A 56,569-nucleotide genomic window follows, 5' to 3' on the forward strand; every position below is an offset into this window, starting at 1 on the left:
TTTTATTTATCAAGTTGCTGCTATCATTAGAAACACATTTGCATCTGTAATTATTACTGTTATTGTTTTCATTATAATAACTATTCTGACAGAGTTGAAAAATAATGGCTACACAACTGTTCCTTGCCACCCTTTCCCCTTTCCCCTCCCCCCTCTTATCTTCTCTCTCCATCCACAAATGCCAGTTAAAACTTTACTGTGTCAAAAGAAAGCCTTATGTTTACCTATCCAGAAGCGCTGTTGACTTCTCTGGACTCAAAGGCATCTGGGATAGACCATAAAACAGTGGAAACATGTACTGTGGTCAGACAAGTCAGTATATCAGGTCTTTTTGGAAAGAAATGGACGCTGTGTACTCCAGACCAAAGATAGAAAGACTGTTACCACCTTCTGAACTTTTTCTGATTTGGGGTTGGAGATAATGATGGAGTTTTCTCTCTCCACAGTCACTAAAGGGCTTGCTCAATGTGGTAACTGCTGTGTTTCTCTATCATTTCAAGGTCCTTTAACGACCCTCCATGTCAAATGTCTTGAGATAATGTATATTAGGATTGAACCTATACAAATACAGTGGAGTTCAATGTGGGCGGGGCGCAGCCTTCCTGACGCGGTGGGGGGCGGGACTGTGACTCCGACAGGAAACCGACAGAAAGGCGAGTATCTCTGATAAAACATTAGAATAGCTCCGAAGTGGTTCCCCAGGGGCGCTGTCTGCCTCGGAGCTCCGTGTGGAGCTGGAGCGAGCTGCTGGCTTCCAGCGACATATCGTGCTGTGACAATGTTTTGTGTTGACGCTAGGCTAACGGTCCCGATCAACTCAGCCAAGTTTGCTAGCTAACACTTCAGCGTCCTTACAGAAGCTGCTGCTAGCTACAAGTTAGCTGCTACTTCAACGCTTCACACAGGCCAAACGGTGTTTGCAGTTAAAAGATAAAGTAGATTAGGTGGTAAATTATGTTAAACAGGAAGTGGTTCACCAGAGTCTTGGTTGACATATTTGACGGGCCTTTATATGAGAGGTAAACATCAGTGAGGAAGTGAAGCTCTGATGCAACGTAAACTTGGCAAATACTCCTGAAAAACCAGCTAGCTGAGGAGCTATCAGTGACCACAGTGTGTATATACGGATGAAGCTGGATGGTTAGAGACTAAACGGGTGTATATGGTGTCATGTGAGAGAAAGCCACCCCCTAAACTTCTACATCTGGTTTGATGGGATTTTATTCAGGCACAGTTTGAAAACTCCTGTCAGAATATATTCTGAGATTACCATTTCCTGCTCGGGATGCAAATTGGCCGAATCTAATAACATCAGATTATTAAATTGGTTGATCTTATTTTAACAGCATTCAAACACCAAACCCAGAATGCAATCCAAGGTGTCAGTGTGGAATAAGATGGTTTGATATATTATTGCGTTATCGACTTTCATCAATAACACTTAACGACAGGTGTTATTGACTTTTGGCAACAACCTGCTCTAATCACAAATGGTAAATGGATTTGTATTTATATAGCGCTTTTCTAGTCTGATGAAGACCACTCAAAGCGCTTTACAGTACAGTTTCACATTCACCCATTCACACACACATTCATACAGTGCATCTACTTGCAGCACTTTGTTATTCTATGGGGGGCTATTTAGGGTTCAGCATCTTGCCCAAGGACACTTCGGCATGCAGATGGTTCAGACTGGGGATCGAACCGCCGACCTTCAGGTTGGAGGACGACCACTCTACCCCTCAGCCACAGTCCCACATGTTTGCATTCACACTTTCACAGCCACATTGTTGGTAGTGATGTGCCCAGTTTGAGTTGTTGGCTGCCACACAAGAGGCGTGACGGAGAGTATTTACACAACTCTGTTATGTTATACATGTAGTGTTTCATCTGTTTTTGGCCAGAATCTAATTTGAAAATCATAGTTTGTCAGTTAACTGCTTTGGCCCTAAGTGAAAGGGCCAAAGCAGTAAAACACTGTAAATATCTGGTGGAGTACCCTGAAATACTGTGGGCCAGTTTTTGCAACAGACAGCGACTCATATTGGCGATTGTCATTTGATACAAACCTGACGCCAGTGGCTCACACACTATGCAGATACATTAAACAGATGAAATAGTCAAAGTTCACTGTCTGGGATTTGTTGATCTGAGGTGTGAATGTGATTAAATTGCTGCTTGGCTGCACGTCTGCAGTGGATGATTGGACAGTGGAGTAATGTCAAGAACTCCCAATGACCCATTACCGGTGATGTCAGTGTGTGGGCTTACATTGAAATCAATGGATGTACACAGTAATGTGTGCCTGTGTCAGAATCTTGCTCCCCCTCTCTGTTCTCTCTTCCCCTTTCCCCCACCTCTCCTCTCAACGCAACCTGTCAAGGCAGATGCCCCCTCCACCTTATATCTTCCTGTGACTTTCTCTTTGTGGGAACTGTTGAGTTTCTCTATAATTTTGTAAGGTCTTGACCTTACTCTGTAAAGTGCCTTGACATAATGTATATTGTGAATTGGCCCTATACAAATAAAATAGAAATATAAATTTAATTGCCTCCAAACTTTAAGGTTCACTTTGAGATTGATGCTGTGTTCATATTGGCAACAGTGGTGCATGAAAAACGCAGCCTCTCTCATTCCCTCTCCAGCAAAAAGAAAAAGTTTATTTTTCTTAATTTGGCCTGCAAAGCAATTTGGTGTCATCAAGCTAAAGGTTTCCAGAGTTCAGTTAATTCTTTCCTGGATCCATACCTCACACCATCTTCAAACTCTCATCCTATCCCATTTCATCATCGTGCTTATGCACCAATCAAGCTCCTCACCTTGCAGGGTTGTTTTTGCTCTGAATGCACCGAATCACTAACGGAGTACATGTCTTTCTTTATTCTTTCAGATGGCTGCAATCAGAAAGAAACTAGTGATAGTTGGTGATGGAGCCTGCGGCAAAACCTGTCTCCTCATAGTGTTCAGCAAAGATCAGTTCCCTGAGGTCTATGTGCCCACGGTGTTTGAAAACTATGTGGCAGATATTGAGGTGGATGGTAAACAGGTAAGCTGTTTATTATAATGTCACTTTTTGATGTTCCGTTCTTTTGGTCAGGAGTCAATTAACTCAACACGGGGTGTGTAGACTGAGCCCCTGACCTTGAAGGTTTGTTTCACAATATAACCTGAGCAGCACTTGGATTTAAGGGTGATAAGGTTTCCAGAGTTTTGTTAATCAGAATCTCGTGCATAAACCTTGTAACTGAGCCCTGTGGCGTTTGTGAAGTATGCAAATAGTAATGTCCTTAACCCCTGTAGGTGGAGCTGGCTCTCTGGGACACAGCAGGACAGGAGGACTACGACCGACTGAGGCCTCTCTCCTATCCAGACACAGATGTCATTCTCATGTGTTTCTCCGTCGACAGCCCTGACAGCCTCGGTAAGATTTCTTTCCTGCCATTGTTTCTGACAAATGTACCATTTGCTCTACATTCAACATGAACAGTTTGTGCCCGATGCAGAGAACATTCCAGAAAAGTGGACTCCTGAGGTCAAACACTTCTGTCCCAATGTGCCTATAATTCTGGTGGGAAACAAGAAAGACCTGCGGAATGATGAACACACACGTCGAGAGTTAGCTAAGATGAAACAGGTGAGAGGGGCCTGTACACGTTTAAACCTACGTGGTTATGTTCACACTGAATTTCATGATAATCCCAAAGGTAACTGAATTTCAAAATGCATTGAATTAATCTTGGGAAACTGTTTGTGAAACTGTAAGAGTGAAGATCCTCCCATATTCTGCACTTTTGTTCTGGCATCAAAGCTATGCAAGATAGATAGTGTAAGTGTATATTTGTCCACACAGAGAGATAATATTATGCAATGTCATAATTCCTCACTCCCTATCTCTCTACCTCTCTGTCTCTATCACACACATGAACACCTCATCAACACTCGCACACACAAACATGACATGCACGTCTAAATGTATACTCAAAACAATGTAACAACTGAAACCTAAATTTTGCTTTGAATATCTGTATGAGTTACAGCATGCTAAGCTTTCACTGCGTATGTGTAATTTCATAAATGTTGATGCTCATCAGTGTCATATGGCAGGCTCTGTCAACCCTAAAAAATGTATCTCAGTCCCTTAAAAATATTAAATCTTTCGTGTTTTTTCATATAAAACTGGTGTCCCTCAAACAAACCAGTATTTTTAAAGGGTTAAAAATAATGAAAATTAAATAATATTTGTGATCATCATGATCAGGACTGATGTTAAATATTACAGCAGATTTAGGGAGTGGCCATTGTTGTACACAAAGGTGCCAAGAGTGTTTTCTTAAAATGTGACACTACACCAATGACATGCCACGCTGTGTTAACCCTCAAAAGGAAAGTTTTACAGCATGAGACTTTTGGCCGTGAAGGTGATGAAAGAGTTTCTTTCAAGGTAGTCCTAACGGTTAACCACCTGAAGTATGCTGAAGATGTAGTTGTCTTTTCTCCTCACGGTGCTGGTTTACAGCAGCTGTACAAGTTATGATGTGCATTATGACATTCAGCTTAGGTCTGAAAAGAGTGTTGTCATAATTTTTGGGACCAGAGGCCAAGTCCTAAAGAGAAGAAAAAAGTCAAATATATAGGTCACATCATTATGAATGATTTATGTGATGACAATGTGCAGCATCAGTGCTGTATACTCTACTGCACACTTTCTGTGTGCAGATGATGTGGAAATTGCACTTTTCTAGGGCTTACTTCACTCCACTTTACACAGCACATCTGTGGTGCAGTCAAATCATTTACAACGGAAAAAGCTTTAGAATGATGCATTCTTAAATTTGATCAAGCTTCAAAATAGACACCTGCAACCATAAAGTTCTGACATGATTTATCTTGGTCTAATTTTTTTAGATCATAACAACCTATCAATTTAACAGGGATGTGTAGACTTTTTTATCCACTGTATGTATCAGCTGCTAAAAAGATACAAAGAATCAGAATCAGAATTCTTTTATTTGCCAGGTATGTTTGCACATATAGGAAATTTACTTGGTGTCATTGGTGCACTGAACATAAAACAATATAAAAAAACAACAATATATAAGAAATAGATTAAAATAAAATAAAATAGAATAAAGTATACATATATACAGTAACAGAGTAGCAGAGTTATGGGCACGTGCTGTGCGAAGGTGCAGAGATTGGTGATAGTGCCAGTAATATATAAGTTATAAATTATGTGCGGGGGGGGGGGGGGGGGGCTGGTGGGGTAGAGTCAGTGTGATGCAGAGTCAGTGGGGCTTGTTTGTGAGCCCCACTGCCACGGGGAAAAAACTGTTCAGATGGCGAGACGTTTTAGTCCTGATGGCCCGGAACCTTTTTCCGGAGGGAAGTCTCTGGAATAGGTGGTGACCGGGATGTGAAGGATCAGCAATGATCTTGCCTGCTCTCCTACTGGTCCTGAAAGTCATCCCATGTTCTTACACTTTTTAAAAGGATATCTATGAGTTTAGCTGATTTTCCTTTATTTTTTGATCGGCCACGCAGGAACCAGTGAAGTCGGATGAGGCCAGGGACATGGCTAACCGGATCAATGCTTTTGGTTACTTGGAGTGCTCGGCCAAGACGAAGGATGGTGTGAGGGAAGTGTTTGAAATGGCCACCAGGGCAGCACTGCAGGCCAAGAGACGAGGCAAGAAAAGCGGCTGCTGCCTTTTATAGAGTGTCAGGTAATGCAGGATCAGGAGGGAAATAAACATCCAAGAAAAACATCCCTGTGCCTGTTTTCTCTAAGGTGGGCATAGTTGACTGGGGAGTTGTAGGGATGAAAAAGGAAGGTCAAATGCTATGGAAAAGGCGAATACATGTATATACATTTAAGTTCAAGATTATAGCTTTTAGCTTTCAAATAATAAATATTGTAATCTCAAGTTTAGGATTCCATAAACCTGAAATTAAGAGAACATGAAGAGAAGGGAACATCTCCCCTACTCATACTCTTACTCCACTACAGTTATCAGACTTATACCTGCCTAACGAACTGTTGGAAGACATCCATGGCTTGCAGTGTGACTGTGCTTGTCTTGTTTTTCACTCTCCTTAATTTCCAAAGTTATAACTTTCTATGAACCCGCTTTTCTTTTCTATGAACCTGTAATACTTCATACTATTTCCCATTCAAATGCAGAGAGTTTGATTATTTGCTGTTAAGTATAAATACAAAATGAGACCACCTAAGTGTGTTTTATACCTGCTTTTTAATTAATACAAGTTGATTGAGTTAACTTGACCTTAAACTGTGATTGAAATAAATCAGAGTGCCCTGTCAAACATTAAATTCAGTATAATGTACATTTCTATAGCACAGTATCCTTTACTACACAGTTGTGTAGTGTAGTTTCTTCCTCAAAATAAATACTGTTTCCAGTTACTTTTTGTAAAATTACTTTACCAATATTTGACATTAGGTAATAGGATATATTGCTTGCCGCCAGTTGGCTTTTAACGTGAAACTTTGCAGTGGACTTGAGTCACTTGTGGAAGTGAGTGAAAACAGTTTTTGTGTTGAAGAAGTGACGCTCAGAGGATAGTTGATGGAATCAGTGCCATGGGACTGTCAGCTATAGTGAATGTTCATCTGCAACATACAGTAATTCCACACCTCAGTGTTTTAACCCTTCTTTTGTTCTCTGGATGTTAGACATTGACAGGGTCCCCCCCCCACACACACACACACTCTGCCAGTTCACTCATGTCTACAGCTGTTACTTTTCTGCTCTGTTGTATGTTAAGTTCACTTTGTGATATTCTACTGGTTTTTGTTGTATTATTTGCACACAGCTAAAATCACGAGGTCGGTGTGGTAAACACTTGGAAAATATATGATGTCAGATTATGAAATACAAAATGCAAGCAACTCCTTAAGGATCAGTCATTTGTAATATTCTTTTGTATACAAATGTATCCCGACATTTCTCCAGTTGTCTTTTGTAACGCATTCTAAAGGAAATAAATTGTAACCGAGAATGACTAAATTCTGCCTCTGGTTGCTTGTGCTTTCTCTCTTAACACCATTTCAGTTATGACGAATCATGTTATTGTCCATCGAGATCCCAACGTTTTCAAGGTTCCCCATGTGTCAGGCTGAGTATCACATCACACAGATTTCCAGAAGTTGGTGGAAATGGGTTAACATTCTCAGTTTTACAAGCAGCATCAAAATGTTTTTAAAATCTTATTAGATGTGTCGTCGGAATTCGGTGGGCTCAGATTCCCCTGTTCTGACTGAAAGATCCAAGATCATTCTCGTAATTAGGGACAGTTTGTGTGACAGATCCAACATTTCCACCCATTAACCTTTCCAACCAGTTTAAGTGAGATCAGTACAGCACCAATACCACACCATCTATGTCCCCTCACTTCACAAGTTACTGTCATGTGCTTGCAGTGTTCTTGTGTATGTGGATGTGAGTTGACAGAGTCTTGTCACTAATTAGAACAATGTTAATTAAATTCACATTTGAATACCCGAGAATGTTGAGATAGCATATTATTGTGAGGAACTACTTATTTATTTACACTTCTTGATATGGTTGAGACAGATAGTTGTCTGTATTTGCCTGCCTTGAATACAATTAGCAGATGACGGGGTCATCTAGTTCTAGGTCCCCAGATTCATCAGATGAACCCCACCCCTCACCTCCCTGATGAGGCTCAGTCACTTCTAGATGGATTTTGTCTCACAGCAACAGGACACAACTTGGCTTCTGGGCTGTGATGTGCTGAGATACATGTAAATACATTGCTCAAAAAAATTAAAGGAACACTTTGAAAACACATCAGATCTCATTGTGAAAAAAAATTATGTTGGATATTTATACTGATATGGACAGTTTAATGTCTTAGGAACAAAAGGATGCCACATCTTTGATGGAAATAAAAGTTTTCAGCCTACAGAGGGCTCAATTTTATAGACACCCCGAAAATCATAGTGAAAAAGTGATGTGGCAGGCGTGTCCGTTTTGCCAAAATTCAATTTCTGCAACTCAAAATGCTTCTCAATATCTTGTGTGGCCCCCACGTGCTTGTATGCATGCTTGACAACTTCGCGCCATGCTCCTAATGAGACAACGGATGGTGTCTTGTGGGATGTCTTCCCAGATCTGTCTAAGGGCATCAGTGAGCTCCTGTAAAGTCTGAGGAGCAACCTGCCAGCGTCTGATGGACCGAAACATAATGTCCCAGAGGTGTTCTATCGGGTTTACGTCAGGTGATCATGAGGGCCATTCAATTTCTTCATCCTCCAGGTACTGCCTGCATACCCTTGACACATGAGGCCGGGCATTATCGTGCATCAGGAGGAACCCAGGACCTACTGCACCAGCATAGGGTCTGACCATGGGTTCAAGGATTTCATCCCGATACCTAATGGCAGTAAGACTGCCGTTCTCTAGCCTGTAGAGGTCTGTGCGTCCCTCCATGGATATGCCTCCCCAGACCATCACTGACCCACCACCAAACCGGTCATGCTGAACGATGTTGCAGGCAGCATAGCGTTCTCCTTGGCTTCTCCAGACCCTTTCACGTCTATCACAGGTGCTCAGGGTGAACCTGCTCTCATCTGTGAAAAGCACAGGGCGCCAGTGGCAGACATGCCAATTCTGGTGTTCTATAGCAAATGCCAATTGAGCTCCACTGTGCTGGGCAGTGAGCACAGGGCACACTACTGGAGGTCACGCCCTGAGGCCACCCTCATGAAGTCTGTTTCTGACTGTTTGGTCAGAGACATTCACACCAGTGGCCTGCTGGAGGTCATTCTGTAGGGCTCGGGCAGTGCTCAACCTGTTCCTCCTTGCACAAAGCAGCAGATATCGGTCCTGCTGATGGGTTGAGGACCTTCTACGGCCCTGTCCAGCTCTCCTAGAGTAACTGCCTGTCTCCTGGAATCTCCTCCATGTTCTGGAGATTATGCTGGGAGACACATCAAATCTCCTTGCAACGGCACGCATGGATGTGCCATCCTGGAGGAGTTGGACAATCTGTGCAACTTCTGTAGGGTTAAGAAATCGCCTCATGCTCCCAGTAGAGATAATGACTCTAGCTAAAGTCAACACTAATGGAAAACCAGTCGAATTGATCAAGAGGGAGAAACTTGAAATGGCCTCCACATGCAAAACCACTCCTATTTTGGGGGTCGCCTCTAGTGCACCTGTTGTTAATTCCATCAAAACCAATGCAGCTGAAACTGATTAACAACCCCCTCTGCAATTGAATTCATGCCATACCCTGATAAAAAAGTGTTCCTTTCATTTTTTTGAGCAGTGTATAATCATTCTAACATATGCGCTCCGGAGGACGTCTGCAGTATTGGGTCAGACTTTCTGCAGAGTTTTGCCTTTTCACACGCAGCAGATTCACTCAGACGTGTTCACAACAACACAGAAATTTTAAGGAGGATTCAGGTGAGGGGTGGAGCAGCAGACAGACGCAGGATTTAAGGTTTCAATACCAGTAAAGAGATCACGTTTTGTTTACACAACCTCTCTTGACGTCTCTGTCTGTGTTTTCTTTGTGTGACAACACTTTTTCATCTGGAGATATGTTTTATTTTTATTTTTTCGCTTCTGTCCTGTGTTAGAAACATCATCAAAACCCCCACTCGCATGCGATGAATACTTCAGAGGATATTTTGCTGTGCTCTCACATCAGCTCCTCTGGACTTTCTGCAGACTTAATACTAGGGGGCCGGCCAAAGAAACTCCAGAAAAAGTCCGGAGCCTCTCACTTGGACATTTGCAATCACACATACAGCCCCTCTGGAGGATCTCCAGAGTTCAGTGCATGTCTAAAAGCATCTATATCTAACACAGTGACATCACTGGCCTCAGTCCTCAGCTTCACTCTATAGTGTCCGATGGAGCCCTGCCACAAATTCCTGATAGTATGGCTCTGAAAGGAGATGAAATACAATACAATCATCGGAAGACTTCCTGAAAAATAAAGAACAAACATCTAAAGTTGTCAACAGATTATACAATTTACTTCCACAATGAAAATTGTCTTAAGAGTCACAAACCTGTGTCAGGCTCGATAAATGAATGTCTAATGAGGAAGTCCAAGACCACCATGGCTGAGTTGGGTTTGAAGTCATCAGTGGCCAGCAGTTCTTTCACCTGGAACCATGACAGGGCGGTAAGAAAGCAGTCAGTCTTTGTGCTTCTATTCAGTATATATATGAAAAGTGACTGGATAACTGTAATTTGCAAAGTTGTCCACAGATAAGATCAAATCCCACTAACCTCCTTCACAACCACCACGACATGTGTAACATCCCAGACACATAGGCTGAAATCAATCACTGATCACTATATAGTCCACTATATAGTGAGTTCGTGATTTTGTAGTATTGTCTGACTGTGAACATTTTTATACCCTATATAGTAGACTTGTTTCCCACAATGCACTTAGAAGAGTAATGTACAACAAACACTATCAAGCTAAATTTGCCATCATGAATAAAGCGGTTTACCAAAGGACTTCAGACTGCGTCCTGGCTCATAGGGAAATAAAAGGTCTCTTGTCCTAGCCCTTTGTTCCCAGTGTCTTTTAGAGTTGCTGGACTTAACTTCTGTTTTTCAACTTCCTTTATTCTATTGGTTGCCAGTTTATCAACATGTCATTTGACTCACACAGAAAATGACAGACTCTTTTCCACTGCAGCCATTTCGTCATGAAATAGTAGGTAAACAAATTTGTTACTATCACATTCATAGATCCTTGATAGTAACACCTGTCAGTTACCTCAAGACTGGATTACTGTAATTCTTTATTATCAAGATGTCCCAGTAAGTCTGGGAAAAGCCTCCAGTTGTTACAAAATGTTGCAGCAAGAATGCTGACAGGAATTAGAAGGAGAGATCATATTACTCCTGTCTTAGCTTCTCTGCATTGGCTCCCTGTAAAAATCTGAATGAAATTCAAGATCCTGCTCCTCTGTTATAAAGCCCTTAACAATCCAGCCCCCAAATATGTCAAAGAGCTCACAACACCATATTATCCAAATAGATCACTTTGCTCTCAAAACACAGACTCTCTTGTGGTTTCTAGAGTCTGTAAGAGTAGAACTGGAGGTAGAGCCTTCAGCTACCAGGCTCCTCTCGAGTGGAACCAGCTCCCACTCAGGGTTCAGGAGGCAGACACCATCTCTACATTTAAGGTTAGATTTAAAACCTTCCTTTTTGATAAAACCTATAGTTGGTTCTGGATCAGGTGAGTCCTGAACAATCCCTTAGTAAGGCTGCTATAGACAGCTTGGAGAACTCCCGTCACACATGCAATAATATTGAAGGTCTCCACCTTACTATGTGAAATGCCTTGAGAACGCATGTTGTCATTTGACGTTATACAATAAAAATGTAATTGAGATATACAAAAATACAGTCGAGGGCTAAAAACAAAACCCAGACTCAGTCGTGTGTCCAGGTCTATAGATGACAACAAAGATATTTTGATATAGGTCTTAATATGAAATGAGACTGACTCTGAATATGCTGGAGTCCACTATGGGGTTGACTGTCAGAACTGCTGTACCAGACTGTTACGGATGTTGCTGAGTAGAACCCTTACTGACCTTATCAATGGGCAGGAGGTAGAAATCCTGCACCTCTCCATCCCCCACACTGGGCTTGAACTTGCGAGGAAGCTCCAGATCATAGACAAGCTGACTCTCTGCAAAAACCCCCTCTTCATCCTCATAGGTGTAGCTAGAAGTTATATTGGAATAGTTGTTAATGGAATCTAGAGGCTTGCTTTTTACATGTCTAAAGTAGTATCAAAATCTTCTTCAGTCCATGGCTGCCCACTGCTCTGTGTGTTCACTGTGTGTGTTGTGTCCTGCTGTGGACCCTGACAAGGGTCCACAGCAGAGTACACTTTGAGAATGTGGGCTGGTTATACTAAATACTTGGTTTTGTTACAATTAGGAAAAAATCTCACCTTACTGTGGTTACAGGACATGCCTTATCAGCAATGGCTGCTGGGATACATGCTTCCTCCTGACATTCTTTCACAAGAGTATATTTAACGCCAACACCAGCAGACAGACCACCTGCTGCCTTCAAAGACACAAAACATCAGCCTCCTTGATTAATTTATGGAACTCTGAATTTAAGGCCCTTTGAAATGTTATGCCAATAATAACCATTCCTTTCATTTACATTATCATTGTATTACTGTTTTGTGTACCTGCTATGGAATCAGGTCCTATTACTACTCACCAGATTGTCCAGAACTCCAGGGAATGTCTGCTTAGTTTTGGAGCGTCGAGCCAGCCACATACTGACTTCCCCACTGTCACTGACGGTGTAACCATTGATATGGACTCCATACCGTTTCACCCCAAAAAGACCTGGAATACAGTATCACAGTCAGCTCATGCAACACTATCACTGAGCAAACCTAACATGGTGCTGCCACAGCGTGACTAAACTTACTTGTAGCTGCTCTTTCCATCCACATCAGAGGAGGATCTGAAAATGTTGGCATCACACTATACCTCTGAAAGATGAGAAGGTCTCATTTTTACACTGATAAATTATAAATGTACACTGTGCAAACTGTGTTTTTTTGATTTTTATAGTCCAAGGTAGAATATATGAGATGGAAGAAACTACCATAACTGTCATTATGCTTTTCAGGTCAATCAGTCGGGATTAACATTGATATTCTTGGAATCATGAATGTTCACAACAAATCTAATGGAAACTCAGCCATTGGTTGACAAAATCACAAGTACAGATATTATGATTTGACGTGAGGATGCTGTTAAAAAAAAAGTCAGAAATTGAATGGGATCGTCCTCTGAGGACCATGAATGTTCTAAGAACATTATGGCAAACTACCGATCAAATTTGTGAGTATGTCTTGCACACAATAAAAGTATAGGCCTGCTGAATATCTGCTGAACTGAATGAAAAACGAGTCATTCAATGTCTTGCTCTAAATCAGAATGGACTGGACCAGAAAGATGTAGACTACCACCTGAGATGGTGCTCCTTTCATCTTCATTATTACTTAACCTTGTAGCTCTGTCAAAATCTAATTTCAAAACTCTCCCAAAGAAGTTATGTTTACACATGGGTTCGTTTTGTTGTTACCAAGATTACTCAAAAACTAACAAAATGATTTCCATGAAATTTTGTGAGGAGTGATGATCCACGGAAGTAGCCATTACATTTTGGTGCAGATCCAGAACAGAAATTATGTGCATAGCGGTAGATAGATGGAGTAGATAGACCCCCCTTTAAATTTTGCTGCAGATACAGAGTTTAATTTTTACTTCAGCATGGTGAGATAAGGCATTTTTCGTTTTATTTTTCAAAAATTTCACAGGGAACATTATGGATCAAGATGAAAAAATAGGCATATTAAGGGGTCTGATGTATAAACGTGTGGGTTAATCTAATTTTAGTTATTCTAATTTGAGTTTGTATTTTGCTAACATTGTAAATATCATACAATTATTATGGTCTGTTCAACCCAACTGCCTCAGCCTGAATAACATAACACACCAAAAACGTGGGAAGATTCAAGCAGCTATTTACTAGACTAAGAGCATTTTCCAGTCTGTCTCTAAAAGGTTATGTTAACTATTTGTTAACCACTTCGTGTTGAGAAGTGTTCTAAATATAAAGTTATTGTTATAGGAGTCATCAGCAAGTTTTGTGTGTGTGTGTGAGACCTCGTCCCTCCATCCTCTGAGGCAGCTCAGGGACGCCTCATGTCTGAGAGACTGCAGGACAGCGTCCACAGCCTCTGATCTCCTCCCGTATGAGTCCAGACTGTGACACAGCGTCACTGCGCCACCGTGTGGCGGATTGAACACATCTGGATACCGTGTCAACAGCGCAGCCACGTGAGGAGGAATCCAACCGACCTGCGCTGAGTCGATCTCAAACCTGCAGCAGCTGACACGAGAGGAGCCTGTGGACACACAGAGAGGAGGGTGTCACTGTCAAACGCTAACAACCCCCCCCCCCCCCCATGTTGTCTCATCTCCACACAGGACCACTGGTCTACCTGCTGAGTAAAAGTTATTCATTCGACTGAGGAGTTTGACCATCTTCTCTGACCAAGCAGCGCTAGTCATGTTAAACACTGCTACACTGTAATGTCCCAGTTGGACTGGACATAGATCACCATGAACTATGCAGCGAGTATCCAATTCCTCCTCCTCCTCCTTCTCTTCTTCGTGGACACATAAAGTGCTCCTCACCAATATTTAGCCTGACAGCGCCAAAAAACGGAACTACTGTCGAAACGGGGTAGTCCTCGTGTGTCTAGTAAATAATAACATCATTTTACTTTAGGTTTGTGTGGATGTTGTTTAAAACAAGACAAGTCTTCATTAATGCCGGCTTGCTCCAAGATGACAGTTACACAAGACTTCCCAGTGGAAGCCTAGAAAAAATAGAACCTTACAGTATAAGTCGAAAAGTACATTTAAAAAAAAAAAGGCTATTTAAGTAAAATAATAATAATATAAAGTAAATATGGAGTAAATGCAGAACCGATGTTCCCTAATAGGTAACAATATAAATGAAAAAAAATAAAAATAATACTAAGTGGAATATCGCATGTGAATAGAACATGATACCTAACCCTGAGTAATATAACACATGAACAGAAATATTCTACATGAAAAACCCTAACCCCAAATGATTTAATATTAGATATTATAAGATATTCCCACTGAGCCACTTTCTGCTGTCCCACCTTGGAGTTTGTAAGGAGGAGAGATTGACTTACACCAATTAACCTAGAAGGATAAAGGAGAAGGAATAAGCCAGTATTAAATTGGTAGATATTTAGAACAAAGTTACCCAGAATACATTAAAAAGTACTCTGATGATTCTGACCCTCACTCTTTTCCAGACGGTGGCGCTAATGTATCGATAACTAGTTGGCCAACCGCGATTAAATATCCGAAGAAGAAGGAGCACCACCACCACCACCACCACCACCAGAAGAAGAGACAGAAGAAGAGATGAAGTGTTTTCTACGAACAGAGTTGGATAAGAAACCCATCGTGTTTGAAAGATAAATAAAACACCTGCACTTATGTACCGCAGCATTCTGCTGTTAGCTAGCTCACTGGATAGGTCCGAACAAAGCTAGCTAGCTAACATCCTGTCACTTAGCTTTACCCTTTGTTTTGATCAGCGACCGAGGAGCGACTAGTTCAATTAAGAAGAAGTAAGAAGGTAAGATGTATTCAGTATCTGAAATGTGTAATGCCTGCAGCCCCTCCACTTCCTGCTCGCTCTAAATTTAAATGATGACAAATCAGGTTCACACTGCTCCTGACGCACACATGAACAGATTTGATAGACATTCATCAGTAGGCTACACTGTAGTAGTGTTTCCACTAGTCCCACTTTAAATCCTTCACAAGTTTACCCAGTTTTTACTGAACCCTTGTAATGGTGGAGCCTTGGAATGAGACAGACGAAACACTAGAACACGTGGTTTTGTCGATGCTCTGTTTCTAACAAATATGTCTGGATATTAGAAATCGATTATCAGTCGTAAATTACATTCTGACCTTGAACATTTCCCATTTTCTGTTTTATTTTGATATCTAAATTCATCTACTTTTGGTATAGTTAGCATGATAACCCTCATGGGTAAATATCATATTCTTTGTAGTAAATGGAGAAATTCACAGCCCCCAAAGATTTTTACACTATTGTGTTTATCACATTAAACAATGCAGTGTGGTAAAGCAAAACGTTTTATTTGGAAATATGAAGATTCTAGTTCTTTTGATTCATGTCCACCATTCACGTCCACCATATAGTAGATCCAGTGTCTTGTATCTCCTAAATCCTCAAATTTGTGTGTCTGTTTGATTTTTATACTAAGTCTCACATTTGTCTAAATATCCCCCTTTTATATTTTTGAGCACTTTTATATTGTCGTTGTCTAAACAAATGTTTTTGTGTATGTTTTAATAAATAATGGGTGTTCACTAGCCCTGATCTCTCTCCTCAACATGTTGCTGCGGCCTGCTGTGCTCAGACCAGTATCTACACTGGGCTCTGTCCCTGATGTTGGATTGTAGAACTAACATAGCTTTAAGATCTGACACAACCCCAGCTTTTCAGCAGACAGAATCCCACATTCTTTCCCATTGTGTTTTTAATTTTCGTATTTTTATTTGACATAGTTCAGGCTCTGATGTAAACATACTGCTACTGGGGAAACCCTTTATTTTGACTACCTCAACTTTTAATGTGTTATATAGATGCAAATTATTAATAACAAATTGATAACTTCAAATGCTCTGCTTTCATATCCTGTTGGTTGTGAAGGTCCACTGTCTGTCATGGCTTCAGAGGTCAGTATGCAGGAGATGAGTGAGGTGGTGATTGTCACCATACCAGAAAGTGTGGCCGAGGACCTCCCCTCTATGATGGAGGAGGATAAAGCAGTGCTGGTGACCACACAGCTGAGCCCTCAGCCAGGGTGAGGTGCACACATCGCACACACAGCACTTTGGCCATCAGCAAAGATACACTGGACACAGTATGCTGAATTAATGAGGAGAATCACTGTTGTTCACTTTGCTAAACAGAAACTTAAAGACTGTCTGAATTGTCATTCCAGGGAGGAGGTCCTCACAGTAGCGCCAGAGGAGGCAGAAGCTGAGGCCAGTACATCAGATGCACTATCAAAGGAGGAGGCAGTCATTGGTAATGCAACCTGCAGGACTTTGTTACACCTTTTTTAGACATGAACTCTGGAAAATGTCCGCACAAGGGGGTCTGGACTTAATCTGGAGTTAGTCTTTCACATATGAGGAACGCTGCAGGAGACTATCCAGTAAAGCTGCTTTCCGACATGCACTGAACTCTGGAGATCCTCTGGACGTTCTCCAGATGGGCTGTTTGTGTGAAGGCAAATGTCGAAGTGAGAGTCTCCGCCTTTCCCCCTTAGCCCCCTAGTATAAAGTGTCCAGAAAGTCAGAGTTTAGTCAGTGTATATCTCAAAGCAGCTCATCTGTGGCTTCTGCCCAGGCTGGTGGCCTGATCTCCGGTTCCTCATGTCCACATATCTAGAAGTTGAACCAAGCGGCTTGTGATAGACTGGTCAGACTATTACTTTACATGGATTCTTGCTACCATTGTTGTGTAAAATGCTTTCTATATAAAAAAACTCTCAGACATTTATGACAACAGCATATGTTTCAGGCAGTCTCTTCTAGTCTCATGATCTAAATCACATGATATTTTAAATGCTGTAAATAGTTTTGTATGAGCAGCTGAAAGAAATGACTGTATGTTTGTAAGAGGTTGTTTCTGTCTCTGGCTCTGCAGTGAAGTTAACTGAAGAGGTGGATGTGGAGGCTGATATCTTCTACCCAATCACCTGCGGAGACGCCAAAGCCACGCTGGTTTGGAAGAAGTTTGTCTGCCCAGGGATCAATGTGAAATGTGTCCAGGTAGAACAGAGCCTGTTTAAAATCACATTCCTAAGCACATTCAAGGTATAGATTCACAACTGTTTCACAAACGCAACACAAACGGTTTATTTTCCCTTTTTATCAGTTCAACGAGCAGCTCATCAGCCCAAAGGAGTTTGTGTGCTTAGCAGGGAAATCCACCCTGAAGGATTGGAAGAGAGCCATCCGCCTCAACGGCACCATGCTCAGGTCTGGATCAACACAATAAGCTCACCATGAATTTTACTTGATATTATTGGATACAGCCTCACCCTGCCTCCTTTACAGATGCAGCATTTATTCCACCAAATGTAAGTCTAGTTTAAAGTCTAGTTCAAAGTGAGGTTAATCATCCGTTTAAATCCAGGACTTCTCACTTAAGACACTTTTTAAAGTGTTTCGAGGATTAGTCATATTTAAATGTCTTCGTCTGACTTGATCATTTCGCAGAATAATTGCTGGAATTGCTGAAATGAACATTTATAATCACAGGGCTGTAAACATTAACGTCGCCAAAAGTCAATTACCTTTCTTTAACTGAAATCTGACATTTTCCCTGATTTCTCTGAAATTATTCATGGCTCTTGATAAAATTAATTATGTCTGCATTGGTGCATTGCTCATCAAGGAGGATAGTAGTTTTAGATTTCAGGGAAAAGACAAGGGAAAAAAACAGGGTTATGTAGATGACTTATTTTGTATGTCAATAGATTTGCCTCCATAAACAAGTGTGATTCCAGTTAGGAGTGTATTTTGAGTAATGAATTTGCCAAAAATTGAACAAAACACATATTAAACCACAGAAAAGATGAATATTTTTTTATTGCTTATTTAAGTTCTGTTGGACACAATAATCGGATTGTGGAAATCTGATGACATGACAGAGCTAACTCCAGGCCGTCTCTCTCGTCAGTGGTGCAGTTAACAAATATGCCTCAGGGTGGCACTGTTCATCACACATGGTTGTCAGTAAACTCCAGCCGTGCAGCCAGTTGTTTTGTATAGTCAATCAATCATATTTCATATCACAGGAAGATCATGGACTCAGGTGAACTGGACTTCTACCAGCATACAAAGGTCTGTTCCAACACCTGCCGCAGCACTAAGATAGACCTGGTGGGAACCAAAGTGTCCCTCAGCAGCGATCAATCAGCTGACCTGGTGTCTGCCACCCCCTCCTCAGCTGACTGTAAGTTCTACAGCTCCACAATTCATACTACCCTAGAAGTCATTCTGATTATAGTGCATATAGTATGTATAGATAGTATTTATGTTGCCCTGGTGCATGCTGGGAGGCTTTCCAACAGACCCACATCTAAATTTATAGTCCTCTGAATTCTGATCACCACCTCAACACTACTCATTAAGCCTGATAGCAACATGTTAGCCTGGCATATTTAGGCTGTGTTTGAAAAAACAGGAGCAAAACATTCAAACACTCAGTCACAGTCGCACACAAACACACACTGAGCGACGCACAGTCACACACACACTGTCTCTCACACACAGAACCACAGTCGCGCGCACACTCATACAAAGAGTGAAAAAGCTTCGGAATCACTACAACTGTCCGCACTGTAGTCCAGAATAAAAACACAGTGGTCTGATTGTAGTGATGTGGCACAGTGATCTTACTCCGTCTGTGTTGTAGTGAATGGAACACTAGCCTCGTTTCCTGAGGCGACAGAGGAAACGTCAGAGTGGGTCACAGCCATTGGAGGTGAGCAACCTTCAGGACCATGAGGAATGAACTGAATGAGGGAAGCCTTTTTACTTGTTATGATGTAATACATTTGGGTGTGTGTGCGTTCAGAGGACTCTGTGGTGTTCTGGCGTGCTGTGAAGGAGGCAGGACTGCTGGAGGAGGTGGTGGAGGACTTTCAGAAGGAGCTGCAGGAGGTGCTGAAGGGGCTTCAGGAGAGAGTGTGTGACCCACCACTACAAGTCAAAGGTTAGGGATACCCACACACAAGTTAGGTTGGCTTTATGAAACATGATGCTCAAGTGATCCCTGTCTTTGATTTTTGTGGAGAAAGACAAAGACCTACCTTTTTTAAAATCAACATTTTACAAATTCCACACACAACTCCTCGCTCTGAACATGTCAAACAGCCCAGTTCAGCTTGTGTAGTGGCAAAGTATTGTGATTATGGGTTTGTTCTGTACCCATTTATCCAAATCTTATATTGTTTCACCACTAGGGTTGCAAAATTCCGGGAATATTCAAAGTTGGAAACTTGCCATGGGAATTAACGGGAATTATCAGGAATATACGGGAATTAACGGGAATAAACGGGAATATACGGGAATAAACTGGAAATGTTGTGGGTGATTTATACTAACTATATTTACCTTGTCATATACAGACATAAATATAAACATTTTGTTTTGTCATAGGCTGATTTGAGCCCTGAGGAAACTTTGGGCACTTGACTATATGCTTCTGCATCGTTGTGTCATTCTTAACATAGGTCTTTGCAAAGTATTTGCAAATGTACACAGCCTTTCCTTCTACATTTGATGGGGTGAAATGTCTCCACACATTAGATAGTGCACGTGGCATTGTTCTGTAGAATAACTGAGAAAAAAGTTTGTAAAAAACACTAATGCAATGCCAGAGATATAAATAGTTAGCCAAACAATTGGATTCCATACATCTTTAAAATAGAGTTTTGAATGATGTTTTTATTGCTCAGCGTTTAATTTGCGTAGTAAACTTCCCATGGAAAGTTTCCGGAAATTGACCGGAAACTTTCCGCCCCTTTGCAACCCTATTCACCACAATGTGAGGTGCAGGGCAGTCTGTCAGACTCGCAGCCTGGCTTCCAGAAAATAAATCCCAAAAAAGTTGTCGGGTTCGCTGTTTGTATTTAATTTCAAATATATATATACAATACAAGCCACACAAAATAAAAAACAACAATAAATTATAAGAGTATAACTAAACTTGATTGTGGCTCCCACAGCTTGAATACAGCGCTTCCAAAGAAGAGTACTCTTTTAAGGTTCCTGCCTCACTGATGGATATTTGCTTTTTAAACCTTGACTACTCAACATCAGCAGCAACGTGTGGAAGTGTAAATTATAACAATAGCAGTGGCTTCATTCCTTTAAGAGCCAAGTCAGTGAGTGAGCATCAAAACAGCAGAGCCCTTGTTTTGGCTCAGAATTGAGCGCAGCCATCATTAATTGTTTATTCCATGTGTGCTTTTCCTGCTTGGACAAGTCCAAATGTCTGCTGTAAAAAGTCTATTTTTCAACATTCCACAGAGAAACGTCCTGTCCTATCACATGCTGTATGAAAAGATATGTGCTTGATATGTTTGTAACGTCCGCCACCGTTTGTAACGTCCGCCACAACATCTACACTGATACGAAATGATTTCTTCATAGCTGCAAATATATTCTGTTATTCACCCCCAAGACTGTGCTTGCTCTCCTCCTCCTTCTCTTACACATGACACACACACACACACACTGAAACATGCGCCAAATTATTTTGGTTGTAATGTTCGGTAACATGCTAAATAGTCTTTAAAAAAACGTGAGGAAAAGTCGTGACCAGATTGTGATCCGGCCTGAAGAAAAAATAATGATATGATATTTCTGCCATATTGCCCACCCCTAATGTAAGGGATGGCAGTGAAGATAACAGAGTGATGTGAGTAGGTGGAAGAATACATGGATTTCTCTCTGTTGTTAATCTGATCTGGTCCAGTTCACATTCGTGATATGGAGATCTTCCCTCTGCCTGACCCTCAAATACTGTTTTTGCTTCTTCAGATTAATGTACTAGACAATGACAGAAACCTTTTTCATGACTGGATATTCTGGTGCTACAGTGACACTTGGGAGTTTGTACAAAAGCCCGTTTAACCCCTTGTAGACGAATGTCGCAGATTCGCCTCAAACCCCATTCCGGTCTTTTTATCCCACTAATGCCTGCTGAAAATTTGTTAAATTAAGGTTATGCCCCATTATGCCTAATGTCGCTCATACCTAAATTAATATCTATTGTATATAGGGGTGCAACGATTAGTCGACGTCGTCGACAAAAATCGATGACCAAAATAGTCGGTGACGAATTTACTCGTCGATGATTCGTTGGTGACGTCATAGCGCGTGTTTCTCGTGCGGCGCAGCGGAAGTAAACGTTGTTTTACCGGAGGTGCTGATGGAAGTACCTGAGGAGTGAGCCATCTCGCTTCCTTCCTATCTCTGAAAGTCGCGCATGTGCAATAGCGACGAAACATTGTCGGCGTCCGCTGCCGCGCGCAGTCGCGCACCAGGAAGTAAAAAGTTCGGGAGAACTTCACTCTTAACATGGCCCGAAAAAAACGACCTGCGGTATCTGTACAGCGGACCTGCTCTCGAGGGCAGCAGGACACACGCATGTGAGGAGGAGGCACGTGTGACATCGAAACGGAGACGATGCGGACTCGCCTCTGTCAGATGTTATATGTACACGTTTATAACTGCGCGCAGGATTCTAGCATCAATTACAATAATATGGTTTAAACTTTTTTTTAACGAGTTTAAAAGCGTTATGTTATCCTATTGCCTGACAAACGTCTTGTTTTAATCAAAATGATTTAGTCCAACTGTAGTTTCGTTTGTTGATGTTTTTATTAATGTTATTTCCCTGTCCTTTTTTGTTAACACGAAAAATGGATACTTTATTTTTAATTTATTTTTAGTACCAGCACTTGGCCTGTTCTTGGTTCAGAGTAAAAAGGGAAACTTAAATTTAAATTAATTTTTTTTATTAGCACTTTGCCTGTCCTTGGTTTTAAATGGACAAAAACTTGATTTTTCTTTGCTTTTGTGTCAACAGTACCCTTATATGCAGCAAAGTTTATTAAAAGACATTTTTTATAATGAAGTATCTATCTTTATTGTCTTTATTTTCAGTCATCACATGCCTTGAACAACCTCAAGCTAAATTTAAAAGCTGCTTGCTAAATAATAGCTATTGAGAATTTGTGTCATTCATAATCCGATTAGTCGATTAATCGTTTCAATAATCGGTGACTAATCGACTATCAGAATAGTCGTTAGTTGCAGCCCTAATTGTATATGCTATATTGAAATTAACAATCTCCACTTAATTTAGCATCTGTATGACAGCCAAAAACACAAATAATATTTTTTTTATATAATTAGAAATTAATTCTGGCAGTAAGGGGTTTTAACAATGTCACTTATACAATTAAGTGAGTTCTACCACTCAGTAATGTTTCAGTATTTTTTGACTACATAGCTTTATCACAAGATACATTTTGTGATGAAATCAGTAGATTTGCCCTATAATATCTAACAAGGTTTTATGCCATTGAACCTGAATTGTTCTTTGTTTTTTCAGATGCAGTTTTGCTGAACAATATCGTGCAGAACTTTGGGATGCTTGACCTGGTGAAGAAGGTTCTGGCCAGTCATAAGAGCCAGATGGACCGTTACAGAGAGCAATACACTCGCAGCCTTGCTGGTCAGTAGGAGAATCCTCAGTGGAGTCCCCACTCTCAAAATAGTCATATTTTTAGAGGCTTGACTCATTTATTCAGCTCTGCCCTCTAGTCTGTATGAAAGGATAATAGAAATCATGTGTGTGTGTGCGCTTTCTTCTTCTGCAGCTCTGGAGCAGCAGTGTGATGAGCACAGGAAGCGAGCCAAGGAGCTGAAGAGTAAATCCCAGCACCTCAACAACGTCCTGATGACCCTCACCCCAGTCCCTTTAACCCCCCCACCCAAGCGTCCCCGGCTGACCCGCACCGTCTCCGGCCCAGCCAAGGTCAGCACTACTCCTACCCAGATCACTCTGCCTTTCAACCAGCTTGCCGGCCTGCCACTGGGAAAGGTTCTGACCATGGCAGGAGCCCAAGCCGGCACCAACCTGGGTGGCTACACTCTGCTGACCTCAACGCTTTCTGGGTCAGAGCTGATGAACGACTCCTCTAACTTGACTGTGCTGTCCACCACGGCGGGTCAGGATGGCGCCGCCAGCGGCTCCGCGGCCTTCGTTAAGATGGTTGGCCCTCAATTTCAGCTGGTGACGCTGCCAGCCACACTGCAGAGCCTGAACCCCTCACAGAGCATGGCCATCCAACAGCAGGTCAGCAGCATCAGTGTGTTGGACGCCACGGCAACCATTGACGATTCACAAGAGGAAGCCCAGGCTGAGGGGGATGACGAAAGTCAGCCAGAGCAGGTTAAAGAAGAAAATGTGGAGCAGGTGGTGGAACAGCAGTGAGACAAAGGACAGCTGTTCTCTCCCCCGTCTCCCCTTATTTCATAATTTGGATTGAATGTGCATTTCCTGTGATGTTTGAGGACCCAGTTAATCTTTTACAGATCCTTGGGTGTTCATTTGTCATTTCACACAACTCATAAGCCTTCCTTTTAAGATGCCCTTCACATTTCAAGATACTCACATTTCTGTTTGGCATCTGGTAGTGAGGTGGGTGTATGTTGATTGTGATTTTACTGTAAATAAGTTTTTGTACCTAATATATTTGATACAGTTGTATGAATTTGTTTCATGTAGACTGTAAAAGGAGCATTCTTCAGTTTAATAAATGCTCAATTTCTGAGGAAAAAGTGTCCATTATTACATATCATTAAATGTAAATGTTTTCATGAGTTTGTAGTGGAGGTGTAAACAGAGATAAACCGAGACAGGGATTTGTATGACTACACGACATTGTGTCTCTCGGATAATGTTCAGGTCCAGTCATCAGCGCTTTTTTTGGACCTTTCATTTGTATCTTAATATCCTCATCACTAGCTGTTGCTCAGTTGTATTGAAAGTGTGTTTGCTGTAAACAAATGACTGAGGTTTCATCCACTCACCCTGTTTTATTCACTGCTTGCTCAGTGAGCCTGTGGACTTTGGGTCAGTCAGACAAACTAATCTTATTTTCTTTTACATGAACGGAGCGTTTGAGATCAAATTGGGGCCGAACGAGATTTGCTTTGGCCACAAGATGGCGCCATACTGTTAATGTTGAGTGAGCAGAAAAGTCAGACTTGAGGTGGTTGTGTGCAGATGTGTTCCGTTGCCCTCCCTCATGTAACTGCTCTGCTTTTGAATCAAGGTGAAATAAGGAATCTGTCGCTCATCTCTGCATCACACTTTAGATGGATGGACAAAGCAGCAAATATCCTCTTAGAGAACTGAGTGAAGTAACAGGATTGATGCTTCGTCACAAAATGTAAATAAGATAAAACATATTAGTTTAAATAATTCGAACGGTGACTGGTTGGTTGTATATGATTCCGTGGGCCAATTAAACCTTTTTTAACTCATTTAGTTGGACTTTTTAAAACTACCTCAAAATGTTCGGTTATAAGAAATATTTGTCAAATTATAGAATGTGTGAATCTGGCATCCCCTTATTTTTCTTTATTAATAATTGTATCGCTTTGTAGCTGAAGTCGGTGAATACCACCATATCGTTAGCTGTAATAATGAGCCAAATACACAATAAACGTGTATATATATTTCCAGTGCACATGATGTGTGATGTGAATATCAGAGCGTGTTTAGGGGATCTTATAAAATACATCTCCCCTGGTCGTGTCCAGGTTCTGAGCTGGTGAACAAGGTACAATAATACATGTGGTGAACTCTGAAGGCAGGATGGCACGGAGGCTGAAATCAGTGGAACATTTCATGGTTTTAATAAACAAGCATCTTTTATTGAAAGAGACTATACTGAGGACAACACAGAGTATACACAGAAGGCAGCAGAGTAGGCTACAAGCACAGAGGGCAGGCATATGATACTCGTGGAGAGATGGTGGCGCTTCAGGTGAACCAGCACTAGTTCCTTCCAGTGTTAGTGTGATTTTTTTATAGGCTCAGATCATCGTAGGAGGAATATGGCTCCTCCACTGAGCGCACAGAGATTTTGAAGTGGCGCCGCAGAAAGCCTCCGTAGCGCTTGTCCCACTTCAGGTTGTTTAACTTTGGTCGGATCCTCCTCATGAAGCCTCCGTAGCGCTTCTGCAGCTCCTCGGGCTCCTGGCTCTCCTGCTCCGCCGAGCTACTCCTCCTTGATTTGGGGCCAAATTTGCGTAAAAAGCCGCCGTAGCGTTTACTGTAAGTGCGCAGCAGCGTCGGGTCCTCCGGTGTGTCGTGCGCGTCTCGCTCCTCCAGCCTCTTCAACAAGTCCTCGTATTTCTGGGGCAGCGCGGCGGCCTTCATGATGTAGTTGTCGCGCACCGGCGAGCTGAAGATTTTGTTCTTGTTCTTGTCGATTCTCTTGATGAAGCCGCCGTAGCGTTTGACCAGGTCTGCCTGCTGCCTCTCCTCCTCCTCCGCGCCCTCATCCTGGATGAAGTCCGCCAGCCCCGGCACCTGGACGCAGCTCTGCACCTCACACTCCGCACTGCACGACTGCACGACACACACACACACACACAGAAGAGTGTGAAACATGTGAGATCATGCTCTCGTCAGATTTACTCTTTAAAACATAAGACCACAGCTCCACCTCGCACGTTATAAGCAAGACAAGGCAGTTTAATTTATAAAGCATCTTAGCTGTACAGGGATAAAACAAACAAACAAACAACAACATTAAAACAAAACAATTTAAAATCAGAAAGCACAGTTTAAAACCATTTTCTATCTTTGAGGCGCCATCTTCCATCTTTGGTCATATGATTCAAACCTATTGTTACTCCACTGATATTGTGTCTCACTTAGGATATTTTATTTTCTCATTATTCATTCGGAATAATCAAAATCCAGATAATAAAATAAAGTAAAAGTAAAGTTCTTATAGGCACTTACATATAGCACTTTGTAGTTTGGCTTTTTTGAAGAAAATTGTACTTTCTTGATTCTTGTTGTTCTGGGTTTGTACCCTCATGGTTGAATGCACTTATTGTAAGTCGCTGGATAAAAGCGTCAGCTAATTGAAATGTTATAGAAAAATTTAGTAATCAAAACTTTTGGATGTTGTGAGTTTCCTGATTTAGAATTTTCATTATCACTTAAGTATGAGGTCATCCTATTTGTAGATGAGGCTTGTATAGAAAAGTAAAAAAGGCGCAGTAATGGCCTGGGGCGTGGGTCTTACCAGGCCGCTGCTGCTGCTGCTGCTGCTGCTGCTGAAAGCTGCGTCGGAGCTGAGGACTTGCTGAACACATTTCTGACACAGTGAAGAGCAGTCTGAATGAATGGAGGGCGGCAAGCTCAGGATCAGCACCAGGACATACCACTCCATTCTTCAGCAGGTCCCTGAGACACACACACACACACAGAGAGAGAGAGAGAGAGAGAGAGAGAGAGAGAGAGAGAGAGAGAGAGAGAGAGAGAGAGAGAGAGAGAGGGGAAGAGAGAGAGAGAGAGAGGAGTACATTAGGCTCAGAATCTTTTTTTTTTTGGTGATATATATCTCCAAATATTGATAAACAACTTCATTCAATGTCAATTACAATCAAATATTATTAATTTAGAGCGCTTTAAAAATTTCTCATGAGATCACTGTACTTGTGTTGACCACGTCGACTTGTACACTGCGTAATGGCGCACTGGTGCCAAGTCTTTCCATCATAACCTCTTGTTTAAGCACAGATGCAATACACGTGTTCTAAATGACAGTTTCACAAAGACAAGTCACAGTCAGTACCTCAGGAGTTGGAGATACTTCCAGGCGCGTTAAGACTCGCAGAGGCGCATCTACCATCAAGTGCAAGCTCGCTGTCCACTCTCCTGCGCTCTGCTGCGCTGCGCCTTCTTTTTATCGCCGGAGACTTGCCTGTGTCACCGCCGCGCATCAGAGCAGCTTCTATTAACGGACCAATGGGAGGGCAATAAAGTGCGTAAATAATCCCACCGCCTCCCCGCTCCTGGAGTTCTTAACAACGCCCACACAGAGACAGGAGACACAGCATCATCATCATCTTCATCATCATCATCATCATCATCATCATCATCATCATCATCATCATCATCATCATCATCATCATCATCATCATCATCATCATCATGAATGGAAAACACTGATCCACAAATACCTACTGTACATCTAATTAGTCTGGGTAAAAATAAAAACTGTGAGTGACTCAGCCAAACCAAAGCCAAACATCAGGTTTATTTAACCCATGATCTTTTCCCAATATTAACATTTGATAAGTGGCTTACATGTTAGAAAAGATCTTTTGATTTCCATGTCCATAGTTACAGAACAGCTTTAAGGAGTGGTGTTCACTGGATGACTGTAAAATCCAGTCTCTCTTTTAGCTCTCTACAGTATCTTAGTCTTAAGGGGCTCCATATGTTCACCTGCTACTCTTTAACTGTTTCTGTCAGAGCTTCTCTGAAAACAGGTGGACCCGACTGAGCCAAAACAGTAACAAGCTGAAAGAAGCCAAAATGCTCCACGGAACATACGGAAGTGGTGTTTGTGCCAACTCTGTAGTGTTGGGAAAACTAGTCATGACAGTTTGCTCTTGGTGCTACAATCAACACTGCATTGGAAGTAGCAACATACTTTTATTGAAAGGAAGGGGCTTGGAAAACCCAATGAAAGGCCTGCTGGACCCTCGTCACATAGACTCTTCATCAAGGAGAGACGTTAATACTTTGTTTACTCCATATGTAGTTTATTAATAACTCCATTTGTATTGAATCAGTTAGGGTTGACAGTAAAAATAAAGTACAGTATCAGGGATATTTGAAAATGTTTGAAAAATTATATGTAGCGTACTATGAGTCATATTCACCCAGTGACAGTGTATCACTCACACGTCCTATCTACAAATCAAGTTCAGTGTCTTGCACAAGGGCACTTAGGAAAGCAAAATGGAGGGATGGAACCGCCAACCCTCTAATTTGTGGATGACCCATCCTGTAATACAGCCAAGTTATTTGTGAAATAAATAACTTGAAACAGGACCCTTTGTTATCAGAGATTTCAACAGTACAGATTTCTGGTTGGTACTTGCTCTCCTCCACTACATTTTGTATCTGTTGTAAATAGAGGTTGTTAATGTTTTTTATGTTTGTTATTCTGTTTTTTGTTCAGAGAGTGAAACTGGAACATGCATCACACATCTGTCCTTGTGTAATAATAATGATAATAAACTTCATTTGTATAGCCCCTTTTATACTTAATCTTTTGCACACATTAAGTGCTTCACATAAAAATAGACAAAAAATATTTGAAATCATTACAAGATGGAACTCACAGTTGAAGTGCACTAAAGCCTTGAGACAGAAAAAGCATAGCAGTGATTGGTGGCTCCCTCGAAACCCATAATGTGATATTTTAATCAACAAGTAAAACAATAAACTGCGGTTTCAAAATCTACTGCCCAACCCTAGAATCAGCTGATGTGGTTACAAAATCTGAGCAGGTAGTGGATCGACATTTCAATCGTTTGAAAAAGAAATAGCCTAGAGACGCTGACAGTTTCTTTATATATATGTTACATATAGGTGGATTATGTCCACACCTCCCCCACCTCTTAGCAAATCAACAGACACCCACTCTGTGTTGTTGTGACATTAATGAGGTTTGTGTGGTCGGTGAATACCTTGAGGTTGCAACATGTAGGAGACAAACAGTAAAGCCAGTGCTCTGTGTTGGATAGTAGGACTAAATGAAATGATCGGCACATTACAATTCAGCCTCATCCCATTTCAAGGTTGAAGCCCTTCAAGCATATCTGCAGACCAATGCTATACTTTGAGTCTGTTTGAGGCGTTTGTAACACACTCTTACTGTCCTCACATGCAGTCTGCTGACATCTCTTATTCCAAAATCATTTGAATAAGTTGTCGATTTGCAGATGTGCCACTACACTCGGTAGAAGCTGATGATATCTGATTCTATTTGCACATTTTATTTTAGATACATGTTTTTTAAATGAATGACTTAAAGATGAAAACAAATCTCTGTAACTACCATGACAACAGTGTTTCATCACTTACTACACTGCCACAGTGTCACAGTATATTTCCTATGCTCCGTAGAAGGTGCTGCTCTGCAACACCCAGGATGCTGACACCTTCTTAAATTAACACACAGCTCATGTCACAGTTCTCAGACAAAGGACTGCTTTTTGTTATCAAGTTATTATTATCAAGCGCATTTGAAAAAAGAAAACTAAAATAGGGGGGAAAAAGGATACAAAATAAATCAGTAACCACAGTAGCTTATAGGTCAGACGCCTGCTATGAGGGGCCGTGAGGGACATTATTCAGAATACCCTCTCACACACACAACTGAAAAGCTCTCACACACACAACTGAAATGCTCTCACACACACTACTGAAAAACTATACGCTCACACACACAACTGAAATGCTCTCACTCACACTACTGAAAAACTATACGCTCTCACACACACTACTGAAATGCTCTCACACACACTACTGAAAAACTATACCCTCTCACACACACTACTGAAATGCTCTCACACAAACAACTGAAAAACGCCGCTCTCACACACACACTACTGAAAAGCTCTCACACACACTACTGAAATGCTCTCACACACACTACTGAAAAGCTCTCACACACACTACTGAAAAGGTCTCACACACACTACTGAAATGCTCTCACACACACTACTGAAATTCTCTCACACACACTACTGAAAAGATCTCACACACACTACTGAAATGCTCTCACACACTGCTGAAAAGCTCTCACACAGACTACTGAAATTGTTAAGATCACGGTGCTCTAAGACTTTTTACTTTGTGCCTCCTGCATGTTTGTTGTTATTTCATGTGTTTCCCCTGTTTATTTATGTTGTCATGTGCTTGTTGTGTTTACGTTGTCAGACCATGTGTTTTCTGTTATTGTCCGGAGACTCCGCCCTCTGCTGCTTCCCGCTCTTTGTCCCTCTCACCTGTTCCCTATCATCACCCTGAGTGTTTGCCTCATTTGTTCACCTGTGTCTTGCCTTTGTTCCTCCTCCTATATAAGCTCAGTCTTTCTGTTGTTCCCTGTCGGATTGTCTCGTTTGTTCCCTGTGAGAAGCCATGCCAGTTTTTTGAGGTCTGTTTACTTGATATGTTATTTGGATTTCTGATTTTTGAAACCTCTTTGATTTTCCAGTTTTTGGAATTCTGTTTTGCCTTTTTGGATCCTTGTTTTTGCCATTTTTTGAAAGAATAAAATAGTATTTTTTGCATTTGGTCTGCGATTGAGTCCTTATCTTGAGAAAGCCTAACAGTACAATCCGACCAGAATGGACTCAGCAGACCAAGTGAGGGCCGCCACTGAACATCATGACACAGTCCTGGGTCAACACAAGACTCAGCTGGAAGCCGCCCTCACGAGCGTCGGAGACCTGACGGCCCAGATGCAGGCCTTGCAGCTCAGCCGATCCTCCGTGGCTAATCCGCCCTATCCCCAGCCTCCAGCACCAGCCCATGAACCTAAGCTGCCTCCTCCTCAGAAATACGCTGGTGAGCCCGGCACATGCCGCTCTTTTCTCTCCCAGTGCTCTGTCGTTTTTGAACTGCAACCAACCTCCTTCCCTTCTGAGCGCTCAAAGGTGGCGTACGTCATCATCCAGCTGTCCGGACGGGCAAGAGAGTGGGGGACTGCTCTTTGGGAGGCCCAGTCGCCCTCCTGCAACACCTTCAAGGACTTTGCTGACGAGATGAGAAGGGTTTTTGATCGGTCCAAACACGGGCATGAGGCTGCTCGTGAACTATTACATATGCGCCAGGGGCAAGGGTCCGTTTCGGATTATGCCATCGACTTCCAGACCCTCGCAGCATCCTCTGGCTGGAACGCTGATGCGCTTTTTGATACGTTCTTGAACGGGCTGTCGGAGGAAATCAAGGACGAGCTGATTGCCCATGATCTACCCCACACCTGCGATGCCCTGGTCAACCTTGCCATCAGAATCGACACGAGGATGCAACAGCGCCAACGCATGAGGGCTTCCGGGGGGTCCCGCAGATTCTCCATGGTCACCCCGGTCACCCAACCAGCACTCTTTTCGGCTTCTGAGGATCCTGGACCAGAACCCGTGCAGGTGGATCGCACCCGTCTGACCCTGGCTGAGCGGCAGAGAAGATTCGCCTTCCGTTCATGCCTGTACTGTGGCCAGCCAGGGCACTTCATCTCTGCCTGCCCGGTAAAAACCAACGCTCACCAGTAGGAGGGGTACTGGTGAGCGTGACATCCCTTCTACCCTCCTCAGAACAACGCACTTCTTTTTCTGCCATCCTGAAGTGGGGGGCCCAACAACAGGAGGTGGTGGCTTTGATTGACTCCGGAGCGGAGGAGAACTTCCTCGACTCCTGCTTCGTGGCTCAGTGGGGATTACCGACCATTCAACTCAAGACTCCAATGGTGGCCAACGCGCTGAATGGCCAAAGGCTGGCCAACATCACACACGTCAGTGCTCCAGTGAGTCTCTTCCTCTCCGGAAACCATCATGAAGTAATGAGCTTCTATGTTATCGACTCCCCTAATTCCCCTCTGGTCCTTGGCCACCCCTGGCTCGCCAAGCATAATCCCCATATCGACTGGAGAGGCATGAGAATTGTGGGCTGGAGCCCATCCTGTCTTTCTAACTGTCTCATTCAAGCCCAGACCCAGTTGCCCCCAGCTTCTGGATCGCCAGAGGAGTTTCCAGACCTGTCAGCGGTCCCCCGTGAGTACATGGATCTTAAGACTGTTTTTAGTAAATCCAGAGCCTCTTCGTTACCCCCCCATCGGCCCTATGATTGTTGCATTGACCTCTTACCTGGCACTTCCCCCCCCCCAGAGGTCGCCTCTTTTCGCTGTCACGGCCTGATACAGAGGCTATGACTGTATACATCAGAGATGCTCTCGCAGCAGGCATAATACGCCCATCCTCCTCCCCCGCAGGAGCTGGTTTCTTTTTTGTTGGCAAGAAAGACGGCTCTTTGCGCCCGTGCATCGACTATCGGGGTCTCAACAACATTACAATCAAGAATCGTTACCCTCTACCTCTAATGTCCTCAGCCTTTGAGCTACTTCATAAAGCAACAGTGTTCACTAAGCTTGATCTCCGGAATGCCTACCATCTCGTTCGTATCCGTGAGGGAGATGAGTGGAAGACACGTTCAATACCGCCTCTGGCCACTACGAGTACCTTGTCCTTCCATTCGGTCTTACGAACGCCCCAGCGGTGTTTCAGAGTTTAGTGAACGATGTCCTGAGAGACATGCTGAATAGATTTGTGTTTGTCTATTTAGATGACATTTTAATTTTTTCAAATTCTCTGTCCGAGCATGTGTCCCATGTACATTCTGTCCTTCAACGCCTGCTGGAGAACCGGCTCTTTGTGAAGGCTGAGAAGTGCGAGTTCCATCAAGAAAGAGTCACCTTTCTTGGATACGTGATCTCCCCCGGAACCATCCAAATGGATCAGCAAAAGGTCGAAGCAGTCCTGGAGTGGCCCCCCCTTCGACCCGCAAGGAGCTTCAAAGCTTCCTCGGATTTGCTAACTTTTATCGACGCTTCATCCGGAATTACGGTTCACTGGCGGCTTCCCTCACAGCCCTGACGTCCACAGCTGTTAAATTCCTCTGGTCCTACGCTGCGGAGGAAGCGTTTCAAGCCCTAAAACAACGCTTCACCTCAGCCCCCATCCTGATCCAACCTGACCCCAGTAGACAGTTCATCGTGGAGGTTGATGCCTCCGACATTGGCGTCGGAGCTCTGCTCTCCCAACGCTCAGCCAGAGATAACAAGGTCCATCCCTGTGCCTTCTATTCACACCGTCTCACGCCTACTGAGCAGAATTATGACGTCGGCAATAGGAAATTGCTGGCGGTGAAGCTAGCGCTGGAGGAGTGGAGACATTGGCTGGAGGGCGCCTCTGTGCCGTTCCTGGTCTGGACTGACCACAAGAACTTGCAGTACATCCGCACTGCCAAAAGGCTCAACCCCCGTCAAGCCCGCTGGGCCATGTTCTTCTCCCGATTTAATTTTAACCTGTCTTACCGTCCTGGTCACAAGAATGTTAAGGCCGACGCACTGTCTCGGCGATTCAGTCCCCGTGAGAGACCCCAGGAACCGGATACCATCCTCCCCCCTCATTGTGTTCTAGGAGCAGCTCAGTTTGATATAGAGACTATTGTTACTGCTGCTCAACCTAATGAGGTAAAACCCAGTCAGTGTCCTACTAACCGTCTTTTTGTGCCCAGTTCTGTCCGTCCACAAGTCTTACGGTGGGGTCATTCAACCCAGCTGTCCGGTCACCCGGGAACCAGACGAACGCAAGCCTTCATTGGCCGACGATTCTGGTGGCCGTCCATGAGGGAGGAGGTCCACAAGTTCGTCCAGACTTGTCCAGTCTGCGCTCGGAATAAAACATCTACCCGACCGCCAGCCGGCCTACTGCAACCCCTACAGGTTCCTAGGAGACCATGGTCTCACGTATCAATTGATTTTGTTACTGGTCTACCCCTATCCGATGGCAACACCACGATCCTCACGGTGGTGGATCGGTTTTCTAAGTCTGTCCATTTCATTCCCCTCCCCAAGCTTCCCTCTGCCATAGACACTGCTAAACTGATGGTTCAGCATGTTTTTAAATTACATGGTTTACCTGTAGAGGTTGTTTCTGACAGGGGCCCTCAGTTTACGTCCAGTTTCTGGAAGGCCTTTTGTGGTCTTATTGGTGCATCTGTCTGTTTATCATCTGGTTTTCACCCGCAGTCCAACAGCCAAACAGAGAGGGCAAACCAGCAGTTGGAGACAGTGCTGCGATGCCTGGCATCCCAGAACCCCACCTCCTGGAGCCAACAACTGCCCTGGGCCGAGTATGCCATAAATTCCCATATTACATCCTCCACAGGCCGGTCCCCCTTCGAGTGCTCCCTGGGCTATCAACCACCTCTGTTCCCAGACCAGGAGAGGGAGGTGGGCGTTCCTTCTGCTGAGGCATACATCCGTCACTGCCGCCGGACATGGAAACGCACACGCTCGGCACTCCTGCTCTCCTCTGCCAGGATGAAGGTCCAAGCAGACAAACACCGCTCCCAACCCCCCCCCTTATCGCCAGGGGCAGCAGGTGTGGCTCTCCACCCAAGACCTCCCCCTCAAGACTGAGTCCCGTAAGCTCTCTCCCCGCTTCATCGGACCCTTTCCCATCGCCGGAGTCATCAGTCCCACTGCTGTTCGTCTCAACCTCCCTGGACCCCTTCGCCGCATCCACCCCACCTTCCACGTTTCCCGAATCAAGCCATATATTTGTAGCCCCTTGCACCCTGCCCCCAAACCCCCCCCCCCACCCCCACGTCTCATCGATGGTTCAGAGGCGCACACGGTGCGTCGATTGCTGGATGTTCGCCGCCGTGGCCGGGGTCTCCAGTACCTCGTTGACTGGGAGGGCTATGGCATCGAGGAGAGATCCTGGGTCCCATCTCGCTTCATCCTATGCCCAAACCTCCGCAAGGAATTTCACCGCCAGCACCCCATTCCGCCCAAGAAAACGCCTGGAGGCGTTCGTTAGGGGGGAGGTACTGTTAAGATCACGGTGCTCTAAGACTTTTTACTTTGTGCCTCCTGCATGTGTGTTGTTATTTCATGTGTTTCCCCTGTTTATTTATGTTGTCATGTGCTTGTTGTGTTTACGTTGTCAGACCATGTGTTTTCTGTTATTGTCCGGAGACTCCGCCCTCTGCTGCTTCCCGCTCTTTGTCCCTCTCACCTGTTCCCTATCATCACCCTGAGTGTTTGCCTCATTTGTTCACCTGTGTCTTGCCTTTGTTCCTCCTCCTATATAAGCTCAGTCTTTCTGTTGTTCCCTGTCGGATTGTCTCGTTTGTTCCCTGTGAGAAGCCATGCCAGTTTTTTGAGGTCTGTTTACTTGATATGTTATTTGGATTTCTGATTTTTGAAACCTCTTTGATTTTCCAGTTTTTGGAATTCTGTTTTGCCTTTTTGGATCCTTGTTTTTGCCATTTTTTGAAAGAATAAAATAGTATTTTTTGCATTTGGTCTGCGATTGAGTCTTTATCTTGAGAAAGCCTAACAGAAATGCTCTCACACACACTACTGAAAAGCTCTCACACACACTACTGAAAAGCTGTCACACACACTACTGAAATGCACTCACACACACTGCTGAAAAGTTCTCACACAGACTACTGAAATGCTCTTACACACTACTGAAAATCTCCCACACATACTAGTGAAATGTGCTCATATACACAACTGAAATGCTCTTGCATAGTATTGTGGAATATAACGGTTCAGTGGTGAATACAATTAAATGCATTACAATTAAAAAGGAAGGCCTTCCTACTGAAGGAAACAGGAAGTCCACACCAGGAAGTGCATGTGCTTTTACTGGATTTGAAGTAGTACTTCAACCACAATGCATGTTCACCTGATCCTCCTTGTTTTTCTCGTCCAAATTTTATTTTTTGAGGTGAGAGGCAATGAAGAGGATATTGTAAGTTTTTTTACTAGTGCTCTGCAATGCATTGACTCATTGCAAAGGGAGGAGTCCAACAATTTCGGTCAGGAGAGGCTTTATAGAGAGCTTGATGATCATACACGAACTCTATCTGCATTTCTTGCTGTGTCCAGATATAATCATGATGATAGTGATGTGAGTAATCTACTAGGATCATTGTATAGATGCTTTCGCAACTTGCTTTATGAACATGAGGCCAGACAGGGAACAGTTGAGGCCTCAGACAGAGTCCTGATTGCCTCCGCTGAGGCCAATATATTGTTGAGTAATGCCGTTGCTTCTGCTAAATTGGTTGAGGGCTGTTGAGCACATGGTTGAGATTCCATCCTTGATCACCTTCCTTTTTAACTGAAACACCTTCCGTTTCAACTGAAACACCTTCCTTTTTAACTGAAACACCTTCCGTTTCAACTGAAACACCTTCCGTTTCAACTGAAATTTTCATATGTCTGTATGAGAGCTTTTCATATGTGCGTGTGAGAGCTTTTAATAAGTGTGTGTTAGAGCATTTCAGTTGTGTGTGTGAGGGTATAGTTTTTCAGTAGTGTGTGTGAGAGCATTTCAGTTGTGTGTGTGAGCGTATAGTTTTTGAGTAGTGTGTGAGAGCATTTCAGTTGTGTGTGTGAGAGGGTATTCTGAATAATGTCCCTCACGGCCCATCATAGCCTGCTGTGCTGGTAACAAAAACACGTGATCTTTGCAGCGGAATTTATTCATTACATCCTGCGTCTTCCTGTGAATGCGTCTGAGCAATGAATTTCCTGCTGCGCTGTGCATGTGTAAAAGGAAACCTCAGGAGAATGTCCAGACCCAATTATCCGGAGATCTTCATTTCTTTAAACAGCTCAGGTGTCTACCACTAGGTCACTGGGGTTCTCTCAGGGAACGCCTTGTTTTCCCCATGTTGCGTTATGCAAAGTGGCAGCCAGGTTACAGAGGAAGAACCGAGAACCTGACACTAAGGTTTCCCATGACCTCAAATGGAATGAAGGATGATGATCTGTTTTTAAAGTTGATGTCATCCTATAGATTGGTTGACTGGGATGACTGGTATGACTTAATGTTCAGTCAGGATTAAAATAATATAATTAATTATTTTCTGCCAAGTAACTAGCTTAACGATGACAATCACTTATTATAGGCTAATTATCAAGAATCTAAGAAAATAATATTATAAAGACACAAAAACAAAGAGAAATAAAAGGTAAGCAGAGAAGGAAAAGGGAAAAAAGAACGGAACAGAATAAAAATACCACACCCATCCTGTAAAGCCCCATGGCCATATACAATCCAAAACAGACTACACTTATTTTTATCTATTTTAATAAGTTGTTGTCTTGTTTGTTTTCTTTTAATTTGATTATTAACTATCTTGATTTATTTGTTTAGTTTGTTTGTCTCTTTCTCCACACACTGTGTCCTACTACCTATCTATATCCTTACCATGTCTATGTACTAGCACTAACTGGTGAATAATTGTAAAAAAAAAAAAAGAGAAAGAAACAGGAAACAAAACAAACTGACCATCTACATCACTAACAAATACTGTGACTTCACCCATGTTATACAAAAAACATTAGTCCAAAAAAACCTGCAGGGATCGAGGATATATTCACAGAGTCGGCCTGTATTCATCTAATTTAAATCACATAGCATGCAAACTCTCTCCTCCTCTGAGACATATTAGTATGTGGCTAATGGTACTGTAAATTGCCGGATTGTAATTGTGCACATAGGGATCACTGACTCCCAGATTGTAAGATCTTGTTATATTGTTTCATTGTCTGGTTTCCTGTTTTGTTTTTCACTTTCTCTGTTCACTCTTTCAGTTCCTGCCCTTGTGTGTTGTCCCCACCTACCTACCTGTCCCTGCTGTTCCCACCTGTCCAGCATGTTTCATTTCATTAATTAATTTATTTATAAGGAGATCAACATTTCTATAATGTGCCGGTGTTAGACAGCTGGTTAACCTGCTTGTCCTTTGCTTGTATGTCATTGCGTAGCATTGCTTTCCGTTCATTTCCTTGTTTTTACCCCTCAGAGTTTGCTACTGTGCTATTTTAGAATGATTACTCCTGTAGGACCTGGACATTTTTTAGTTAAAACATTGGAATATTTTAATTTTACACCACCTGTGAGTTTCTGGGCTTTATCTTGTTTTGTTGTTACAGTCCAACCTGGTCCTGACTATATTACCACAAGCAGTTGTTATTATTGATACTGGTTTGTGGTTTCTAGGAGCTTCATGTTGTAGAGGACACTTAGCAGAATACCATAACTGAATAGCCCCCCACTACGCTAGCCTGCCCAGACCCAGAAAGTGAATACCAGCCTCGACGCACTATGCTGTCATTTTCACATCATGACTCTCCGAAGTCATCTTTGATCTTTTGTCATACCTTTGTTTTGAAGAAAATCCCACATGTTGAATTCACCTATCATTGTCTTCCCTAGTGCTCCGATCCTCCCTCAGACATCTCTGACCTTACTTCTGAAAGAAGTGATTAACAAGACTTGTGCTATATCACTGCCTCTACATCTAACATATTATTGTGCCATTGGTTGGATCCCAGGTTCCTGCTTCACCAATCAAAGTCAATCCCTGCTCACTCCCTTTACAGAGACTACCATGTTTTTTAACAGTAGCCCAGACTGGACAAACTAAACACCTTATGAGTTGATATGACAACTGAAGGATACCACAGGTTCTCCTTCATGTTTTGAAGGACAGGGAGAGGTGAGGGGTATTAAGCTGCAACATGCAACTTCACCACTAGATGTCACTAAATTCCACACACTAAACCTTTAATTCAGATACAATGTTGTCTGCTTCTCAACTCCAGCCATGTTTTGCTCTCTAAATCCTTCATTGTCAGTTGATGTTCTGCATCACTTTTCCCTCCAGACACACGTAATTATTCTTGAAGGTTGCTTATCAACCAAGTGCTGGTGAATGCATGCAATATGTTGGGATATTATCCAGCCTTCATTTCTATAAGATCTTGTCTGTTCTCACCTTCTCTGTTGTTGTGCCCCTCCCCCTTGATCCTCCTTAACTAGTCCTCACCCTCTTACTCACTCTTGTTCCGACTAATTCAAACGCATTTTCTAGTGTCAAGTCTTTCTTCCTGCTTTGTTATGGCTCCCTGCCCTTTACTGTTAACCTGTTCCAATGACTATTCAAATAATATGATATAATATATAAATATATGATTTTCAATCGCCAAAACTCTTGTCAGGACACAGATGTTTTTAGTTTTAAAACACAATAGTAACATAAATAATGTACAAGACATGGTTAGCCAAGCTTATCTTAAAGACAAGATGGTTCAGTCCACTGTTCAGAAATACACCAACACCTAAAGCTCATTTGTGTATCTTATTTGTTGTTCATACACAGAGGAAATGTAAACAATCTGACGTTTATAAAGGTGTTTATATATCATTATTCATCTGCTGATATTCTACATTTTTCTCATGATCAACAAATCCCATGTGCAGACCAAAACAGCACTGAATGTTTGCTGTTTTCCTTCAGTTAGATGACACAGCTCTCTGAGCCCCAGCCACCCGAAACAGCAGCTTCCGTTCCAACCAACCAAATAAGACACCGATGTGTCTGCTGCTCACACTCTGAAGGACAAGGCTGCATTTGTTTCTGCTGTTTTTTCAATAAATGATTAATCCACTCCTAAGGCTTTTCACATACACTCACATACATGCACACACACAAACACACACACGCACACACACACACACAAAAAGGCACTGGGGTTAGAGCGATATGCCGATATTTATTTTATTGACTCTACAACAGTGTATCCCTCACATAAGGTTTAAACGGAGGAAGTTTATATACGTATAGTACAGTAACAAAAAGCAACACAGACCATATGAGATGACTTTGAATGACTTACAGTAAAGCAGGGTCCATTTAATGTTTTTACAGATGGACAATTAAAAAGAGTTAGAGTGTGATCGAACAGAAATCTTAAAGAAGTTGCTATAATTCATGCAATATGTGTGATATACGCAGTACAACAGCTTACTATATATCTATGTGTTGTTTTCGCATTGTCCAGCCACCGTCATCCGAATGAGAGAAGTCAGGAGATATTGAGGAGATGGCCTCATCAGCCTCCCTTCAACTGACTCTTTCTCACTCATGCATCCTAACTCTGACACAGGTGATCTCCTCTCTACTCTGTCCTCCTCTCTTGATTCTCTCCATCATCTTACTTCACAACAGGTGCACAAGTCCTCCCCAGCTGTGTGGTTGTCGGACTCAGTAAGCGCTGACAGAGCCACTTTGCGAGCATCAGAAAGGAAATGGCAAAAATTCTAAACACCCTGATGAGCTGCTCACTTGTCACTCTCTTCTCTCTTCATTCTCTGCCTCTACCTCTGTAGACAAATCTCTTTTTATCAAACTTAAATACAATCCTCATTATCCAACCCCAAAAAAACATATTTTCCAACCTCATGGTAACCCCAGCCCCCCTCTTCCTTCCACCCTTCTACCAAGCCACTTTGTCAACTTCTTTATTTAAAAGATAGATGACATTCTCAAACCCACCTTCTGTAATTACATTTCCATCATCTTCATCCCCTTCTCTTGCCTCTTTCACCCCCTGTCTCCCAATTAGGTTCTAACCTTGGTAACAACTAGCCTGCCCCCTTGACCCAATCCTCTCTCACATTCTCCAGTCTATTGCTCCCGACTTTCTTTCTTTTCTCATCCATTTCATTAACACTTACCTGTCAACTGGCTGTTACCCATAATCTCTTAAGGAGGCAAGAGTTAACCCTCTCCTCAAGAAACCCCCCCTCAACCCGTCTGAAGTAAACAACTACAGACCTGTCTCTCTTCTTCCCTTTCTTTCCTAACTCGAGTGAGCTATCTTTAATCAACTCTCCTCCTATCTTCACACGAACAACCTTCTTGATCCTCACCAGCCTGGTTTTGAGGCAGGTCCCTCAACTGACACTGCCCTTCTTGTTGATAATGATTGAATTAAAATTTTGGGTGAACTATCCTTTTGACCTGAAAGTGGTTTGCAGCCACTCACTCATATCACTGTTTTGTGAAGCTAATAAAAACACTTTCATGGTGAGCAATGAACATCTCTTATCGCTTACCATCAATTTTCTTTTAAATAGCAAATCGTAGCTTTTTTTTCTGTGTAATCTCTCCATGGGGTGTTATTGCTCCCGATAGCAAAGGCAGTTTGGCAGGCTAACTACTAATAAGCTAGTATGGCAACTGTTTAAGCTCATGTTAAATCTTAGGCACAGCCTTGCCACATCAGGAAATCATTGGACTGGTATTTGATTAAAAAAGAATCACAAAGTGGTTCACTCTTAGTAACAAACCCTACAACCATACTAGTACCTTAATGAGGCTGCACTTTGACACATCTGAGCTTTAAGCTTTAAGCTTTTAACGATATGACAGGGTTTAAGTGTGAAAGCGGGACAGAGAGCTGGGTAGATGTGTAGAAGAGGATCAGTCTGAATCAAACCTGCAACCGCTGCAGGAGGTCTTAAGGCTCCGTAAATGGGTTGCCCATTCAATCAGTAATTGGGTTCCTCAGACAAGTTATTTAAAAATTCGTCCCAAATATCCCTGAACAAAGGTCTTTTTTGGCAAATATGTGGTGCTCTAGGCAAGTTGTTCTCTGGATGAGAACTTAAAGTGGCCCTTGTGGTAGATGGTGAATAGGACACAAATAAAAAAAAAACTATTTCAGGACACCTTTGCAGTATTGCAAATGGCGGTATTGCTATGGCACACATTTGTGGCCCATCTTTAGCAAACAGGAGCAGACCCATCAAGTGCCATCATCCCAGATGTGGGATGTGGGCCAAAATAACTCATATTAAATAAATGCTTTGATGCAAAACCACGCTGGTGAAGCACATTGTGTGCGTTGAGTATATCTCTTTAGTTTTTGTTCAGTTTGTTTAAACTGAGCCAAAAAGATCAGGTATAGTTCTTTTAGAAAAACCAAATAGTCTTATTGTGAATAACTCTCAAATCATGGTATTAATGTTATCGATAATTACAGTTCAACAACTCTAACAATGTACAGTACCTCAAAAACATTCCAACATTGGCCATATATCGACCAATAAGATATCGTTCTAACTCTCACACACACCCCCGCACACTCACACACTCAATGATGTGTGTGGCCCCAGGTTTTTATAAACACTCTCCCTTCCTCTGTTTGAGCAGCCTTGTTTGCATTTACATTCCCCAGTAACCTGGAGACACCTGCATCTCCCACAGAACCCTAGCTTACTACTCCCACATGCTGTTAGACAGACAGACACACATGCAGGCACACACACATAGAACGCACACACAAAAGCACGCAGAAGCCTAGTGTTATCTTATGTGTCATGATTTACAGCACAATTACACAGATAGTATCCTTGTATTGTTTGTCTTGAATTCAGTGAGCATGAAATAATAAATGTCCCTATTGTTTGTCCATTTCCTTGCTCATTCAGAAACATGCTCCTTGGTCATCGTGCTTAACAGGTAAACTGAAAACTCTTCCCAGGCATCATCCATGCATTTTCCATGCATCATCATCATCATCATCACCATCATCAAGATCATCATCATCATCATCGTCATCACCATCATCACACACAGTAACACAGCTCCTCTCCGTACCTTCACCCGCTGACTTCTTGATGACGCGTCACACCTCCACCAATGAAAGAGATCTGTTATGAGACAAAAGTGAGCTGAGTGTACAAGCGACAACAACACCGCCAACCTGAGCTATACAGCATATCTGGTGTGAAGGTAACCATAGCAGCCGTAAAGAAACGCTGCCATAACTACCATAAATAAACCTTCTTGATCACTTTATACATTTTCACCTCTTTCAACAGAGAGACAACGTGAATCACAAGGTGGTAGAAATGCTGTTCGCCTTGGGGAATCTCTCAATGTTTTAATAAAAGAGTGTGTAGCTTTGTCCTTGACGTCATTCTCCATTTATATGGAGATAATCACATTATGAAATGCAAGTTTTTAGAGTTGTTAGGCTTGATACTGTAAAGTCAGGGAGTATGCATGTGGCAGGATATAAGTGGTGCAGAGGTAAAAAACAGACCTCCACATGATTAAATCAAATGTCATGTAAATAAATGAACCTCAGGCAGCCTTGACTTGAGTGGAAATGTTTGATAACAAATAAGACAAGAATTCACAGTTTTATTATCGACACGTAGCTCATATCACAACCAACATGCAACTCAGGCCACCAAAACACCTTTGTACCAACTTTTGTACCAAAATACTGTTTTGAAAATGTACTCAATAAAAAACATCTGACCTAAAAAACACCAGTAAACGGAAACATTACGGATCACTAGCATCGGTCAATACTGAGGCCACTTTTTCAAAACTCTTCATACAGTCTGCATCCCCTCCATCTCCACCGAACAATTTATCTCTCCCACAGAACTCAAATCACCAAAACACTTCATTCATGTCTCAAAATGAGCTAATTTATCCAAAACAATGGCAACCAGTCTCACTCACATCACATTAATAACAGGGAGCCTCTTAGAAATTTGAATGAATTCTCACATCAATCAATGTTTTGTTATATAATAAGAATAACTCATGTTTACTGACTGTACTTAAGTTTGTGTAACCAGATAGAAGAATATTTTCTATCCAACTGGGACTGAAGGTTCACAGTTTTCCTGCAGACTCAAGTCTTGCTTTCTGGACTATTTCATCCACTGAATTATAATTTGGATAGGTTTATTTGACTTCTGGTACAGGCATTTTTGCTTTGGGTGAATTGCGATAATTTTCAACAAAATTTCAATATGACGGATACTTTGGTTAATACATGTAATTTAATTTACTTCATATTAAGTGGTTATAAGATACAAGTTTTATAGCAGAAATGGAATATAAAATTCAAACAAATGTTTCCATCATTGTAGTTAAACTATACTAAGAATTGTTTGAATTTCTTATTAAACTTAAATAAAACAGTGGTTCTAATACTTGGCCCTAAACTCCTTAGATTTACATTATGTAATGATATAGCTGCACTAGAGGACATTGCCCTTGCTTCCAATGAAACAGTCAGGAATTTTGGAGTCATCTTTGATCCCGATTTGTCCTTTAATTCTCACTTAAAACAAATTTCTAGGACCGCCTTCTTTCACTTGCTTTACATCTCAAAAATCAGACAAGTCCTTTCTCAAAAAGAACAACTAGTCCATGCCTTTGTTACATCCAGAATTGATTATTGCAATTTCTTATTATCAGGCTCCAGCAGTAAGTCGTTTAAGACTCTGCAGCTCGTCCAAAATGCTGCAGCCCATGTCCTGACGAGAACCAGGAAAAGAGACCACATTTCTCCTGTATTAGCTTCACTACACTGGCTGCTGGTTAGAACATAATTCTCCTCACCTTCAAGGCCCTTAATCATATGGCACCATTATACCTTAAAGAGCTGATAGTACCATATCAACCCACTAGAGCACTGCGCTCCAAGGCTCAGGCTTGGGTCGCGAATAAGAGATCTCGATAGTAATGGCAGATCCTGTATTGTATTGGCATCTGATTGTTGATAGTGGTGGTGGACCATAATCAAGGTGGAAGCTGATGGTGGACTCACTGAGGTTTCTATGTTCGTTTTCCCCTGTTTAAAGGTTTCTTTCAGTATTTTTTCCTTACTCTTGTTGAGGGATAAGAACAGAAGCCCTATGAGACAAATTGTGATTCAAGAATATGGGCTATACAAATAAAATTCGATTGATGATATGTTGAAAAATAATTGATATTTTTATATTAGCTTAGAATCAACCCTTTATGTTGAATCACTATGTTTCTGAAGTAGCCCAGAAGGGACAAAACAAAGCATTTAACTATTTTGTGTTCCCTGAAAGCCACTGTAGCTTCTTCTACATGTTTAGGAGGAGAGGGTGTTCAGTTGAGTCGTTTTCTGTCATGACCTGTGGGTAAAGTCCAGAGAATTGGCTACGGACAGTCTTTCTCTCACACATGAACAACACAGTGGGAGGTTTTTTGCACAGATGCATTCACAACAGCAAAAAATCCTCCACATTATTTCAGCAAGAGTTGGAGAAGCTTGGTACAGCAGACAGAAGCAGGAAGTGATGTATTAACTCTACTGTGGAGATCACAAGATCATGTTTACAGCACGTGGACAGTGTCGTCAGCTCTCATAACCACAACCTCCCTTGACATCTTCGTCAGTGTCTTCTACATTTTAACTGGGAGATGTTCATTTTCTTTATCTTTTATTTTTGCTACTGTCGCTTGTTAGAAGGGTCATCAACCCCGCCGATTGCGCGCAGTGAATCCAGCGGGGGATACCTTGGTGTGTTCACACTACAAATTTCGATGGACTTTATAATAGGAGGCCAGGCAAAGAAGGTCAACAGAATTTCTGGAGCCATTCACTCAAACATTTGCATTCATACATGTACTGCCTCTGGAGAAAACATGATGGATCTGCAGAGTTCAGTGCATGTCTGAAAGCAGCTTTAGCTGCTAAATGCCACAACATCCAACACTGTATCTTTAATGTTAGGACACCAACACATTCAACAAAAACATTATTTTTTCAGATGCTACAAATTACCATGCTGTCAAAATATTCCTCTTATATTTATATATCCATCTTGAAAAACAATTTCTTCAAAATGTATAAAACCACATTCAGAGCTTTGTGACAATAAATCAATGTGTGATTAGTGTCCGGTCAAATAAAGGGCTTTCAATAGATAGTAAGTCAAATGCTGATGCCTCATACAAAATATATCAATCACACTGCAGCCAGTCTTTCGTGTAAGATATCTATCATACATGTGTGATTTATCATTGAACACAATCAGCTAGATTAAGTCAGACAGTGCTTAAATATGAACTGTTCCTGGTCTCTCTCTCTTTTCTTCTCTCTTCCCCTCCCTCTCTCTCTCGTCTCTTCCCTCTTTTCCCCTCGTCTTCACCCCAACTAGTCCAGGCATAGGGTCACCCACAATGAGTCTGCTTCTAGATGTTTATTCAGTTAAAAAATGTTTTCTCTCTCTCCACAGTCGTCAGTGCGGCTCATTGTGTTTTTCCACAATATTACACAATTAGTTATCAACTCAACTTTGTAACGTAGAAAATGTACCTGGTATCTATGTGGTGCTACTCAAGCAAAATTATATTGATTTTATCTGTCAAATTCCTTCTTTTGTCACTTTAGGTGGATGTCTCCTTGACTTAGAGGCATTAAAATGAACTGAGGGCTCTATGCAGTGATAAATACAGTAGGCTTTGTGCGTGAAATGATTTTATAGCACACATATGAATAGTTGGGAAAAAAGGTTGTTACTGAAGAATTTGATTAACTTGATGAAAAAACAACACCCTGATTGATTTCTCTAGATTTGAAATAGATTTTTTAAAAATGATTCGGAGACTTATTTTCAGTTTCTCTGAAGCCCAAGGCCATCTCACAGAACTTAACACCATAGAATATTGCTCCTGTTAATACCATTTATGTAGTTAATCCTGTACTATTATTCATTAATTAATTCATTAAATTGATGATGTGTGATGTTTGGTGTGACTGGCATGTACACTGAGGTTTCTGTGTGCAAATCTTCCATTTGCACACAGAAACCTCAGTGTACATGCGATTTATACTACAACGGCACATAGTATTTTTAAAGCGCTTTTCTAGTCTTGATAATCACTCAAAGTGCTTTACAGTACAGATTTGCAATTCAGCCACACATTTATACAGTGCATCTATGTGCAGGGGCAATTTTGGGGTTAGGGGATGGTTCACTGAAAAATTTAAATTGACTCATTATCTACTCACCACTATGCCGATGAAGTGGTGGTGTTTGAATCCACAACAAAACGTTATGGAGTTTCTGCAGTGTGTTGCAGCCAAATCCAATACAATAGATTTTTTCAAATGTAAAAATACAACAAGAGTCCGGAAGCCCCGACATTCAAATTCGACTGGAAAAGGTGTCATTTAAACAATTTTTTGCTTAAATGTCCGCTACCGAAAGTAGCGCACAACCCACAGATGCCCTTGGGCGAGAGCTTGTGTGCCGTGTTTCAGGTGTAAAACACAGTGTAAATGGCCGTCTGAAGTCAAATTTAAATGTCGGTGCTTCTGGACACTTGGGCCAAATCCCATTTCACCCCTTGGCCCTACCCCTACCCTGTTTTGGAGGCTCATCTTGCCCATTGAAAATTATTATTAGAGGAGCAGTTAAGTTCAGTAACATCCTTGCTATAAGCGGGTTCAATCAAGTGCATTCTGTGTCTTCAAAGAGGGGGGGGGATCCTACATATAATCATGTGAAAATACAGGAGTATCATACCAAAAATCAATCATGTTTTAGGGTTGTTGTGAGAAAAGTGACCATAATACATTGAAATGATATTCAACTAAGATTTTACAATCATTATCGTAATTTTTGTATCCCTTTTAATGGAGAAAAAATATGTGGGTCTCTCTACCCACCCCCTCCTTCTGCATAATGGTGAGGAGATAATGACGGCATTTCATTTTTCAGTGAACCATCCATTTAAGACACTTTCGCTTTATGTGAAAGATAAGGATCAAACCTTCTAGTTGGTGCACGACCTGCTCTACTTGCTGAGCCACAGCCGCCGCCAAATGTTATGTCGAGAGGACCAGGGTGTCCAATGTGACCGGCTTGTCCTGACCTTCAGGGACGTTTCACGTGACAACCTCTTGAGGAATCATTAAAAAGGAAAGATCATTGTTGCCAAAGCTTAATAACCCATTTATGCATTTCCCAGTTCCACCTTGCAACACCAACATCATTCCTCTTTCACAATGCTATCTTCAAATTTATGTGTGGCTTCATCTCTTACAGTAGAGTGTATTTAGCTGTGCACTTATTGTTAATGTCACAGAGGTTTGAAAATCCCTAAAACCAATGCACACATGCTATTCAAAATTATCCGTACCCAATGCCTTTGAGCCTTTATGGAGCTGAGTCGGGCTATTGTTGAGCAGATATTGGTTGTGCCTCACTTCAGCATGTGTATAATAATGAATGCAATATCATAACTCATCTCAGAATGGTGGAGGCAGGGTCAAGGGCAGATCCAAATGCAAATGCAAACCACGAGTTAGTGAACAAAAGGCATTTTAATTCAACTTGTGTTGTTGCTGGTTGTGGCTTGGCTGGAGAGGGAAAGGGTTTGGATATGGTTTATAGAGATGGGAATGGCAGAGTAGTGCAGGCAGCAGGGTTCAGGCAAGCACAACAGCAAATAGAGCTGAAACCTTGGCAGTCATATGGATCAGTTTTATAGAGCATGATCAGCTGCAGGTCCTCAGATTGTATAGTGTGGTTTTGGAACCAAAAGATCACAAACACAAGGAAGGAGAAACAAGCCCAAGCCACTGTCAATGGGACACAGCCATTCCCAAGCAAATTCCAAAACTGATAAATGCAACTGCTGGTTGTAACTTAGTTTTCAGAAGTGGGAAGTATTTTACCAGATAAATCCGAATTATTTCTGATTCTGAGATGTAAAGCGAGCTATCTCTTCCACTTCAGTATAACTCTAATTGAAGAATATTTTGTAGCTTCAACTGGCCACGCACTGCTTACCTTGTATGTACAGAAAGCAGCCACTAGTTTGGATAGAAACTAGTACCAAAGTGTGTGAACAGCCCCACTTCTGCTGAAGTCAACCCTAACCCTAGTTTATTGACCATGATCACAATATGTCCCTTTAATCACATTCTAGTATCGATGTGCACATATACATTTTTTTTTGGAAAGATTGGAAAGATGTACAAAAACATTGACAATAAATATAGTCTGGGGTATTGCATCCTTTTTTAATATGAGCATTCTTGTGACATGGGTGGGGTTTAGTTCATCTTGTTTTATGTAACTGGCTGCAATGTGACAACTAAAGCTCATGTTACATCATGGTGCAAAGACTGTTTTGACAACTGTTGTGTACATGCTTGCAATCTCGTGCAAGCAAACTGGACTTGGATGGTTGACCTAAGACTGGGTACACCCAAGTTCTACATGTCATGGCACAGGTTGTACTGGTAAAATTGTTGTAAAGGATATGTAAAACACCACCCAGTAGAACACCATGTTATGAACTAAATGTCTTGATTGGTGTCAGCTAAATGAACGCACTCCTCAACCACAGTGATCTCAGCCTGGAGTCACCTCACTTGCATTACATGTTCACTGTCACTGCTCACTGGGAGGAGCCATTGTTGTGTTGCAAACTGTGCATTTGGCTTACTGTTAGTTTCAGTTCAGTCATGTTAAAGGGGCAATTTGTAAGAATTCACTAACTGTCGAATTCCCTTTCTCCTCTGCCTTAGTTGTTTCTTGCCATCACAGATAACAAGAAAGATATGGGGATGTGGACCATTTCATGCAATGATGCAGCACTTCTTGCCTTCTTCTGGCCTCAACAAAATGGATGTGTGCCTAAAGTTGACCACTTGTAAAATATCCCAATACAAATGACAACCTTTTCGGCAAACATTTGCTGCAAGGTGTAATCCAGCTCGTTAACCTAAAGTCACCCATGTGGTAAATGGTGTACGACCCAAATAGCACAAAACTAAATCGGGCCACATTTGGCACCTTAGATTGACAGACCTGTATTACTATGGCAACAATTTTGGATGTGGGATGGGGTCTTGACAACTGCTCATCCCAAAAAACGTCAGGGTCCACAGAAGTTTGAAGTGTATCGGACGAGTGGTTGTCAAGAAAATCAAGGTCCAGACCGATAGAATAAAACCCCAAAATGTAATAAGTTATTTAGAGAGCTTTGCCCATGACAAAACAATTACATGTACAGAATATAAAATGCTTAATAAGTTTAGAGTGCAGATGTAATACTGAAGACAATTCACTTTCTACTACTCCTGTTTAAAAGCGGACACGCGATGGAAATCCCTTCTTAGCATCTGTCACCCCTGTTTATCCTGCTGTATGTTTGAAGGAGATAACAGTGACTTTCCATTGTTGTGAATCCCACTAATAAATGATGCATCAGACAGTCACCTGCTTGACTTCCCACGTTTCCTTTGTGTGGCTTTGGCGCAGCATGTAGTTCAGACTTCCTGCAAGGCACCTAAAAGCATTTTTCCATTTCCTCTTCTGCTACATGGACTAGTTCCCTGCACATTCAATCCTGACAAGATCACACAGAAATCCCTCCCGGATGCCAAACAGTGGGACTTCACCTTTGTTGATGGCTATTTCAGAGTATGACCCCACACAACAAAGGTCAATGTAAAACCAGTTGTGCCGTGTTAAAGTGAAAGAAACTGTTGTTGCTGTGGGTGTTACTGGTATTATCCTCCACACTGAGCGTTCCCATAACATACTAAATAACAAGTCATCTTTGACTTATTACACTCTTAATTTTCCCTTTAGATAAGTTCAACAGTTTCCTTTCAACATTTTGCAAGTTCTTGTTTCAGTTAGACTCCTAGTAGATTGTACACTAACATTCAAGGTGACAATGATTCAATTTGACTGACATGACCTTTATTGTGTTAATATTATGGGCTATATCACCAATGATATGGTGTTACGTTAATAGTGTCATGCACACTTAAAAGGACCTCAGTCTCCTCAGCAGATGGAAATGACCCAGGTATCTGTAGTCTATCACAATCTCCTTTGTCTTGGTGCCATCGATGTAAAGGTGATTCAGTTGACAGCAGTGGAAGAAGTCAGTGATGACCCCCCCTATTACTACAGTTTGTTACCCTACGGTACACGACCAACAATGGCTGTGCGCCATCAAAGAACTTCTGGAGATGACAGCTGTCTGTGTTGTGTCTGAAGTCTGGTGTGTATATGGTGAACAGGAAAGGAGAAAGCACTGTTCCCTGTGCGGCTCTAGTGCTGCAAACTACCACATCCGACACATAATCACAAAGTCTCAAGTACTGTAATCTGTTAGTGAGGTAGTTGATAGTCCATGCAGCCAGGTTGCAGTCCACTCCGGCACCTTCTGGGTTTTCCCTGAGCAGTGATGGCTGGATTGTGTTGAAAGCACTGGAGAAGTCAAAGAACATGACTCTCACTCTTCTCAAGGTGCTCACGGAATCTGTGCAAGAGTTAGATGGCCGCGTCATCCATACAATGCGTGGTCGATAGGCAAACTGTAGGAGGTCCAGCTTGGGGCTCACCAGTGTGTGTAGGTGCTTGAGAATTATCCTTTCCACGATCAACATCTGTTGAAATGTTGAGAGGTCAAGGCTACCGGCCTGAAGTGGTTTAGCTCCTTGGGGTGCGGAGTCTTTGGTACAGGTGTAACAGGCCAAATTAACCCCCGCCCAAATTAAAACCGGGTATACTTTGGCCCGGGCCAGAGTATACCCCGGGGCATAAACTGGCCTAGGCCAAACTATACCCGGGGGTGTAAAACAGCCTAGGCCATACTATACCCCTCCAGGCCAGAGTATACCCCAGGGGATAAACTGTCCTAGGCAAAACTATACATGGTGGATATGTGGTTGATTTAGCTCTAAGGTCAAAGCATTTCAATCTTCAAAATCTAGACTTGGTATTTTCTTACATTTTAATGATAATTTACACTGCATTAATTGGAATTCAGCTGTAGGCATATACTAGGAGATCTGTATATATCTTAGAGAATAATTGTCCACAATTTAATTACTGCAAGCTAGACTATAATGCAGATGGGCCTGAGAAGGGAAGGTAAGGAGTTAAATGTGACTATAAGATGGACTATTAAATGTGACTTAAACTAGACTAAAATGTTCTGAGTTTACATCGACTAAAACTAAGAAGGATAAAAATGTCTAAATGTGACTAAAGCTAATATGTATTTTCGTCTAAAGACTATACTAAATCTAAAATAGATGCCAAAATTAACACTGGTGTCATGAAGTTGAAATTTGAGTAATAATAACAACGTTAGTATTGGTGTAGCGAGCTAGACAGTTTAATCAGACCAGGTTCAACTAATCAACAGCTATCTTGGAATAAAAAAAGTATATCAGACTGTCCAAATACACCAAAATGCTTAATAACTAAATAAGCTGGCCCAGAAGTAAGACATTTTACCGTATTGGTCATCAAAGAGCATGACAGCTCTTTCATACATGCAAACCAGCTCAAAGAAATATATCCCAACTTGTGTATTGCTCTGCGGATCAGTGCAACGCTACCAATAACAGTAGCTTCAGCCAAGAGGAGTTTTTCTAAATTAAAACTGTTGAAAACGAGGTCAACCATGGCTCAAGAACGCCTTAGTGGTTAACCATGAGGTTGGTGGTCAGATTTCATACGATGTTGTGATTGATGACTTTGCAGCGAGGAAGGCCAGAAGGATTGTACTGTAACCCTTGAAGTCGGATGCTAGGGAGTGGAATGTGAATAGTTCTTGAGACAAAGTTAATTTGTACTATTTATTTATTTATTTGTTTGTTTATTTTGCATATTCTATTTTGATTATTTAATGCGTGTCACATTTTAAAATATATCATTTTAATTGAAAGCAAACTTGCATATATTATTTTATTTTGTTATTATTATAATTATTGTTTGTTAGCTGTCATTGTCATTGTATAAAGCTTAGTCAGGATTGATATGATCGGTCCCCTTCAGGAAACATCAAACGGCAAAAAAAATATATAGTTGCTGCCTCAGCACTACTGATATCATGGGGGTATAATCTGGCCTGAGGGGTATGAATTGGCCTAGGCCATAATATACCCGGGGTATAATCTAGCCTAGGCCCCTTTAACCCCGGGTATAGTCCGGACTGGGGGTAAACTATGGCCTGTTACACCGGGACCACACAGGAGGTTTTCCACATGGTTGGGAATGACTCCAGCCTGAGGCCCAGATTGAAGATGTGCAGAACCACCTCAAGGACAGAAGATAGAAGCATCATCAATTCAACTAAACATTAAAGGCTAAAAGTGTTAGATGTAAAACCTCAATAATGAGCTGTCATTACGAGTTGCATCTTTTTTCTATCGTTCACTTTTGCTCGTAGCAACTTAAATATTTCAGCAGGCATATATCTCTATATGTGTTTTATTTTATTATATATTTTTGCCTCCTTGACGGGAATTAACCTTTACTGATCTTTTCTAGTCTTAACGACCATGACAACCATGATGACTTGACATGACAAGTGACATTCACCCATTCATCCATATTTATACAGAGCTTCTATATACAGCACTTTTCTATCACATCATTTACAGACAGGGATAATTGTCTTGTTCTTGCCTTACGACGCTACAACGTGAGCCCCTCTTCTCCAGAGCCACAGCCTCCCACAGCTGTGGTGGATGGATGGTCATATCTTTTGTATCACTTTACTATCTCCATCACCAGGGTTAAGAAAACTTTACCATATGAAACCATGAAAATGTATAAAAATACAATAAATAGTCACCCATCAGAAATTTCTCATTGGATGAAGAGTATCTCATCATAAACTGACCTCAGGTGTTCTCTGTGCTGAATTCAGAGACATGTATCATGTTTTAAACCATTAGTTTCAGAAGAACTTAAGAAAAAAGAAAGCAATAAACATCTGCCGTCCATGCAGTTCTACAGCAGCAGTATTGGCCTTCAGGTTGCCTTGGTAACACCGGGCATTGAGATGTGGTTGTGAGCGTGTCTGAGTCAGAAGCTAAAGTGAGTGTCCCTGAAACTTGTAAAAGATATTCATCAGGGAGCAGAACAGGCAAAATAATTCAGTCAGAACACGGCTCAAACACAAAACCTCTGTAGGCAAACAGAGAAAGAGAGACGTAGCAAGGTCAGAGCCACACACGCACTCACACACACACACACACACACACACACACACACACACACACACACACACACACACACACACACACACACACACACACACACACACACACACACACAAACAGCTGTACCTCGAGTGTGAATGGAGCATACATGCCCACCTCCTCATTTTGATGTCTATCTCTGAACTCATACACAAACACACACACACACACTCAAACACACACCGACACCGACACCGACACCGACACACACACACACACACACACACACACACACACACACACACAAATGAACGATCATGTTCAAATCTGGACATTGGTGATGTTTAAAGTATTTCAGTATGTCCACCAAATCATCAGCATGTGTGTTGATACTGGACATCATGATACTATTGATGCTTTTGTCTCAGTTTACTGACAAGATTACGAAAATCTACATCATGTGATTCCAGATCAGCCACTAGAGGTCATTAGTGTATGCCTTTCCAGTGCTGATGGTCTCTGTCAGTCACGCAGTGTATCTTGGTATCATTAGTATTTTATTGTAGCTTTAATCACTGGTGCTTTGTACTTGTTTTGTATTTTAAAGAGAAATCTTGTACCTTTTTCTTAACATTTATTTCACAAAGTAAGATTATTACTTTTAGGGGATGTTATTGATTAAACAACTCAACAGTATAAGAGATTATACAATTTTGCTCTAGCTTGTATGTTAATTAAAGGAAATATTATATATATCAGTAAATAAAATTATAAATAAGGTAACGTGTTTTGCATTGGGTATAAATATTATATACTTAGAGTGTGTACAGCTGATAATTTAATTTAAAATTGGTACACACTGATCTGCCACAACATTAAACTGGTAACTGGTTTTAATGTTGTGGCTGACGGGTGTTTGTTTCTGGTTTGATTTGAGCTCACTCAACCATCTCTGTGTGTGTGTGTGTGTGTGTGTGTGTGTGTGTGTGTGTGTGTGTGTGTGTGTGTGTGTGTGTGTGTGTGTGTGTGTGTGTGTGTGTGTGTGTGTGTGTGTGTGTGTGTGTGTGTCTCTGTGTATAAATCAATGATATTATTGTATTTACATTTTAATCCAGATTTTGTGTTACAGATGTAAATTCAATCTCTGACTATTCCCACCCTTTGATTTAATTAAATCAACAATAATTGAAGTCACAACAATCACTATAAAAGAAATCAAAGAAAAAAATATTTACAACACAACAGCACTGCATTGTTGAGTATTGTTGAGCAAATCATATCGACAAATTTTAGCACAAAGTGGCAGTTTGCGAGTTTTGTATCTTTTGTTTGATGACATGCCTTTTTAAAGATATGACAGAAAATTATCAAAATAACCAATTAAGTTTGAATTATGAATAGCTATCATATAAATAATAATATTACCAAACCAGATCATAATCAACAGTAATATTCAGTAAAGACAATAGCCAACATTTTATTTAATGTGTTTTTATTTCTATGTTGTTGATATTTGAGTAAGGCAGGGTCCCTGACATCAGCTCAACAGGAGGTCAGTAAGGGACCTTAATGAGAACCACTGCTTTAGAGACTTCAGAGACTGTGCAAAATAGAAGCAATCTTACTCTAATGTCGTGAGTTGTATGATGAGATAAATCAGATTGATCTAATCATACTTATCGAGGCTATAATTATATTAATGTATAATTGTATGTGGTTTTAGTTAACATAGGCATGATCTAACAGGGATCTTGTGCTTGGTGTTCTAATGGAGGCAGAAGCAAATGTTGAGGGTTGATGCATTAGGACAAAATCAATACTTGCAGTAGATACATATAATCACCACATTGTAAGAGACTGAGAACTTCTTTGTTAGCTCTGGATATATTAAATAATATATTAAATATATATATTATCAGCGACCAGTTTAATTTGGTAGAATACAAAAATATCATAAAAATTTGAAATTTAATTGAAAACATTAAAATACACAGTTTAACGCACCTTAAGCAATTAGATCAGGGGTGTCCAAACTTTTTGTCCCGAGGGCCACATACAGAAAAAAATACGAAGGACTGGGCCACTCACGCCGCCACGCCCCCCTGCCCTGGAGTGGACTGTTGACAGTCGCGTCGCTCAGGGCGGGGGGACCAATCACAGCCTTGCGGGCTGCGTGAGGCTTGCGTAGCTTTGTCGTATAGTTACAAAAATTGGTGAACGCACGTAAGCACGAAAGAAGGGGCACGCAAGGGGCTCTTGCGTGCCCCTTCTTGCGTGTCTCTGAAAATGCAGAAGCATGCACCGGCCTCTCTCCTGTCGACGAAGCCTGGCCCCATAAAGCAAAACAAATTCTTTAAGTAAGTGACATTTGAGCGCTACTAAATTTTGAGTTTAAAAAAAAAAAAAAAAAAATTTTTTTTATACATTATATTTTTAGACATTGATGCGGGCCAATTAAAAATGGATGGCGGGCCGCAGTTGGGACGCGGGCCGTAGTTTGGACACCCCTGAATTAGATATAACAAAGTTATTTTTAATTCACATTAGCATTTACTTATTGTACTTATTGTAAAAACACGTCATCAGGTTATCCTAAGTGCTGTGAACTGTGAACCCCACAACAAATATCCTAAAAACTGTGAGTTATAATTTCAACAATGACAGCATCTGAATAAACCTGCATATGTGGAACACAGACATCTCATTGTCGTTCAGTTTAACTTCTGTAACGTCTTCAATGCAACCAATTTTTTTTTTTTTGCTGTTGCGATAGCATTTAGATTTGGGCCATTTCAGGAAATGA

The 56,569-nt window shown here is 41.8% G+C and overlaps 4 protein-coding genes across 5 annotated transcripts; 2 read left to right on the plus strand and 2 right to left on the minus strand.

Annotated features, from left to right (window-relative positions):
• The first annotated feature begins 613 nt into the window (after positions 1-613).
• Positions 614-7,028, plus strand: LOC133004481 (rho-related GTP-binding protein RhoA-C). The gene is made up of 5 exons (XM_061073938.1): positions 614-653; positions 2,891-3,046; positions 3,301-3,421; positions 3,504-3,634; positions 5,542-7,028. Exons 2-5 carry the CDS (start codon positions 2,891-2,893, stop codon positions 5,713-5,715), a joined length of 582 nt encoding a protein of 193 aa, XP_060929921.1. The 5' UTR covers positions 614-653; the 3' UTR covers positions 5,716-7,028.
• On the minus strand, positions 5,263-14,230 carry tpk2 (thiamin pyrophosphokinase 2). 2 transcript variants are annotated; one of them, XM_061073936.1, is made up of 8 exons: positions 14,071-14,230; positions 13,733-13,974; positions 12,486-12,549; positions 12,270-12,400; positions 11,989-12,107; positions 11,624-11,756; positions 10,070-10,166; positions 5,263-9,983 (listed from the first exon to the last, which is right to left on the minus strand). In XM_061073936.1, the coding sequence occupies exons 1-8, from the start codon at positions 14,138-14,140 to the stop codon at positions 9,793-9,795; spliced, it is 1,047 nt and encodes a 348-aa protein (XP_060929919.1). In that variant the 5' UTR covers positions 14,141-14,230; the 3' UTR covers positions 5,263-9,792. The 2 variants fall into 2 exon arrangements, with proteins under 2 accessions (XP_060929919.1, XP_060929920.1); XM_061073937.1 differs by having other exon boundaries at positions 9,822-9,942.
• Positions 14,231-15,002: 772 nt separating this feature from the next.
• On the plus strand, positions 15,003-24,076 carry gmeb2 (glucocorticoid modulatory element binding protein 2). The gene is made up of 10 exons (XM_061074817.1): positions 15,003-15,254; positions 16,365-16,518; positions 16,660-16,745; positions 17,370-17,494; positions 17,601-17,704; positions 18,526-18,683; positions 19,146-19,214; positions 19,308-19,445; positions 22,857-22,979; positions 23,125-24,076. The coding sequence occupies exons 2-10, from the start codon at positions 16,379-16,381 to the stop codon at positions 23,739-23,741; spliced, it is 1,560 nt and encodes a 519-aa protein (XP_060930800.1). The 5' UTR covers positions 15,003-15,254; positions 16,365-16,378; the 3' UTR covers positions 23,742-24,076.
• Positions 24,077-25,343: 1,267 nt separating this feature from the next.
• pdyn (prodynorphin) lies at positions 25,344-27,277 on the minus strand. Its single transcript, XM_061075534.1, is given in 4 exon segments — positions 25,344-25,889; positions 26,578-26,738; positions 27,114-27,142; positions 27,144-27,277. Coding segments are annotated over 4 exon segments (870 nt in total).
• Between the last annotated feature and the right edge of the window lie 29,292 nt (positions 27,278-56,569).

Source organism: Limanda limanda, chromosome 7, assembly GCF_963576545.1.
Source record: "Limanda limanda chromosome 7, fLimLim1.1, whole genome shotgun sequence".
Classification (NCBI taxonomy): domain Eukaryota; kingdom Metazoa; phylum Chordata; class Actinopteri; order Pleuronectiformes; family Pleuronectidae; genus Limanda; species Limanda limanda.

Coding starts and splice junctions, on each gene's coding strand:
- gmeb2 (XM_061074817.1), top strand. CDS start 16,379: ATGGCTTCAGAGGTCAGTATGCAGGAGATGAGTGAGGTGGTGATTGTC. Junction 17,705..18,525: donor CTCAACGGCACCATGCTCAG/GTCTGGATCAAC, acceptor TTCATATCACAG/GAAGATCATGGACTCAGGTG. Junction 19,215..19,307: donor GTGGGTCACAGCCATTGGAG/GTGAGCAACCTT, acceptor GTGTGCGTTCAG/AGGACTCTGTGGTGTTCTGG.
- LOC133004481 (XM_061073938.1), top strand. CDS start 2,891: ATGGCTGCAATCAGAAAGAAACTAGTGATAGTTGGTGATGGAGCCTGC. Junction 3,047..3,300: donor TTGAGGTGGATGGTAAACAG/GTAAGCTGTTTA, acceptor TAACCCCTGTAG/GTGGAGCTGGCTCTCTGGGA. Junction 3,635..5,541: donor AGTTAGCTAAGATGAAACAG/GTGAGAGGGGCC, acceptor TCGGCCACGCAG/GAACCAGTGAAGTCGGATGA.
- tpk2 (XM_061073936.1), bottom strand. CDS start 14,140: ATGACTAGCGCTGCTTGGTCAGAGAAGATGGTCAAACTCCTCAGTCGA. Junction 12,401..12,485: donor GATGGAAAGAGCAGCTACAA/GTAAGTTTAGTC, acceptor ACTGTATTCCAG/GTCTTTTTGGGGTGAAACGG. Junction 12,108..12,269: donor CTGGAGTTCTGGACAATCTG/GTGAGTAGTAAT, acceptor GTGTCTTTGAAG/GCAGCAGGTGGTCTGTCTGC.